Raw genomic sequence first — 72,089 nt, forward strand, 5'->3', positions numbered from 1 at the left:
AAGATACAGACCATATGAAAACACGGGTTAGGAGATGAATGGGAAGGTAAAGTTGTAGGGCAATATACCAAGAATGTATCTGTATACGGTCGAAATAGATTTCGGCATTCGCATATCCGATCGAGTTCGAACGATGATCAATCGAAGTAAGATTCCAAAGATGGAACATACAAACCTCGAACCCGGGAGGCCAATCCACGTCGCGTTCGACATCGTTATCGAGCTCGAATCCAAATCGAACTATGATGCAGAGTAAATCTATCATGCTTATAATCCAGAGACCAACCAACATTGACCCTGAATCAATTCGAGAGCTCGAGCCAGAACCAGGCTTGAGCCAAGACCGGGAGCTCGAGTCAAGATCGAGCTCAAACCAAAATCGAGGGCTCTAAGCAAGATCGAGCTCGCAGACAAAAGCCGTTGCAATCCCACTAGAGAGAATCGTGGCAGAAATTGTGGAAACGCTGATTTATCATGGGTCTCGCACTAAGTGTTTATTTTATTACGCTTAGAGCGAAGTCCCTCCACTATAAAGGGCATGGTTACCATTTCTGTAGAGGAGAGTTTTTCCCAGGCTTACATTGTAATAATAACACTATATTCTCCCATAGTAAAGAATCATTCTTGGAGGCTTCTTAAATTGTTTCTATTTGTTGAGTCCTAAGATTTATTTTTCTTTACAACCTTACCTATTTCACATTCTTCTGCAATCTATATTTACATTTCTATTGATCCTTACATTTTGTGTTAAGTTGCGCCACATATCCTCGGAACTACGTATAAATTCAACTCTATCCATTTTTGGGGTAAACAGTTTGGCGCCCACCGTGGGGCCGAGGATAACAGTGGTTATTTGATAAAATCTGCAATACGCACCAGTTTACTACTTCAAATCAGCAATGGTAAACCCTCGATTGATGGTTTTACATATCGACCACGAAGCCGGCCTTCGAGATGAAACCAACAACTTGACACCCAGGGCCAGAAGACGAATTAACAATGTCACCGAAGCTCGAGTCGAAGTACCGCTAGATGTCAATTCACAAGTGGCTCTTGAGGCGAACCAACGTTCCAAATCGGAAAAAAGCATTCAGGGCGGTACTCGATCCGTAGCTCGATACACCCATAATGTGGAGGAGGTCGGAGTCAGCTTATGGATGATCTTCGAGATGTTACAAGCCCAGCAAATAGCAATAGCTCAGTTGTAGAGCCAAAACTCATGTACAAAGCAGGTCGGAGCCCAATCCACTTCGAGAAATCACCCACAGAACGGAACCATCCATAGTGAAGTCAAATGAGGAAGAATCGAGAACTACCCCCGAAATTACTAAATTGCTCGAGGAACTCACAAAACGAGTCGAAGCCAACGATAAAAAAGTAGAAACATATAATTCTAGGGTCGATCAGATCCCGGGAGCTCCACCAATGATAAAAGGGCTAGATTCGAAAAAATTCATTCAAAAGCCTTTTCCCTCGAGTGCAGCCCCAAAACCAATCCCCAAAAAATTTCGTATGCCCGAAATACCGAAATATAACGGAATGACCGACCCCAACGAGCACGTCACCTCTTACACGTGTGCCATCAAGGGCAATGATTTAGAAGATGATGAGATCGAACCTATATTATTGAAAACATTCGGTGAAACCCTGTCAAAGGGGGCAATGGTATGGTATCATAATTTGCCATCTAACTCTATTGATTCTTTTTCTATGCTTGCAGATTGCTTCGTAAAAGCACATGTCGGAGCCATAAAGGTCGAAACCAGAAAATTGAACTTGTTCAAGGTAATACAAAAGGATAACGAGATGCTAAGAGAGCTCGTATCCCGTTTTCAAATGGAACGAATGGATCTGCCACCAGTCACAGACGATTGGGCTATTCAAGCTTTCACTCAAGGCCTAAACGAGCGGAGTTCAATGACTTTACGGCGGCAGAAGAAAAATCTGATCGAGTACCCAGCTATCACTTGGACCTATGTGCACAATCGATATCAATCCAAAATAAGAGTCGAAGATAACCAGCTGATTTCTAGGTCCGTTACGAAAAGAACTACCAAGCAAAAGTCGACCAGAGATCGATACCCGCCATATATCGGAAATGATACTACTGCTGAGTATCCGAGGCCTCTTCAAAATCAACCTCATATACTGGGGGCTTTATCATTGAACACATCTGTGATCATTATCAAGTTTGGTGCAAAGGAAGTTACTTCATTATTTCATGACAAACAGTGTCTCATCATGAAATGTTGTAAGAACCAAATGGTCAAAACGAACCATGCTTATGTAGTTGGCCCGAGCCCTGACGCAAAACATGAACACATGTATAATGACTTGCAAAGAAAGCCCTCTTCTTTACCGATATTCTATGTTCAAGATTTATTATGCAAACAGGATCGAGTCCGAGCAAGCACTCACTCGACCACTAAGCCTACGGGCTACTTTGACTATTACGCCTACGGGCTGTATTACATCGAGTTCGAATCATTCACTCGACTACTAAGCCTACGGGCTACTTTTATTTTGAGTTTGAGTAAGCACTCACTTGACTATTACGCCTACGGGCTATATTACATCGAGTTCGAATCATTCACTCGACTACTAAGCCTACGGGCTACTTTTATTTCGAATTCGAGCAAGCACTCACTCGACCATTAATCCTACAGGGTGCTTTGAGCATTACGCCTACGGGCTGTATTACATCGAGCTTGAATCATTCACTCGACTACTAAGTCTACGGGCTACTTTTATTTCGAGTTCGAGCAAGCACTCGCTCGACTATTACGCCTACGGTCTATATTACACTGAGTTCGAATCATTCACTCGACTATTAAGCCTATGGACTACTTTTATTTCGAGTTTGAGCAAGCACTCACTCGACCATTAAGCCTACAGGCTGCTTTGACCATTATGCCTACGGGTTGAATTACATCGAGTTCGAATCATTCACTCGACTACTAAGCCTACGGGCTACTTTTATTTCGAGTTCGAGCAAGCACTCACTCGACTATTATGCCTATGAGCTATATTACATCGAGTTCGAATCATTCGCTCGACTACTAAGCCTACGAGCTACTTTTATTTCGAGTTCAAGCAAGAACTCACTCGACCATTACGCCTACGGGCTACATTATTTCGAGTTCGAATCATTGACTCAACTAATAAGCCTAAAGGCTACATCACTTCAGGTTCTCGCTCGATTATAGAGGCTACGAAGTCCAAATTTGACTAAGTATGAATGTTTTCACAAAAAAGAAGCAAGTCGGCAAAATTGTCTATATACAAATTAGTCTACATGATTGATTACAACGTAAAAATTAAGGACTAAGCTTCCTGGTCATCCTGAGGAGCGGCCTCTTCTCTATCGGGCTCCCCCCGTCCTCGGATCCGCTCTCACTCCCATCATCATCATCATTGTCATCATCATCGCCATCGGAAACCAGGGCTTCAATATCGGCTTCAAGTTCTTTGTCCCTTTTTATCTCTTCAGCGAGATCAAAACCATGAGCATAGATCTCCTCAAGGGTTTCCCTCCGAGATCGGCACTTAGCAAATTCGGCAACCCAATATGCTCGAGCATCGGCGATCTTGGCTGCCTCTCTTGCTTGGACCTGGGCAACCTCAGCATCGGCCCGATAGACGGCCACGAGTGCATCTGCATCGGCCTTTGCCTTTTTGACATCAGATTCGGCCTTTGCAAGTACAGAGGCCAACAGAGCCTCGAGCTCCTCTATTCTTCTTGCTTGAACCAGGCCTTTTTCATTCATTCTTTGAAGTTGGATTTCGGCCGATGATAACTGGGCTCGAGCAGTTTCTTTCTCTACAGCAAAGCGGTCCATACCTTCTTTCCACTGCAAAGACTCCCCTTTTATCACGTCGACCTCCTCACTGAAGCTTCCTGATCATCTAAATTTTTTGATGCAACTGTGAGACCGAAAATTTAGCCATCGTTCCGGTATCAAGCCCATAGGTTTTTAAAAGTATCATTACCTGCTCAGACAAGTAGGTCTGATCTCGATAAGCCTTGGCCAACTCAGCTCGGAGGTCTTTTATTTTCTCTTCTCTCTGTCCTAAGAGAAGTGTTAGGGATTTCCTCTCATCAGTAACCCATTGAAGGTCGACCTCATATCGACGCAGCTCATTTTGGGACCGAGAACATGTTTCTCGATGAACTGTCGATGCCTACAAAAGAAACAGGAAATGAAGTTAACAAAAAGTAAACATGAAGATAATACCGACAAAATAATTTTAAGACTTACCTGATTCAAAGCCTGCCGCACCCCATGAAAAAGATCTGGCTCATCACCAGTACCAGCAACGTCCTCGACACCGGTAAACATGTCACGAAGGGGATCCTCTCCATCGTGAGGCCTATCTAGATTGAGGTCCCCTAGAGATTGAGCTTCCCGAATCAATCCTTCAAAAAAAACGGGAAAGGTGGGCGAATCGTCGATTGATACTGCCCCAAAAGAATCACTTGGAGCATTCTCTTCGGTTCGAAGGGATTCGAGGGCCCATTCAGACATATCCCCCATCCGTTGGCTCCGATGAGATAAATCTACGATCTCCGATAATTCGGGGATTCCACCCGAATTTTTCTCTGGTATATCCTCAGTTCGAGACAGAGCCTTATGAAGCGTCATCGATCCAGAAGCCAATGAGGCATCGGTGGTTCTCTTCATTCGGGCCGCCAGCGCGGACCCATCGTTTTCTTCCTCTTCTTCATCTCTCTTAGACGCAGAACTGATTCCACGATCAAATGAATGGCATTCTTGTTCGGCTTACAAGCCGTCCTCTTCTTCGATTTTGGATCTTTGGGAACAATGGCTCTTTTCCTTTTATTTTCCTTCACCGGCTTTGGGACAGAGGCCAAGTTTTTTCCTCGTTGGACAAGGGCCTCAAAACCGCATCTTTACTCAGACCTGCATATGGAAACTTTTGTTAAGATATTCGAAAACTACCTCGTTCGAACTATCAAAGAGTACGAGAAAGGGGCTTACCATGATTTTTGGCCTCCCACCGACCCTTTGACAAATCGCGCCATGAGCGCTCAACGTATGTGGAGGTCAAGACAAAAGCTCGTACCCAGTTCTTGAGATTGGGAACTGCTCCGGGCATCCAGGGAACCGCTACATCACAAAAAGAATAGTGTCGATGAGAAAAGAAATGAAAGAACAAAATAGAAGCAATAGCAGGATCACACTTATGTTTCATATTCCACTCATCAGGAAAGGGCATCTTTTCGGTCGGAATCAGGTCCGAAGTCCTCACTCGAACGAACCTGCCCATCCAACCTCGATCCTGTCCTCGTCAATACTCAAGAATAGAGCCTTGGAAGCCCGACACTGAAATTTTATTAACCCTCCTCGAAAAAGTCGAGGGCGATACAATCGGATAAGATGGTCGAGGGTGAACGATATCCCCTCGATTTTGCTCACGAAATATCGGATCAGGACAATGATCAGCCAAAAAGAAGGATGGATCTGGCCTAGGGTTATTTGGTATTGACGACAGAAGTCAATAATAACGGATCGAGGGGACCTAACGTGAAATGGTAAGTATACACATTCAAAAACTCTTTCACGTAAGAAGTGATATCTTCGTCAGAATAAGGAATCATTATTTCTTTTTTATCCCAATTGCAATCTTGATTTAGCTGTTGGAGGTGCTTCTCGGTTATCGAACATATGTACCTCGATACTGGTTCACATCGACTAGGGACCGATGAGACTTTATCGACCTTAAAATCAGAAGTAAGGACGTACGCCACGGGAACGCACTCCTCAGGCCGTGATTATGCCGGTGTATCATCGGCGGCACATTGTGAAGATGAAGCCTTCTCCTTCTAAGGAATGGTTTGTGACGTTTTCGCCATTTTCGAATTCATAGGTGAGGAATAGAGGAAAGTGACAAAGATTTGGTAGAATTGAAGAGGGGCTTTTGCAAAAAGAAATCACAGATTTACGGGTAAGATAGCGAATACGAAAAGGGACTTGGGAAATTTGGAAGATAGAAGATGTAAAAGTGGTAAATGACAAAAGGAAGGGTTATTTATAGGTTCAAGCGATGACGGTTCAGTATCAGCGGTGGCCGACCACCGCCTGGCATACATTAAATGCCTTGAAAGACTAAATCGACGGAACAACTATCACATGTGTCATGGTCGAACCCGATGAAAATGTCAGGTTATAATCCGATCGAGCCATTAAAAAATCATATTGTTTCTCACCACATTTTTTATGAGAAACGAGGGGACTATCTGTATATGGTCGAAATAGATTTCGGCCTTCGCATGTCCGATCGAGTTTGATCGATGATCAATCGAAGTAAGATTCCAAAGATGGAACATACAAACCTCGAACCCGGGGGGCTGATCCACGTCGAGTTCGACATCGTTATCGAGCTCGAATCCAAATCGAACTATAATGCAGAGTAAATCTATCATGCTTATAATTCAGAGACCAACCAACATTGACCCTGAATCAATTCGACAGCTCGAGCCAGAATCGGGCTTGAGCCAAGACCGGGAGCTCGAGTCAAGATCGAGCTCAAACCAAAATCGAGGGCTCTAAGCAAGATCGAGCTCGCAGACAAAAGCCGTTGCAATCCCACTAGAGAGAATCTTGGCAGAAATTGTGGAAAAGCTGATTTATCATGGGTTTCTCACCGAGTGTTTATTTTATTATACTTAGAACGAAGTCTCTCCACTATAAAAGGGCATGGTTACCATTTCTGTAGAAGAGAGTTTTTCTCAGGCTTACATTGTAATAATAACACTATATTCTCCCATAGTAAAGAATCATTCTTGGAGACTTCTTAATTTATTTCTATTTGTTGAGTCCTAAGATTCATTTTTCTTTACAACCTTACCTATTTCACATTCTTCGCAATCCATATTTATATTTCTATTTATCCATACTATTTGTATTAAGTTGTGCCACATATTCTTGGAACTACGTATAAATTCAACTCTATCCATTTTTCGGGTAAACAGTATCGTTTCGAGAGTAACCAAAAGGCATGAACTTACATTCCTACAAGTATGAGTGATATGTCAAATACATTTCTTTAAAGCTATCAAATTATGGCTAAAAAGGGATGGTTACAATGTGATAAACTGCAGAACCCACAAGTGCTTTGTAGATTCTGAAAGGCCTATCAGTGAAAGATATTATTCGGGGATAAATATCCTCGATGCTCAGTTAGGTGCATATGCTATGAAAATGTGTGCCTTACATGAAATAAATGATAGACGGTTCAACGAACGTGTAGAATTTTGTTGTTATGTCATAGGTGATGACGTAAAAATATTAGTTGAGGAAGCATATGAGACTGAATTAGATGATGTCTTTATCAAAATTACCAAGAGAAGAAAGATTCAAAGGGATATTAATTAAATTTTGTTAGAGGGATAACCAAGAGAATATTGGTCACATTGGATAGTGCAGCAAAGCACTTAAAATTGTTTTATACAGTGGCTGCAAAGGTTATTAAAATATATGAAAGGAAAGGAAATTTGGGTGTGTCAAGAGAAGGGTCTTAATAGATATTTGATTTAATGATGAGGGGGCAGCCACGCTAAAAGTTTTAAATTTATATATATGCAGCACTTTTCTTAGTGAATACCACGTACATTGGCTTATTAATTGACATGACTGGAAATAAAGCTCAAGGCCATTATTTACTCCTACAGATATACGAATAAGGAAGTGAAGAAAAAACAAAGCTTCATTAACTTGCTTACATGTTCATACAGCAAGCTACTAAGTATTTAAGTTGATTTGTGTTTATTTGACAATCAATTGCGAGAAAGAGGATCCCATATTACTCAGGGGAAAAAAAACGAAGGGGAGCTATTGATCTCCCATGCACCATACTGATACCAGTATTATAGATTCCTACTGAAATGACACATCTTAGACAACGATATGAAGTCGCTTCCACAGGAATTTAAAAAAGAAACGAAAGCATTTGCCATTATTGGGCAACTATAAACTTTGACGAGACAGAAAATTTGAGTATATTTACAAGATAAAGGTATCATGTCAACTCGGAAGTTGAGGAATTCATGAGTAGATGATTTTCATACAGGGTAATATGTATTATAATACCGAGAAACTAGTAATAGAGTATCTACGAGACCGCAAAAAAAAAGGAAAAAAAAAGTAAAACTAGAGATGAGAAATTGTTCCCGTGGAAGAGAAAGATGTATTAAATATGTGGCATAAAGGCCATCCTAGTTCGAAAGTATGTGACCTTAGTATGTGAGGAGAAACTCCATGAGGAGTATACAGATAAAATGGATCAGCTATGTCAAAGACATCACATACGTTCATACGAGAATGTGGGTAGTAGACGAGTCATTGCAAGTTTACTCCAGAAATTATTGTTATAGTTGGACGACAGTTACTACATATTAGAGTATAATTCCTTAGCAGAAAGTACTAGCAGAAAGCAAAGGAAGTCACGCAAGAGATACAACAAAAGAAGAATGGACCTGAGGAAAGAAATAATCATGCTACACTTGTTATAGGAACGGGAAAGAATAATAAGACAACAGTATCAACAGAGATGACTCTGAAACTTGGGAACTCGTATGTTACACTAGCACAAAGAAATGAGTAGACAACTAAATTTGAGGGGAACATAGCAACCTCATCTAGCCCTGGAGATAAGCAAGCGGTAGTGGGACCAAACAATGGGAAGGGTGGGGGATACCCCCTCTTAATTGATAGTATTGGATGTTAGAATGTAAGGGGCCTAAATAAGTTAGCAAAGCAGCTGTCCCCCCACTCACAACCCATCTTCTACTCACTCATGTTTCATTGGCTGGAAACTCCAGCTCAAAAGGCAACAAAACAACCTCAACATTCACACACAAAACTCCCTCAAAATAGCTTTAAAACGAGCTGAAAAGGGGGATAAAAAACGTCCAAACTCTAGCCCCAAAACTCAGGTGAAACCAGCTGCAAATTCAGCCACCAAACAGTCCCTAATCAGCTCCAAAACGCAGCTGAAACCTCTGTCTGAAACAGCTCCAAAACACAGTCGTAAAGCCATCCCGAAACTACAAAAAAATCAGCAGCGAACCTCTGCTCTCTTCCGCCCAGTTCCACTATCATGGACACCGTTTGAGGTTCCATAAATCACTCCAAAACAGTCTGCTTCTGTCTCTGTTAAACTCAGTTGAAGTTCAAAGTTTAAGAGATCCGTTCGAGGTCGACGTGGGAGTTCTCCGGCAAAAGGTTCCTGTTGCTCGGTCTGTTGGGTTACAAGTTCTCATCTCTAGATTCATCAATAAAGGTCTATTTATTATGTTTATTTCGTCTCCATTTTATTTTACTTATGATTTTGATAAGTTATTATTCTTTTGTGTTAGTTTGCCTAGAGGTCTATCTGTTTCTTTGATATTACATGATTCCCTGCCATGATTTTCTTTATGAGCTACGTTTACCATGCTTTGGTTATTTGCCGTGGTAATTGGATTGTCACAAGCTGCTGGTCGAATTAATTAGTACATGTATAATGTGTTTTATATTGTTTCTTTTCTTTTGTCATTAAAGTTCCATTTAGTTTATAGGATTTGCATCACTTCTTTTGCATAGTTGGGCAGTAGATAAAGTCAGCAGGCCTTGGGTAGTGATTTTGAAATTGCAAAGTGTTGGGACTTTTAAGCTTAAGTTTTGGTTTAAATTAGTTTGGGCCAAATAACCGATTGGGCCAGTAGCTACTTACTCTAATCTTGGTTTGGTAGAATATTTTAAGTTGATGGTTATTTTAACTTGGGGCTTAATAAGGGGGCATGAATACAGCACTTACCCAATGTCCCTATTTATACCATAATTATAATAATCAAATCTTACACCCTTCCACAAGTAATTCCATAATTCATGACCTTACAATAATCTCAAAGTTTAGAAAGAATAATGAACATCATTAAAATGCTTTAGGCGCGTATTAATAAATAAATTATCGTAATTATATACACGTTCGCGTGACATAGTTATGATCCCACAAATAAATCAAGGTATGCGTCCACGCGACTTTGACCAAACAACCTTAATAATAATAAATCTGTTATTGATTGTGTATACGTACACCTGACATGATTCTTGACACGCCAAATAAAATGAGTATACGTGCGCGTGACTTCTTTTAAGATATTTTTTCATAAATCTAATCAAGAAATAAAAACGGATATGTAAAATATGAAAATCAATAAAATACAGTTTGTTCAAAATTAATATAAGCCAAATATAGTCAATAAAGCGATTATGCTAGAACTACGGGACTCGGGGAATGCCTTACAGCTTCTCCCCGTTAAACAGAATTTCTTACTCGGACTTTATTTTCGCAGACCAATAATAAAAGAGTCAAATCTTCCTTTGAATAGGGATTCAAATAAAAGGTGACTTGGAACACCCAAAAAATCAAATTCCAAATGGCGACACTGAATAATAAAATAATCCCTACTTTAAAAATATCACTTTAATTAGAAAAACTCTTTAACCCATATCAATAACATAACACATGTCTTTTGGGGGGGGGGAGGAGGGGTTAAAAGGGGTGTGACAACTCCTTAGCAGAAAGTACTAGCAGAAAGCAAAGGAAGTCACGCAAGAGATACAACAAAAGAAGAATGGACCTGAGCAAAGAAATAATCATGCTACACTTGCTAGAGGACCTAGGAAGAATAGTAAGACAACAGTATCCAGAGAGATGACTCTGAAACTTTGGAACTCGTATGTTACACTAGTACAAAGAAATAAGGAGAGAACTAAATTTGAGGGGAACATAGCAACCTCATCTAGCCCTGGAGATAAGCAAGCGGTAGTGGGACCAAACAATGGGAAGGGTGGGGGATACCCCCTCTTAATTGATAGTATTGGATGTTAGAATGTAAGGGGCCTAAATAAGTTAGCAAAGCAGCTGTCCCCCCACTCACAACCCATCTTCTACTCACTCATGAAACAAAGATTAAGAGGGAAAAGTCACAACGTGCCTCTCTCAATCTTTGTAATGATTGGTCCTTTAGCACAAATTTGCAAAAACATCCGAGAGGACGTATATGGTTACTATGGAAACCTCAGATATATGAGGTGGACCTGATCAAAGTTACTGCACAACTAATTCATTGTAAAGTAAAACATAGAGGTAGTGGAGAGCATATGTATATTATCATTATTTATGGGTTCAATGATCAAGCCTTTGGGAGAGAATTATGGGAGGATATAAGAAGGCTATGTAATCAGATACATAGACCATGGGGTGTAATGGGGAATTTCAATTGTGTCCTATATAGAGATGAGAGGATTGGAATACCAGTCACTGTGGCAGAAACAAAGGAGTTTAGGAATTGTGTAGAAACTTGTGACCTACGCGACCTAAGATCAATAGGGTCTTACTTCACTTGGAATAATAAACAAGAAGGGGATGACAAAGTCATGAGCAAGATAGACAGAGTATTAGTAAATAGTGAATGGATGTCTCAACTCCCTACTTTCACAGTTCATTACATGGAAGAAGGGTTGTATGATCATAGCCCTGCTATTATCAGCTGGGAAAGAGGAGTCAACGGAATGAAGAAACAGTGCAAGTACTTTAATATGTGAAGTTTGGCACCAGACTTCATGAAAAAAGTGGAAGAAAGCTGGCAACTGGAGATTATAGGGACTAAGCAATATCAATTGGTGGGGAAATTTAATCGGCTGAAAAGAGTTTTAATGAATATTAACAGGAGTAGGTTCAATGAGGTGGAGAAGAAAGCATACTAAGCAAAGGAGGAACTTCTAGCATGCCAAGCTAGAATTCAGGCAAACCCATTGGACTATGAACTACATAAGCAGTGGAGGAAGTTAGCACATGAGTGCAGTAATTAGGAAGAAGCTAGATGTCAATTTCTGAAGCAAAAGAGTCCAAAATACTAGGTTCTTCCATAGTTTTATGAAAGCAGGAGGAATACAAATAGGATATTTTCAATAAGGGATGTAAATGGGAAAACATTACAGAGGTGGAGAGGATTGCAAAAGCATTCACTGATTTCTACACTACTCTATTGGGTATAAGAAGAGGGGGTAGAGATCATGTTTGTAGCAGATTAGTGAAAAGAGGATCTGTGGTGAGTGAAGAGAGCAGAAAGATAATGGAGGCTGCATACTCAGAGAATGAGGTGAAACATGCATTATGGGAAATTGTAGGGGATAAAAGCCCTGGCCCGGATGGATATGTGAGCCAATTCTTCAAAGATAGTTGGAGAATAACAGGGAAGGACCTAACTGCAGGAGTGTTGGAGTTTTTCAAAACTGGGAAACTACTACATGTGCTGAATAACACAGTGATCACCCTTATCCCAAAATGTACACATGCAGACTCTGTAGGTGATTATAGACTTATAGCTTGCTGCAATACTGTCTATAAGGTTTTTATCAAAGATGTTGTGCCAGAGATTAAGGAAAGTGCTGCCTAAAATAATCTTAACAAGTCAAAGTGCGTTTGTAGAAGGAAGGTTTATTGCTCAAAATATTCTAATTTGTCAGGATTTAGTACGACTCTACAACATGAAGAACACTACCAAAAACTGCCTTATAAAAATTGATCTCAAGAAAGCTTATGACTCGGTGGAATAGGGATTTGTAGAAAAAATGTTGTATGCACTGAACTTTCCCTGCAAATTCATTCGCTGGATAATGACATGCATTACAACAACACAATATACAATTGTTATCAATGGTGGCATATATGGAAATATTTCAGGGAAGAGAGGACTAAGACAAGGGGACACGATATCCCCATTTTTATTTGTAATATACATGGAGTACTTTACAAGAATAATGAGATCGGTGGCTGACCAAGAAGGATTTGCTTACCATAGAAAGTGCAAGGGGCTGAAACTGAATCATCTCTGCTTTGCAGATGATGTACTGATATTCTGTAAAGGAGATTTCCAAGCTATAGTATTGATGCTAAGGGGATTGTAAAGTTTCTCTAATGCATTCGGACTCACCACAAATGCTGCAAAATCAAATATTTTCAGTTCTAACATGGATGAACAATGCTTGAATGATTTGTGTGAGCTAACAGGGTACAAAAGGGGGGCACTACCATTCAGATATCTTGGGGTGCCTATATCACCAAATAAGCTATTAGCAATGGATTGTGAAATATTTATGGTTAAACTGACTATGAAGGTGAAATGCTGGGGGATCAAGGAATTTATCATATGCATGGAGAGTAGTGCTGGTAAATGTTGTATTACTGCGCATACACTCTTACTGGTCAACCATTTTTGTGTTACCGAAGAAAGTAATCAAAAGCATCATAGGAGTGTGTAGGAATTTCTTATGGGATGGGAAGGCTCACACAAACAAAACTACACTGGTTTGCATGGGATTTAATGTGTAGAACAAAGAAGCATGGTGGACTAGGGATACACGATATTGTTGTATGGAATGAAGCGGCAGTAGCAAAGTATGTATGGAACATAGCAGCAAAAACAGATAACTTATGGATACGATGGGTGGATCACATCTACTTAAAAGGGAGTGCATGGTGGCAGTACAAACCTCATCAAGATTGTAGCTGGTATTGGAAGAAAATATGTGCAATTAGAGATAAATTTGCAGCAGGTTATATACAAAATAACTGGCTAACTGCTACTGGGGATTATACACTAAGTAGTGGCTATAGCTGGAAAAGGGGGCTATGGAGGACTGACCTTGGAGAGGGTGGGTAGGGAATGAAATGAACATGCCTAAGCTCAAGCGACTCCTGATAAAGGATAGATTGAAGCATATGGGAATTAGCCAAGACAATTTATGTGTGGTATGTGGTAATGAAGAGGAAACAATTGAACGCCTATTTTTCAAATGTCAATTATCAAAAGACTACTGGGGAGATATCATGAGATGGCTGAATATTGGCGTAACTAACACAGACTTTCGAGGACTAGACAGAAGGATGATAAGGCAAGTTAAAGGGAAAATGTGCAGGGCATTTGTGCTAGCAACATTAGCAGTTGTGGTGTACTACATATGAAAAGCAAGAAATGTAGCATTCTGGGAACAAAAGGTCCCAAGGCTTGGGCACCTATGGAGCCAGATAAAGCAGGATTGCAAGCACAAAGTTTATGAAGTACTAGGAAGAAAACACTCAAGCACGGACAAAACTTGGATTGAAACACTTTATAAATAAAGAATGTATAGGAGAGAATTGTATATTTGAGGATAGAAAGTAGGAATATAGGAATAGAAACATATCATTAGAGAGGAGGGATATCTGATGCATATGTAAACCTAATTTGTAAGTATTGGTCAGGTGATAAATAAAATCTTTTCTGCTTCACCAAAAAAGAAAGTACTAGGAGCGCTTATTGTATTTTACGTGTTGTGCCTTACAGTTATCAGTTTACCTCAATTACCAATTATGTAGTCTTTTGATCAGCAGTTGCAGATATTTAATTTATCAGTGTTCAGCTGTTCAGTTACTTGTCTGATAGTTTTCAATATACCAGTATCAAGTGAAAACACCTTGAAACCATTGGATGATAAACGAGAGCTAGAGTTTAAGTGTATAGCTGAAGCAAAACAGTACAAAGATATATACTTGATCAAGCCTTGCGAAAGAATTCAAATACATGAAACCACCTCTTTACCATTAATGTAAATAATGGCACAACTTGAAACCTCTACAAGGAACACAATGTATATTACTCATTGGATGAGTTGAACCACGTAAGACAAGTTGTAGACCTAGCTAACTCATGAAATTATAAGGAAAGAAGATCTAGGAGGCTTGAAACCAGCCTAAGTAGTCAAGGCGCTATGAGGATAAGTGACATAAGGAAAAAAAAAAAAGAGAATTCATGAAAGGCAATATCATAATATTAAGAATGCTGCCACAAAAGTGAGCCCGAGGCTTAGAAGGAACAAAGTAAGTCGTCAGCCTAATAAAGCCTATAAAATTTCTAGAATGTTGACAAATGGCCTACAGATTGGCCTTGCACATACTTTTACTCCCTGGTCACCGAATATGCAAAGCATCGATGCTACACGAACGATCCATCAAATGCGATTTTCAGAATAGCAGAAGTTAGTGAAAGAATTATCCTATAAAGAGATTTTATTAAAAAAGTGGACAATAAAGTTAAGAGAATAAGGGAGACATGTAACTTCGAGTAAAGTATGGGATTGTAGCACCATAATGCTTTATCATATAAAGAGCTACCTATGGTGATCATAGACAAATAAGTCGAAAGATATTGAATCAATGATATTGCTTTGATTTAGTATTATGGAGAAATCATTCAGCTGAGGAGACTACTTAGGAGCCCGAGCGATGGCACAATATTCTCATTTCTTCGAGATTTCAGGTGTAGACGTATTTCATGCTTTGAAAGATATAGCATGTTGAGCCACGTGGTTCCTATGTCTATAACAACATATAATAGCTTTGATGTGTATATTGGTGTATCATAATGTCATATATTGTTGAATGAAGTAGCTGAATATGCGAGATGTTATTGCTATGTTGATTGGACATGTTGAAATTTTTGGACACTTCTAGTTACGAAGAAACTCTACCTAAATTCTCTAAAATTTAAAGAGTTAGCCAACTTTCGGGGTTGCAAGATGAAAGTAAATATGGCACAAGGCCTAAAGTTCTCTTCTAGACTGGCCATGAGTTGAATTCGATATCCAAGAACGAATGTCTTTTAACGGGGGATGAGTGTAAAGCCCCGGGCTATTTTAACATTTTGAGGTCTAAATTGATGATTAAATAATGATAAATATGGTGACGTAAATTATTTTCTACATCATTAATTGAGTAGCGTATTGATAAGTATGTTGGAAATTAAGAGACGATACCATGACTAGTCATTTCAGTGGGAAAAATTATTGCCTATACTGATGTATTGTGAAACATGAAGAAGATTCAATATAGAGTATAATGTGATTTATAAAATATAATTCATTGAACAAGATATGAGAAGAAGTTATAAGGCGACTTCGGTTTTAGTTTGTTATTTTGGTAGAAACTGTACAACCCAATAATCTTGCCCAATTAACTATTCTTACATCTGAACGAGGTCAAATTATAAGAAGTAATAAGGCTGCCTTACACGTGAGTTTTAAGCCATTTTGGACGACAGTCACCTAAGGTCTTCTATGAGACTTTATAAAGAGCACTAACAGATATCTGCTCGGTCATTCTTTAGAGAAGGCAAATTATCTTACGTTTTCTGTTTCTGTCCCAAACATAATGTGTTTAACGTTCTAGGCCAAACGCTATTTTAAGTGGGGAGAATGTAATATCCCAAAAATTAAGGGATAAATGTGACACAAAAAAAAAAATAAGAATCTTGCGGGCCATGACCCATATAGTAACGTAAGGGTTGGAGTGATATACTTCTAATCACTACAAGCTTCTGCCGCATAAGTTATTGGAAGAAAACAAAATGCTTTGGCTATTCAAATTAGTACGAAACTAGAAAAGAATTTTTTCATAAGTCAAAGGGAATATAAGGGTTAACTTGAAACCAAACAATTTCTTGGTTGCTACATACAAGAACGTAGATACAAAGCTTAATAGCTTGGTTATGGTATTTGTGCAGCCACGAATATAAAGCTACGACAAAGGAACAAATAATTTGTTTGGCATCCGGAAAGTAGAGAACGCAGCAACAAATCCATGTTGTTCCACGCCATTGTAACGCCACTTTGAGGAACTAAATAACTTTATTACTAGGGTCAAGGGTTCAGGTATTAACATGCAAATACAGAATTAAAGTAAGTTGTTTATAGCTGGTTTATGTTATTATACATCTCATACACAGACTTTAACATCAAATTCTATTCAATTGCTCAGTTTCAAGAAAACCTATCAAGTTACCTAAAAGACGAAGAATGTAGATTTTCATGTGCCAAGAATGAATTGTTTGACCAATGTTTGGCTTTGTTGGAGCATGTGTTTGGAATGAAAGGAAAAATTGAGGTGAGTTGAGGCTTACTCTCCTAGTAAGGAATTCCATTTAGAACCCAAGTGCATATGTTCGATAAATCCAAATCATGTCTTCTTGTACTTCAGTACTCACTTCATTCCATTCTTGTTTAGTACGGCTTTATATGTGATAGGATAACATGCTTAGACGTATTACCACTTGTTATGTGTCTTTATTTATGATATTTAAATTCAGTTCAGTATTCAGTTTCAACATTAATTCATACATTAATGTGATCACATTTAGAAGGGAGAGCTAGCCGACCTCCCCTTGCGTGAGTGCCACCAGGGCCAGGGTTAGCTACCCCATGCTCGTAGGGGCTATTATTTGTTGGGGAGATAGGCCGACACTCCCCCGTGCGTGTTGCCAGATCTCGCGTACGCAGGGCCACTGTGTGTAACTAATTTTTGGGAAAGTCATTCTTTTCAAAATAACTCAATTTTCAACTTTAGTTTCAGTTATTAGTTATAGACTTAGTTTTCAGTTTTAGTTATCAGTTTACAGTTCTGCTTATAATTTTAATTTTCAGCTCATTACTTGTTTATATATTTTAAATAATTTACATAATATCCTGTGAACCTACTTCCTTTCATATTATGATTTTTCCCAAAAGGTCTCGCTCCGTCTTTTTAGGAGGTAGTTTATGAGACTTACTGGGTATCCTTTGGTAGTACTTAACCTGTTTGGGCCTGCCACGTTGTGTGGCAGGTGTTGAGATTGTAAGTGAGGAGACTCGTGGTTAGAGACAGACTCGGTAGACTTTGTTGGTGAGCCCGTTGATTCTTTATAGCGATAGCCAAATTTCTTCAGCTTATGTTATTTATTTTGCATGTTATATATTTCCAGGGAATGCCTCATAGTTTATATGTTTAGATTTAAATCTTTAGAGGCTTGTGACTTTGTCCCGTGGGTTATTGGCTCATAGTTCAGTTATGTTAGAATCATGTAACTCAGTTGTCAGACAAGTAATTTAATTTAATTTTAGTTATTCAATTTTATTGAACTTAATAGTATTATGATATTTACACTTAGCATATACTAGTTAAGGGTTCGCCCGACGGTTAGTAAAAGTTGGGTGCCAATCACGTTCCACCCCAGTTCGGGAGCGTGACAATTAAAAATAAATTTACACAAGTAAGATAACATCTTCAATAAGGGAATTACATAATAAAAAAAATTTAAAAATATCTTCAATAGATAAATTATACCCCACGAGTAAAAAATTAAATAAACTACAAGTTCTCAAAAATCAAAATCATAAATCTCATATTTTTTAAGCAATGCTTACGAAAGTTTTGTCATAATCTAATACTAAAGAGATTTAAATTATATTTAATAACCATAGAATAACACAATTTTTTATGATATAATGAAAAAAGATGAATAAAATTGATCTCAATCGTAAATTCCCATTAAGACCCAGATTTTTCGGATATGAAAGAAAAAAACTCATAAATTTGAGATTAAGAGGAATGCTTATTTTATAAAATTTTATAATTTTGGAGTCTCGTTTTTTGAGTGTTCTTGTTAGAGATCGCATATAAATAATAGAATAAAGAAAAAAAATACAAAAAATAATGAAACGATAAATAGAAAATTGGGAGGTAGCCGAAAAGGAAAATTACTGGGACAAAAAGAAAATAAAAAGCACGCGAAAAGTGAAAGTGGGACAAGGTTCAAAATAATTTTCAACTTGAATTTTAGATAGAGGAAAGCTTTCAAAAAAATCTATCAGCCATGACACCTTTGTCTAATTTACTGTTGCGGGTGATAGGATCAGATATTTAACCTAATTTAAGAAAATTTCAACATAGGTATATAAATATTTTATTATCTTAGCGGGTGCCATGCGACCTATTGTAAAGGGATGGATCCGCCCGTGAGTGTTCATCAAAATTCACATGTTGCCTTTGTCATTCTAGTTAGTACTAGTTATTATTATATTACTAAAAATAATAATAACCACGATTTAGTAATTGCATTAAAAATTCAGGCCCCTTCACCACATTTAGTGGATAGTGCGTATATAATCAATTGATGATATTGTTAACAGATATGCAGAAAAGCAAAAGTTTGATAACAATTTATTTGGCTAAGTTAATATTTTCAACAAAAATAAAGTTCAGAGCTAAACGAAACAACAAAAATAACGAGCAATTTCAGATAAGTTAAGGTTGACTATATAAATTCTTGATCATATTTCTTCATTTAAATTTAACTCATGTCGTCATACCAAATAAATTAAAGGTGAAAGTGAAACCTGCACCATCAATCAACAGCCTCCAAAGATATTGCGGGTAGTCCGAAACTCACCCGAGCACCCCGGGATCCCGTTCAAATATTTCAACAAGTCCATAAATACTACCGTATCTATCCAAGGTCTCAAAACATCTATGAAAACAATACATCTAAAAATAGAGGGCCAAAGCACATGTTGAACTAAGTAAAGCTCTTAGCTAAATCAATGTGGCAAATTAGGAAGTGAAAAATTCAATTTAAATGTTGAAATCTTGTTTATTTGTTTCAATATATATTCAATTTAACTGACAAAAGGTATCAGCACTTTAAAATAACACCTTTAATTAACCCAATTTCTATAAATTGCTAAAAAAAAACTTTAAACGCCGTTCTATATACGCACTGTAGCAAAGACTTGGTAATGTCATCAACGGTTCTGGTTTAGTTTCGTTTTTTTATTAGAGAGTCCATGTAAACTAACATGTACCGACGGTGCAACGCATCAATCTTGAGGCTCAAAAATTACATATCCTCCTTTTCGAAGACGACGATCTGAGTGTAGGTGCAAGTAGTTCAGCTCTCAAATAATGGAGGAGAAACGGAAGGACGCCGGAACTCCACCACCGGCAGTTGCCGACACGCCGACGAAAGCGGCTGATGTTCCGTCTGCCGAGGCACCTACGTCTCGTCGAAGAGGCGGCGGCCAGAAACGAAAAGCAAGCGCCATTGGAAGCGGCGGCGCTGGTTCGACTCCTCCATCAACTTCGTCGAAGCGTCAGGCGCGTGAGAAGCAGTCATCAGTACCTTTTCCACCGATCCACAACGGTCCGCTCACGAGAGCTGCACGGCAGCAGCCAAACAACGCCCCCGCCCCCGCCGCAGCTGCTTCTCCGTCAAGTTCTGGTATCAAGAGTGAATCGGAGGTGCTGCCGACGGCTGTGGCCGGCGGAGAAGAGGCGTTGAAGGTTGAGCGAGAGTTAAATGAAGCTAAGGAGGATTTAGAGGCATTAGAGGCTGAAATTGAAGCTGAAATTGAGGCAATTAGATCCCGAGATCCTAATGCTCACGTTGTGCCGACTCATGCTGGTGAGTTATAAGTAGCTTTTTATAAAATTGGAAATTGAGGAATTGAACATGTTTATTGATAGAGTAAGCTGAAGATCTGGTTGAAACTAGAAATTGAATTTATGAGGTTAAAGTTTATATCTTTGAGATAGATTTAGTGTTACTTTACAAATAAGGAGGAGTTTTTACATTTACAGTTTCATAGTAAATACTCCTTCCATCTCATTTTTGACTTATACACTTTATTAGTAATAGTAGAAGAAAATATTAAAAGTAATGGTTGAAAGTTAGTTTGGCATTGAAAATATCATATCATAGTTTAGAATTTGGACAATAATGAATTTTATTTCTTGACAATTGCCGGAGTTGTATAGAAATGGAACAGTGTCAACAATTTAGGCATTCCAAAAAGGAAAGAGTTTTTCAAAAGTTTAAACTGGAAATTGCTATCTCATCTTTCTAATCTATAGTCTGTAACTAAAATTCAAAAGCATTAGGGATTTTCCGGATATTTTATGACATTTTCAAAGTTTTTAGGTTGGTTTTCTTGGAGAAAGGTTCATCCTTTGGAGAAGCGAACAATGCCGTCATTCTTCAGTGGGAAGTCAGAAAGTAGGACTTCAGAAATATACATGGAGATACGGAATTGGATCATGAAAAAGTATCACGCTGACCCCAACGTTCAAATTGAGTTGAGTGATTTGTCTGAGCTCTCATCAGGAGATTTGGATGCAAAGCAGGAAGTGATGGAGTTTTTGGATTACTGGGGTTTAATTAATTATCACCCCTTCCCACAAACTAATTCAGATATGAGAGTTGATATTGATGCAGACGAGTCAGCAAAGACAGATTCTTTGGTTGATAAGTTGTTTCGATTTGAATCAGATGAAACATGGACCCCAGTTCTTCCGAGGTCTAGTGTAGCTACTCCTATGTCTTCTGGTTTTTTTCCAGAGTCAGCTATTGCTGAAGAACTGATGAAGTCTGAAGGGCCAGCTGTTGAGTACCATTGTAACTCTTGTTCAGCGGACTGCTCAAGAAAGCGGTATCATTGTCAAAAGCAGGTATTTTTGCTCAATTCTAATGTCCTTTTTCCTTTTAGGGCTAATGAGTTAAGACATAGATATGAGAAATGATGCAGCTTGTCCATGTTTTAATATCCTTAGGTTGTATGGTTCATAATTTCTTGTTCAATTACATATTAAAACGCCATCGTCGCTTCTGAAGTATATTTGTCAAAACTTGAGTACTTACTTAAATGCCTGACTGTCTTCTTGTGTTTGTTGTTTTTACTACATAGGCAGATTTTGACTTGTGTAGCGAATGCTTCAACAACGGGAAGTTTGGATCTGGGATGTCCCCTTCAGATTTCATTCTTATGGAGCCTGCTGAGGCTGGCGGCGCAAGTGGTGGGAAGTGGACAGATCAGGAGACTCTTCTTCTCCTTGAGGCGCTAGAGCTTTATAAGGAAAACTGGAATGAAATTGCTGAGCATGTGGCTACGAAGACCAAAGCTCAGTGTATTCTGCACTTTATTGAAATGCCAATAGAGGATATATTCCTGGATACTGATGTTGAAAGTAACAAGAGTGTTAAAGAAAAAGAAGACACAGTTTTGTCTAAAGATGATACATCAGCCAGTATTGATGCCCCAGAAACAAAAGAGAGTAAGGACGATGGAAATGACAATCAGCTTTCATCCACAGTGGAAACTTCAAAGCCAGAGAATGTGAATGAGCTAATTCCCCGGGAGGAAGTTGGTGAGAACTGTGCACTCAACGCGCTGAGGGATGCATTTACAGCTGTTGGTTCTTATCCTCCACCTGGAGAACGTGTTTCATTTGCTGAAGCTGGCAATCCTGTAATGGCACTGGTATGTTGGTTTCTTTTCCTTTTGATAGGCTCAACCACAATTGTGATGCAACTGAGCGCTCAAGGCACTCCATTGAAAGCTAGAAATCTTTACATGTCTTTTCCAGAATAATGAAATCAAATTGTTTGTGTTATTTACTTGATGAAGGTCAAATCTTTCCAGCGGTGGAAGTCTTTCCTCACCATTTTTACAGGCTGAGACCTTGTTTTGAGAAGGATAGGGTTTGATTTTAGCACTGCGTGTCAATGAGATATTTTAATCCCGTTCTAAGGAGGCAGTCGTTAAAAGTATAATCCAGTTGGTTTTCTGTTCTGCTGTTAAACCTCTGATTATTATTAAAATATGGATGAACACAATGAACTTACTGATCAATCCATCTTTTCATTCTAATATTGCTGTTTGCCCTTGAAAAGTAGAGGGGAGGGGGGGAGTTGAAACCGGAAAAACCAAAGTGATTACTGGAATAAATGTTTTCTGTACAATTCAAAAAAATATGTTTTGGTTGCCTTCATTATGATGCTTTCCTTCTCTAGGCAGCGTTCCTGGTGAAACTGGTAGAAGCTAACAGGGTTACTGCCTCAGTACGCAGCTCTTTGAAATCCATTTTTGGCAATCCATCTGGTGAGCAGCTAGCCTTAAGGCACTGTTTTGTTTTGGAAGATCCACCAGAGGGGAAGACATCACCAGATTCAGATAGGTTTGTGTTCCTCCCTTTAGCTTTAGTTAACAGGTATTGAATTGAGTTGGAGTCTAATTGCTAATTTAGTTATGCAGACCTGCTAATGGATCAGTTGATCCAGAAGATAAGAAAGATGAGGATGAGAATGTTGAAATGCAGAAAGAAGAAAAATTGACATCAGTTATCGATGAGAATGGCTTGTCAATTGCACCAAACAAAGAGACCAAAGCTGAAGTGAACATTGACAAAGAGTGTGAAGAGCAGGATGGTGAAAACCATGAAGAGAAAAATGAAAAGGAACTTGGAGAAGCGACGCAATTGGTCTCTACGAGTGACGAAAATCCAGAGAAATCTGATACTTCAAAGCAATCCAGTCAAATTCCTACTGACAAAGACGAGGAACCTGCATCACGTAAAGGACCAGATGATGCAGGGTTGGCAGTGGGAAAGGCACCAAGTACCACATCAGAATCAGATGATCTAACGTCTAAATTAGAGCTCCCACCCGGCTTTGAAAAGGAGTCGGTTGATAGAGCTTTAACAGCCATGCCTTCTGACTCTCCAGATACTCCTAAAGATGAGGACATGATGCCTGCTGTGCAAACAAAGGAGCCTGAGCAATCCGCGAAATCGAACACTGTAGCTGAAAATGATGCAGGTCCAAGTTCTCAATTTGGTGCTATGTTTTATGCATAGTTTAAGTTCTGCTAATCATGTTGCCCTAGGGCTTTGGTTCAATGCGAAAGGTAGTACAATGGGATGTGTTATTGGTGCATGTAACAAGTTCAAATCCTAGCTGGTGAACCGAGTTAGGTACTTAAGTGGAGAAGGATAGAGAGGCGGGCCTATCATCCACCGTGTTTCAAAGCTGGAAACACAGAGTTAATTAAAAAAAATGAAGTGGAAAATATTCTAATCATGGAGTTCAAGCACAAGTGGATACGATTCGTCAACATAAAGCTATATGGCATCCATTAATTATAAAAAATAAAATAAAAATACATGACTTGCATTTACGAGGAAATCGTCAAGCTATTGATTTTACAGAATAGTCTTTCAACTAAGAGAATCGCAGAGGATCTTTTGAGTCTTCAGCCAGTACTCGAGTTTGCAATTTGTAACATGACAGTGCTTTAGTTCTCATCACCAAACCCAGATCTTCAAATTAAACTGACACTGAAGTTTATTCCAGCACCCTTTATCTTTCCTATTTCGCTACACAATGTATTAGTCTCCTCTAATTCCTCTTATCTCCCACCTCTCTGAACTCTCATATTCCCCTCTGTCATCCAGTTTACCCTGCAACCCCCTCTCCCAACAAATAACCCGCAGAAAGTTGTAAGGATGATTGCTGCATTATTTTGGGTGCTTTAAATTGAATCCCTCTGATACTGTCTTGGTCTCATGTTAAGTGTCATACACTCTCTCTCTCTCTCTCTCTCTCTCTCTCTCTCTCTCCCTCTGTTTCGATTTATTCATACTTTCACTTAGGGATGTTCAAAAGTGTTTGACACCATGCGTCATTGATATCATGGTTTAATAATAACTTTAAGAATTCGTAGTCATTTACTTTGATATAGTGCGTTTTTTAATCCAACTAGCTTTACCTTTAATATTTACTACCATTACTACCATTACAACTGCTATAATACTTGATATAATTATCATCTTCAGCTTCGTACTCAAGCAAAAAGCGACATATACAATGATACGTTTCTTGGGCTACCATCATATAAAATGAAATGGAGAGTATCCACACGCATAGTCCCCTCTTGTAAGGTGGGAATCATTGATGAGAATCCACAGGTAGAGGTAGATAGAGAGAAAAGAGAGAAGTTGACCTTGAAATGAAAACATGTTGAACTAACACGAGAGAGGAGTGGATTTGGGAGGACGGGCGGGTCCTTTGTGAAATTGGGAAGGAATTTCAGGAGTTTTTAGAAAGGAGATGCAATGCGCAGTGAGTTGATGGATTTGTTGGAGCTGGGGAACGCAAATGATGGGCAAAGTGGGACAAGTAAGGCGGACAGTTTAGGATTTTTGTGTGGAAGCTCTTATATGACTTTGTATGCGGGAATTTCAGAATCAATTAAGGGAATAAATTCAGATGAAAGGTAAAAGAATAGCAAGCAAATGCTTGTGCTGTTCGGAACATGATAATTACAGTATTGATCACCTCTTCATCAAGAGTGATCTTCCTAAGGGTTTTGAACCATTTAGAAAAACAATTTTATCCTTAAGGGTTAAATGTTACAAAGACCAATGATCTTAAATATTCGTTTAGATAATTAGGAATCACTACAAGAAAATCTAAAGTTGGAGTAGGAAAGTGCGATTGCCAATTGCCAATTGCCATAGCCTCGGGGCTTATGCTGTGGTTTTCTCTTTTTGGTTGCTTCCCAGAGTGGAGAACTCATTCATATTCTTCTCTCTGCACTATAGCAAGGCTTTTAAGAATTTGTAACTCCTATAATTCTGAATTTTTCCCTTGGTGCTCTGTTGCTCAGGGGCTGGAGAAGCGAAAGACTCTGTAGATGGGAGAAAAGATCCTTTGAAGACCAAAAATGATCTGGATATCGATAAGATCAATCGTGCAGCAGTCACTGCTCTGTCGGCTGCAGCAGTCAAGGCAAAATGTCTTGCAGATCAAGAAGAGGACCAAATTCGGCAGCTTACTACGTCATTAATAGAGAAGCAGGTAATTTTGGCCAGCCAGCTCTTTGACAATTGTATCTTTTTTTGATAACTGTGGTGTCCGGTCTAGCTTGCGTGCACCTCGACTACTAATTCCACGGGATACCTGCCACCTCCCACCCGCAACAGGTGCCTGTATCTTTTGGGCTCCTAATGTTCTATGGGAATCATCCAACAGTTGCAAGCTCTTCACACATTTCTACTGGGCTAGACTTCCAGTCAAACTTGAGACTGATCAGCTAATGCGGTTTAATGCAAGATGTAGGCTGAAATAGATCTTGAGCAATCAAAGCAGCTCTGGATGATTTGTTTGTAATTAAGGAATGGATAATAAGCTGTTTTCCAGTTGGAGTATAAAATGTATTTGTTTTCCTTTAAGAAGAGAAAAAATTATTATGTTGTATAGATGAGTGGTAGACTGTCTCTATCTCTTGGGAAATACATCCTCTATTCTCCCTTCTTTGGTTGAATGTTTATGTTGCTTTACATTGGAGGAATCCTAACCGAGTTTAACCATTGAGGTAGGACTTGTCTGGTCAAGTTTTGATCATACTCTCGCAGGTTATGCCGACTTGATTTTGAGCTGCTTTAAGTTTTGACTCTCTTAGCTTTGCTTTGTCTCAAAGAGTACTCAACCCTTCAAGTTGCTTCTTTGCAGTTACACAAGCTGGAGAGCAAGTTAACCTTCTTCAGTGACATGGATAATGTGGTTATGAGGGTCAGAGAACTGCTGGAGAGGTCAAAACAGAGGCTTATCCATGAGCGTAATCAAATAATTCAATCAAGATATGCCTCTTCATCTCGTCCTGTGCCACAATCACTACTTGCTAACAGGCCTGGAATGACTGCATCTAGGCCGCTAAATGCAATGAGCTCCCAAAGGCTACCGAATTCAAGACCCATAATGGCAGGAATTCCTACACCAAGCTCTTTTATGCCTACAACAGTTACAGGAAATTCAATGCAGCCCTCAAAGTAGGTTAAGCTTATTCAGTTAGAACTAAGTAATATTTTCTCAAGTGCATGTGGATGAACTCATCTAGAAAACAAAAGAGCAAAGAATCAGTCTTCGAGTACCTTTCGTCATGTGAGTATGTGTCTACCCTTTCGTCATTGTTGTCCTCATTAACTTAAACTTGCTAATCTGCAGAAGTTAAAAGTTCTCTTTTTGTATCCAAATTCCAGCTGAAAGGATTGGGTTAGATAATAGATTTTGTTCTATATGAGAAAGAATCTGAGGACTGATAGCTAGAATTCTGGGAACGTGCAAGTTAAATGTTCAAGATGTGGGACCTTGGAAAGAGTGGGGCAATAAGTTGGTAATGGTTCTCAGTCATGAAAGAAAACCTGTTTTTGCATCCTCTAAAGCTTAAAGTTGTTCTTTGTTTCTGCCCCACCTCCCTACTCCCCCTCTTCCATTTGCCTCGTCTAATTCCTTCACATTATTACTTACAGTTCTCCTTTAATTTCTTCCCATGGCTGGTTAAGAAAACTGATTATTCAGACTTCTTGCAGTAACTAAAATTTTGATAAGCTATTGTTCTTTCTGTTCTGTGTTCTAGTTTTTCTTTATGTGGTCTCTATTAAGTTTGATTGGCTATCTGTCTATGGACTCGTTTTTATCTGTCTTCTAACAATGCATACTGGCCTGTGTTTGCTGCAGCAGACACAAGTTGTTACCACGAAACATCATACTTTTTCTTCCTTTTATGGCGATGCTCCGGGGCAACTTGGGCACCTCGAGTAATTTACCGGGTACTGGTCACCTCCCACCAGCATAGATACTTGACAACTTTGCTTGCCAAGACTTAGGCATATAAGAATAATTCATATAGAGTCACTCTTGCTGATATTCAAACCTTGGTTTTCAAGGTTGGCAATCCAGCTTTTCACCCATTAGGCTACCCCATGGAGTGTACTTTAATTCTTATTGAACTACTAGACTTATCTTCCGTGAAAATAGACTATCCTGTCAACATTTTATTCGGATCTTGCTGGATTCCAGGTTTAAATTCACCAAAGCTGCAAACATTTCTGGGCAATGTCTCCTTTTTTGTCAATTTGTCAACTGATAGTGGACAAGTTTCCTCAAATTTTCCACAATTAATTATTTTGTTAAATTCATTTCCAACCTTTCAGTCAGGACATATTTGTTCAATATTTAGCTTGATTGAATATAAAGGATTGGGGGGATCTGATGGATCTAAAAGTAGGGTAAGTAATTTGTCGACCTTGTTATAAATGCTTAAAACCCATTTCACTTTGCTTAGACATGCTTTTGAATCTATTTTGATGCTTATATAGACAGTTTAATTAACTATGTTACTCAAGGGTTTGGCCTTTGTCTTTGGTTCTGTAAATGGAGCTTCTTATGTTATTAAAAGGATTTTTCTGTTCACTGATCTGTTTTGCAAGTACTGCTAAATTTTCGGACTGTGAACAAGCCCAGTATAATTGTAAAATGTGATCCATCCAGACAGCGTTTAGAGTAGTTTTCTGGCCAAAATTACATTTCAGAATTCTCAAGTTATCATTATGGTGAAATTTTTAGAGATATTGGCTCCTTTTCCTCCTGTTCGCAGCTGCAGTTCTCTATTTATTTACTTCATTTGGTTATAAAAAGAAGCTCTGGTTCTCTATTTTCACAACCGAGCAGTTGCCAAGTTTTGTTTGGAAGAGGTAGTTGCTCCATAGATTAATTTAGCATTTGTTGTCACGTGTTAATCAGGTTCTGGCGACAGTGAAATTTAGGATTGGCATCTGCTAGTTGTTCCGTTGCTGGAAAACAAAGTTTATAGATTGGACTGGACAGCAAAATATAAGTGGTTTCTAGTGCATTATAAACGTGAGATCTTTTATGCTTCTATGTATGGAAGTAAAGTGTTCACTTTGTTATCTTTCACCTGCGACATTCATTGCGCACCTCCCGACAACTTCCTGATTTGACATCTAATAGACAATATGATGCTACTTCAATTAACCAGGTGTTCTATTTTAAAGATGAATGTGTGGTTGCTGTGCATCGTTTCCCTTCTTCTATTCTAGTGTATGATGATGGCTGTGATCAGCAAATTTTATTGCTTATTAAAACTGCTTCTCTTGGTGTCTAATGTTTTACACAAAGCCAGTGTACTAATCTTATGGTTAGTGTCTGTACCGTCATCAAACAGTGTTGGGTTCTCTTTAGACTGCCCCTTTGCGGTTTAGGGGTCGTTTGGTACCTGGGATAGGGATAAAGTTTGGGATTAACTTTATCCCATATTTGGTTGGGGGTATTAGCTAATCTGGGAATAACTCACACTATAATGGTGAAATTAGTTATCCCATATAGAAGGTAGGATATCCCACCCTATGGGATATCCCACCATTGTACCAAACAACCCCTTAATGTTTTGTTTTTGCAGACTAGTTTAAATCAACGTTAATCTTGGCTCAACTATTCTCACCTATAGTTAGTACTGAGCCTCCACGCAGCGAAGGACCTGCATTTTGTGTTACTATATTGCTCTTTGTAGATAGCCCTAAAACATATTTGTGGACACCAGTCTCAAGTCCCTAAAGCTGTTGCAACCACTCCAATTATTTCATCATTTGGATATCATATATGATATATGTGAAGCGCATGCTTCGTAAACTAGTATTAGTTCAAGGTAAAGCAAACTAATAAATGAATATGGCCTCTAAAATTATTAGCAAGCAAAAGTTTGCATCAGAGATGCGTACATCCATCCATCAAATCTTAAAGGTTCACCAAAGTAATAACATAAATAGCACCAACGGAGTTCGAGCATTCAAGGAACCAACCAGCTCCCCCTTGTAAAGTTAATATACAGGTACAACTTGATAATTTACCGAGAAAAACACACCAAGTGAAGCAAACAATAAAACGAGGGTTAAAAGGAATCCAAATCTTCGCAGCTGCAAGATCTATTATCAGCTCAAAAATGACGAACTGGTTAACACTCGCATCCACCTGTCCTCGGCTGAGTGCTAGCACCAACATCAATGGTGTCGGGCAAGTATCTTCACCGTACAAAAGTTGAGGCAGAGTAAAAAGCAAATTAGTATCATGATTATGGTGAAGATAATAAATTAATAAGTATCTTATACTGAAACTAATTCTAATCGAGTATAAATCTAGCCAAGAAGAGTTGTGATTGGTTCTACAAATCACAGTTCCCACTTTTACCTCCCTAGTTTCCCAAATAATGTGCCACATTCTTTTCAGGTCGTCTCAAACTGATGTGACCCTTTCTTTGGAAGATAGAGATTTTTACCTTTATCTTGAGCAGTAGAATGTACTATTAGAATCTTATGGTCAATTACCATAGATACCGGTGAAAAAAAAATAGTATAGATAACGTTCCACCAACTTACATTTCTTCTTCCTCCCCACTCTTCAGGGCATTCTTAGCAATGCATTGGAAAGCCTCTTCTACATTGGTGCCTTCCTTGGCTGAAGTCTCAAAGTAGGGAATGTTACCCTTCGAAGCGCACCAGGCCCGAGCCTTTTTCTCAGACACCTAAATAAAGCAGAGCATCTTTCATGAAAGAGAAGAATATAACACCTCCATGGAACTAGTCCTCCAATAGGAACTATAGTAGTCCTATTAGAAGCTTACCAAGAAAATGGAAAGGTGAGAGCAAGGGACAATGAAGGAAAAAGAGGGAAATTTGGACAATATACTATTTGTTGGACCAGAAACTTACCACTCTACTATTTCCACCATCAATATCAACTTTGTTCCCCAGTACAACAAATGGAAAATTTTCTGGATCGGATGGGCTTGCCTGCAGCAAAATTCAATATTCATTCCAGATTACTGAGTAGTTGTCTAAAGAGGAAAAAATAGCTCATAAATGGTCGAGATACCAAAAGGCTAATATCATCATTTTTAACATCAATCTGCATGTAATTTCTAGGCATAAAGATTTAAAAAGAAAAACAGGAAACTGCTGGGCTCCAACAAATACAAGCAGCATAACTCATTTTTAACATCAATCTGCATGTAATTTCTAGGCATAAAGATTTAAAAAGAAAAACAGGAAACTGCTGGGCTCCAACAAATACAAGCAGCATAACAAAAGAAGGGAGAACCACTGCAGCAACTCATGAAAGATGAAGCATAACAAGATCCATGAGGATTGAGGGAAAAGCTCATAATTTCTTCATCTCACCACAGGCAAATAGGGCTAAAAACAGTTAAATGTAAGGAGGTAACAAAGAATAAAAATTATTATAAAACCTGGTGAGCGATCAGTAGAAGCAAACAAAGAAGAAATACCTGAATTAGAAACTCTTCTCTCCAATTGTTTAAGTTTTCAAATGACTTCATTGAATTTACATCATACACAAGGACGCAGCAATCAGCACCACGGTAGAAGGCAACACCAAGACTTTGAAATCTCTCTTGGCCAGCTGTGTCCCAAATCTGGACCCACCAGAAAAACGAAGTTAGAGCAGGAAGCAGACCAGGTTGACCTGTCCGTAATTAAAACATAAAAATTGGTAATACATCCACCCATTGCCTCTCCCAAGTACCAAACCTAATACTTGCAGATGTTTGAAATTATGGCATCATTTTCTAGCTAAAAGTTCATTGAAATTACTCCAGATATCAGAACTTATATGAACCAAAGAGTAGATCAAAGGAGGAGGAGGAGGAGAGAGAGAGAGAGAGAGAGAGAGATGAAACGTTGACAAAGCAAGACCTGGACTAGATACACACAGAATACTCTAGGTTGGATATTTTCAGAAATAAAAAAGAAATCTGCAAGGCATTGCTTACTCTATCCTTTTCACTGCAGTGGATCCTCAGACAAAATTGAACCTAACTGAAGAACAGAGATGGGATTACTTGGATAAAGGAGAGAAACACCGTATATCAAATTTAGGTCCTTCTTTTTGGGGAGGGAGAGGGAGGAGGGGGGGGGTTCAGGTAAGCTATTGTGATATTTGATGCAGGGTTGAATGAGGAAAACATACTGGGAGTGAAGACATAGTATGACCTCTGTTACTGTTAAGTCCTCCATTTTTCCTGTTTATACATCAAAGATTGAGATTTGACTTGTTTGGTCAAACTAATGTTCTCCTATACCAACCCCCCTCCCCCCACACACACAAAAAAAAAAAAAATCAGTTCTTCCCATTGCCAGCTCAGACTATTACCTTGTCAAGACCTCATAAACATTTAAGAATAATCGTGTCTGGTATCATTCGGGAAGGGCAGTTCAACTATAAAAGCTAAAACACAAGGTAAAAGAGAGTGGAAGGTGAAACATCAAGAAAGAAATTGAGACCAAGCATTGAGAAACTTGTATGTTTATGTGAACTTGCACTAGTTACCTTTCATTGGCGGAACTTGCAAATGGTCACTAATTAAATAGCCATGAGAATGCCCGTCAATGCAAATTATGGACTCCCATCTCAGAAAAATGCTTAGTTATGGACTTGCGATTATTTAAAAAAATAGGGGACAGAGGAAATATCATTCTTGAGAGAAATCATGCTCTTGTGAAACATTTAAACCTAATCCATCAACGATACGTGCTTAATAACCAAAAAAGCCCATCACTGACACAATATCATCTGCCACATGCACAGAATATTTCTAGAAGATCAGTGCATACAGATTACTACTATCTTCTTATATCCAAAAGAAATGCCCTAACTTAGAAAACAGCTTAGTCCATGATGTAAACCATCCACTTAACTAAACTCTACTACATTGCGTTATAACCCAGTCACTCATCCAAAGTAAGATAAAGTCCTATATGGGAACTTTTTGCCACAGGGAGTGGAGTCATTGCTATACCTACACATATATTAATAGAGATAAATGGGCCCCAGATCACACTTAAGAGACCAGCATTTTTTAAAACTGAGAAATCCCCGAGATTCAGTTGCGCATCATTCGAAACTCGATGAATAATGGGGATGCCCCTTTGCCCTTCTCTATTTAAGAAACCAAAATTTGACTCACAAATTTTCTTTTCCAGTGGTTGGCTAAGAGAATTTATACGTATGCCATTTACCAAGTCACCAATTAACCTCCCTTTCCTCTTGTCCCCCCCCCCCCTCTTTTGTAGCTTTCTAGCGAAGATGTTAAAAGATGACTTCTGTTTTCTTGATGTTGCAACCCATCAAATCGATAATAAAAGTAACAACAGCTCAAGCAGAAGAATTCAAGGATAATAATGCTGAAATATGGATGTATATACTTGTATCCTTATTTCAAGATATTTAAAAAGGATAAAATCCTATTGGTCAACTCAGAAAGCAATTCCATTCCAGTTCCTACGTTCTAAACTCCTACTTAGTAAACAGCAGAAGTCATTATCGTCCTCTATTAGAGCAAACAAGCCATCCTAAGAGGCCAAACACTATCTTTTCAATCTCTAATTCTGTGGCCGAAAAATTGACAGTATCCATATAGGAAGTAAAGGGAGAGGCATACGGTAGCAACTAGAATGCACCATTAATGAATTTGGTCGCCACATCTTCAACTAATTGACAATGTCACATCTCAAGAAACTGGTGGTAATCAACCAATATCAAGTCTATATCTTTAGTAACAACTAATAACTTCAACATCATGATATTTACTATATTTCAAAATTTCATTATTCCCCGACTGGAACTTCACTAGATTTTTTTTATGGGTCTGGAATGTCACAAGATTAGCATTATTGATCATAATCTTTTTGATATCTACTGTCTCTATTCCTCCCTCAATCTTGAGTTGTTAGAAGGAATCACTGATGAGTAAAGGAATATAGAAGACCTAGGCAGTGAAAATTTGATATGGAAAATCATGACTTGGTGGATTTATATGCCAATAGACAGCAATAAGACACCATATGACAAACCTGTAATGTAAAGAGCCGATCTTCAAACTGCACTTCCTTTGTCAAGAAATCAGCCCCAATAGTTGCTTTGTACTGATTGCTGAACTTTTTATTTACATATCTATAAAGAATCATTTAAGGCAGACAATTCGGCAATTCAACTATAAGGTACAATCACATCTGAAAAGTGAATCGAGCCGTTTCTTAGTAATCTTGAACTTGTTATTAATTGAACAAACTCTAAGAAAAAATTAGGTAACAGAGCTTTCGAGGATACTGATTCATCAACGACGTCTTCCCAACCCTGCAAAACACAAAGAGAAGTGATTTATGGTCATATAATGAAATTTCAGCAACTTGCGGAACTTAGATCACGATAAATCAAATAATAAATCAACTCAGCCTCAATTGTCAACTAGATAGACACTATTGCATGAATGAATTTATGAATCCGATGTAACGATTCCGCTCTATCCCAAACTTAGATCACGATAATAAAAAATTCAAATTAAAATTCAAAAAACAATCTATTAACATGCTAATGATAACTTAATAATTGGCAAAATAAACATTTAGTGCGCTGACTCATGCGTTACTGAACCCTAGAATACAACGAATAGGAGAAAGCTGAAATATTTAGAATCTGAATTTGACAAAAAAAAAAGTGTGATGTAGGAGAGAACTTACCCGCTATCACCGAGGATGATGACTTTCAAAAGAGTTCGCCGGCGTGAAGGCATATTCGGCGGACTTCGATCTGACGAAACGAGACTAAATTCAGAAAACTCCGCGCCTGTGTGTGTGTGTGGCGTGAGGAACACAGACAGTTGGCAATTTTAGACGTTTCTAGTAGAATTGATGATTGATGCCCAGTAGTTGTTATTGAGCATAATATGTACTACTCCCTTCTTAGCTGGACTCGACAGTCAACCGACCTTTTCTACGCCTGCTTTTTTGGGCTTCGATCGGGTCTGTCGGGTCGGGTCGAGTTTGGGCTCAGTATTTTTGAATGATGATTCCTATACTCAATCATTAATGCTTTTGTAAATTCAAATTTCGGATAAAGGTACTAATCTTTACGAATCTCTTGAAATCATTATAATTCTTAACTTATGTTTCAAAAGATTATTTTTGAAGGATGATTCCTATAGATGCTCAATCAATAATGCTTTCATAACTTGAAATTTTGGATAAAGGTAATATTTACGAATCTTTTGAAATCATTATAATTCTTAACTTATATTTCAAAAGACTTAGTTCAATTTTTTGTTTCGAAAAATATAAATTATAAAAAAAATTAAAAACATTATTACTGTTAATTTTTGTAATGACAAGTTCTAATATTGGATGATAAGCCACATGAGCAATGTTGGATCTATGTGTTGAGTTATGGGTGCTTGAGCGCCCATTACTTTTGGAACCACACTAATATCTCTATAGAAAAATTAGTAATTCATACAAATATATTAGTGGAGTACCTAGTCTCGGTATTAATTTCAAGATTAAAAATAGTTAATTTCACATTATTTAAAAATTTTGAATATGTCACTGCATCTGAGGTTGTTTTTGGTCTAGTTAGAAAGCTTACAATACATATCTCTGATTGCAGTTTTCTTTTTGATGTCGGAGGCTTGATGCGGTAGAACACATATTTCGGGAAGGCAATTATGTTGCAAATGCACTGGCTAAATATGGAAGAAATTTGACCCTAGCTATTGCGGAAATGAACAACACTATATTCCGGGAAACATCTCCAAAATTCATTTTAAATGCTTTCAATAAAAACAAATCGAAAAAGGTTGCTATGTGATCTCTATCCATAGGTTGTAATAACTAAAATTCTGTTTTTTCTCCTTCTAGTAATGAAGTATTCCTTTCTTTAGAAAAAAAAATAAAAAATAGAAAGCTTAGGTGGTATTATCGTGTGAAGTAAAACTTGTTGTTCCCGGTCAATATTCCTGTATTTGTAAATATTAATTCTGCAAAATATAAGTTAACGTAATGAAACAATAATAATAAATTCGAGCCCACTGAATTCACAGTGTTTCCTTAAGGAATTTAATCCCCTCCTAGTACCCAAGGTAATGGATTATTTTCTCCCAGGATAGAACGAATAACACACTGGTGTAGCGGTACTTCAAACCCCAGTGTTTCGGCGAACACAAAGTTCGGTAGCAAATCACACTTACAGTTGCTTTGTTTGAAGTTAAAAAATAATGCAGAACGAAGGAGTATATACTCAGAAAAAACGTATGGAAGTTCTGAGAGGAAGGAATGCAATGTATAGCCAATTTGTTGAGCGAATTGTATGTTGAGTTTTTGGTATCTTTCTTCAACATTTGCTGCTCATATATATAGCAGCCAAGAAGGAGTGCAAGACCAAACGTCCACCCTTCATGGTGGAGCAAGCATTACATGTTTGTGGAGCAAGCACTTCATGTTTGTGGAGCAAGCACTTCATGGTGGAAAGACCATTATCCGGCTGCCAAATTATCAATACACGGATTGGAAAATATCCGTTTACAAATACGGATAATCTTACGTTAATATTTACTATTAACAAATAAATTTGGTCCAAAAAATTAATCAATCAATCGATCATTTGACCAAATCCAAATCCAAATCCGAATCCGAATCCGAAGCCGAAGCCGAAGCCGTAGCCGTAGCCGAAGCCGAGCCGAGCGAGCGACGACGACGACGGCGCGAGGCTTGCTTTCTTCTTAACTCTTTAAGAGCTACAAGAAGAGCAATTATATATATACCCACCAAAAATATCTTCTACTTCCAATATGGGACAATGTCTCATTGTTAAGAGGGGAAACTTAAAATTTTACTCAAAATTTCATTTTTCCTCCATTTCCCATTCACCCTCATTTTAAGAATATTACATCTTAAAATAAAACCTCAACAATCCCCCACATGAATGGGGAATGGCTATATCACGGAAGTATGCATGAAAAACTGTGTGATTTACAAGCAAGGATTAATTGCATCTGGATAAGTAGGTTTCCCTTTGAACTTTTCGTAGTAAACTTATGTCGGATATACTCGGTCAATCGGTAGATTTGATATCTTTGAACCGTCGATCTTTGGTGTATACCTAGACAACCATAAGTCACACAATCAACCCTTAACCGTCTTTGGTTCTCATTGTTGTGTTCGTTTCAGCCATGAACACCGCCTGGTTTCATAAGTGCGTAGAGAACTGGCCTTACAGAGTTCTCCTTGAAGCGGCTCACACTTCACACTTAAATAGGTGATTCCTAAACGTGTCATCCTGTAGATACACTATTTGATATACCCCGTATCAAATTTAAAAATCATTAAAAAGCCTTAATGCTTTATCCTTGGTACTGAACATTGTCTCATCACGAGAATGGACTAAAATTTTATTTGACAATGTTGAACCGTCATTAATGACTTTGTTTGATCTCTTTGAACCTAGATCTTGGGATCTCCAGTCTTCTAGGTAGAGTTACCGCCACAATGACTTGTTCTCGGCCATAGCCCCATTCCCCTTGATGATTTCTCAACTACCTCTCTAGTTAGGCCTTTTGTAAGTGGATCCGACACATTATCACTTGACTTTACATAGTCAATTGTGATAATTCCTCTAGAGAGTAATTGCCTAACGGTTTTATGTCTTCGTCGTATATGACGAGATTTACCGTTATACATGACGCTCCCAGCCCTTCCAATTGCCGCTTGACTATCACAATGTATGCATATTGGTGCCAACGGTTTGGGCCAAAATGGAATGTCTTCCAAGAAATTCCGGAGCCATTCAGCTTCTTCACCGGCTTTATCTAAGGCTATGAATTCAGCCTCCATTGTAGAGCGGGCAATACATGTTTGTTTGGACGACTTCCAAGATACCGCTCCTCCACCAATAGTGAATACATATCCACTCGTGGACTTAGAATCAGTTGAACCGGTGATCCAATTTGCATCACAGTATCCCTCAATCACCGCAGGAAATTACTGTAGTGCAATTCAAAGTTCTGGGTATGTTCTAAATATCCCAAAACTCGTTTCATTGCCATCCAATGAGATTGGCCTGGATTGCTCGTATATCGACTCAGTTTACTTATAGCACAAGCTATGTCTGGTCGTGTACAATTCATGATATACATTAAGCATCCCAATACACGCATTTATCACATTCATTTATCTTAAAACCATTTGACAACATTGTTTGGTCAAATTTCGCATGCCATTGTTTGGGTGCTTGTTTTAGTCCGTAAAGAGACTTAACAAGTCTACATACCTTCTTTTCTTTACCTGGAACCACAAACCCTTCAGGTTGTTCCATGTAAATTTCTTCCTCCAACTCTCCATTTAAGAAGGCCGTCTTAACATCCATTTGATGAATTTCAAGACCATGCACTGCAGCTAATGCTACTAACATCCGTATGGACGTAATTCTTGTAACTGGAGAGTATGTATCAAAGTAGTCTAGACCTTCTCGTTGTCTATACCCTTTGACTACGAGCCTTGCCTTGAATTTATCAATAGTGCCATCATCTTTGATTTTTCTCTTAAAAATCCATTTAGAACCCAAAGGTTTATTTCCAGGAGGAAGATCAACCAATTCCCATGTATGGTTGTGCAATATGGATTCTATTTCACTATTGACTGCCTCTTTCCAAAATAATGATTCCGAAGAAGTCATAGCTTCTTTAAATGTTTGAGGCTCATTCTCCAATAAGAAAGTCACAAAATCTAGTCCAAATGAAGTAGACGTTCTTTGACGTTTACTACGTCTTGGATTCTCCTGATTACATGTACTTTCTTTTGTTTCTTCCCGAGGTCGTTTAGATCCTTCACCAAACGACTCACATTCCTTTTTATACGGATATATATTTTCAAAAAACTCAGCATTATCTGATTCTATAACTGTATTATTATGAATGTCGGGATTTTCTGATTTATGAACCAGAAATCGATATGCTTTACTATTTGTCGCATATCCTATGAAAACACAATCAACGGTTTTTGGTCCTATCTTTACCCTTTTGGGTTTAGGAACTTGCACTTTTGCCAAACACCCCCACACTTTAAAATAATTCAAGTTGGGCTTCCTTCCTTTCCATTGTTCATAAGGAATGGATTGTGTTTTGCTATGGGGCACTCGATTTAATATTCGATTAGCCGTAAGAACGGCTTCCCCCACAAGTTCTGTGGCAAACCAGAACTTATCAACAACGCATTCATCATCTCCTTTAATGTGCGATTCTTTCTTTCCGCAATCCCATTAGATTGGGGCGTGTAAGGGGCTGTTGTTTGATGAATAATTCCATATTCTAAACATATTTCTTCAAAAGGAGATTCATATTCACCACCCCTATCACTTCTTATCATTTTTACTTTCTTGTTAAGTTGCGTTTCAACTTCATTTTTGTATTGCCTGAATGCGTCTATTGCTTCATCTTTACTATTCAGTAAGTAAACATAGCAATATCGAGTATCATCGTCAATAAAAGTTATGAAATACTTCTTTCCACCGCGAGATGGTATTGACTTCATGTCACAAATATCTGTGTGAATTAAGTCTAAAGGATTTGAATTCCTTTCAACTGACTTATAAGGATGTTTAACATACTTAGATTCCACACATATTTGACATTTTGATTTTTCGCATTCAAACTTGGGCAGTACTTCCAAGTTAATCATTTTCCGCAAGGTTTTATAATTGACATGACCCAAACGTACATGCCATAAATCATTTGACTCAAGTAAGTAAGAAGAAGCTGAAATATTATTATTATTTTCAACAACCATTACATTTAGGTTGAAAAGGCCCTCGGTGAGGTAACCTTTTCCCACAAATATTTCATTCTTACTAATTACAACCTTGTTGGATACAAAAACGCACTTAAAACCGTGCTTAACAAGAAGTCCAGTAGAGACTAAATTCTTTCTCATTTCGGGAACATGAAGGACATTGTTCAAAGTCATGACCTTGCCAGAAGTCATTTTTAGAAATACCTTCCCATATCCTTCAACTTTTGCTGTTGAAGCATTTCCCATATAAACTGTCTCTCCGGGTTCAGCAAGAGCATAGGTAGCAAAAGCCTCTCTAACTGCACAAACATGGCGAGTGGCTCCTGAATCAAACCACCACAGTTTAGGATTTCCCACCAAGTTACATTCAGAGAGCATGGCACACAAGTTATCAACATCATCATGGTTTACTACCATGTTTGCTTGACCCCTTTTCTTGTCTTTCTTCGGAGCACGACACTCCGTAGATTTGTGTCCGGTTTTCCCACAGTTGTAGCAGTTTCCACTGAACCGCTTCTTACTTGGGTTGTATTTCGGACCAGAAGCCTTCTTCCTCTTTTTGTTAGCTTCAACAATATTTGCTCCCATTATTGTTGAATTTCCACGGCCTCTCCTTTCAGCAGCTTTATTGTCCTCTTCGATTCTCAACCGAACAATGAGATCTTCAAGGGACATTTCCTTTCGTTTGTGTTTCAAATAATTTTTGAAGTCCTTCCACAACGGAGGCAACTTCTCAATCATTGCTGCTACTTGGAATGCTTCGTTGATTACAAGACCTTCAGCAAGTAGATCATGAATAATCACTTGCAATTCCTGGACTTGAGTAATAACAGACTTGCTATCTATCATTTTGTAGTCCAGAAATTTTGCGGCAACGAATTTCTTCATCCCGGCATCTTCAGTCTTATATTTCTTTTCAAGCGCATTCCACAATTCTTTGGATGTCTCCATGCTACTGTATACATTATACAGATTATCATCCAGTCCGCTAAGAATATAATTCTTGCATAAAAAATCAGAATGCTTCCACGCTTCAATCACGAGAAAGCGTTCATTATCTGGAGTTTTATCCGGCAGATCAGGAACATCTTCCTTGATGAACTTCTGTAGACATAACGTAGTTAAGTAGAAGAACATCTTCTGCTGCCAGCATTTGAAATCAATCCCGGAAAATTTTTCGGGTTTTTCTGCCGGTGCCAACGCCGGTGTTCGGCTTGTCGTTGTGTTGGCAGTCGCCATCGGAACAGCTTGGTTTTCATTTTCAGTCATCATCTTTTTCAGAAAAGAATGACACAAACAAACGTTTAATACACGTTTTCAAACTGGAGTAAAAATCACGTAGATTTTAATATCCAACAAAATGCCACGAAGGCTTAACTCTCCAAAACGGGAGTACACAAACCACAAAGGTTTTAGTTTGCAGAATAATAAGAATAACACAAGTACAGAAATAAATATTAAATTCCTTAAGATTGTTGTTCCCGGTCAATATTCCTGTATTTGTAAATATTAATTCTGCAAAATATAAGTTAACGTAATGAAACAATAATAATAAATTCGAGCCCACTGAATTCACAGTGTTTCCTTAAGGAATTTAATCCCCTCCTAGTACCCAAGGTAATGGATTATTTCCTCCCAGGATAGAACGAATAACACACTGGTGTAGCGGTACTTCAAACCCCAGTGTTTCGGTGAACACAAAGTTCGGTAGCAAATCACACTTACAGTTGCTTTGTTTGAAGTTAAAAAATAATGCAGAACGAAGGAGTATATACTCAGAAAAAACGTATGGAAGTTCTGAGAGGAAGGAATGCAATGTATAGCCAATTTGTTGAGCGAATTGTATGTTGAGTTTTTGGTATCTTTCTTCAACATTTGCTGCTCATATATATAGCAGCCAAGAAGGAGTGCAAGACCAAACGTCATTACATGTTTGTGGAGCAAGCACTTCATGGTGGGAAGACCATCATCCGGCTGTCAAATTATCAATACACGGATTGGAAAATATCCGTTTACAAATACGGATAATCCGAAGCCGAAGCCGAGCCGAAGCCGAAGCCGAAGCCGTAGCCGTAGCCGAGCCGAGCGAGCGACGACGACGAAATCCGAAGCCGAAGCCGAGCCGAGCGAGCGACGACGACGACGGCGCGAGGCTTGCTTTCTTCTTAACTCTTTAAGAGCTACAAGAAGAGCAATTATATATATACCCACCAAAAATGTCTTCCACTTCCAATATGGGACAATGTCTCATTGTTAAGAGGGGGAAACTTAAAATTTTACTCAAAATTTCATTTTCCCTCCATTTCACATTCACCCTCATTTTAAGAATATTACATCTTAAAATAAAACCTCAACAAAACTTTAAAAGTAAAGTAATCATTTAAGTTGTATCTCTAGTAAATGACTTGAAACTAGTATAGACTCTCGGCTCCCTCCCTCCAAGAACTCTTCACCTTGTTCTTGGGGTGATTCGAATTCGCAACCTCTTGATTAAAAGTGAAGGGTGATCCCCACTAGAGTAACTCACTTCTTATTGGTAAATGACTTGAAACTGATTTTATTAATTCTAACTATGTATGTGGTTGACAATTTGCATGGAACAGTAGAGCGAAAGAAGTGGAAAGAAAGTCACATGTGCGGTAAAATTACTTAGATCAAAAACCGTATAATTAAATGAGTGAAAATATGGTTGTTCATTTAATTTGACAAATAAGAATACATAGTCAATGCTATTTAAATCGTATTCAAGGTCTTTTCATAAAAATTAGCCTTATAATTAATGAAATATATATGCATTAACTAAAATGTATTGATTTTTATGTTCAAATGTTTAGTAATTAGTTCCCTCATTTTAGGAGGAGTATGAGGATGGAAAAGCAGCTCTTAGTTTCTCCGTAAAAATTATTACTCCATGCAACATGTTTTTACTCTTCTTCCTTTGAGAATCCTCACTGCCCTTCTCCTAAAGGTATTCACATTTTCTCCTCATCTCATCTCTCTTTTTTCTTCTTCAAAATTTCATATATTTAATCTTTGTTTTTTTAAATACAATATCATCTTTTTATATCATTTTTGTGATACAATGACATGAAGTATCGATTCTGTATTGTAATAATTTTCATTTTTATGAAAGAAATGATAATGTTTCAATAATGGAATCTCATTGAGTATCGTTAGTTTCACGTTTTATTGTTATTGAGATCATTCAGTATGGTTAGTTTCATGTGTTTTTTTTTTGGGTTAAGTACTCTTATGATTTCTTGAATGATGATTGATAATTGTTTACTAAAGTAAAATTTATTTTGGAATGAACAGGGATCAATACTTGGGAGATCGGCAGAATTTGCGTAACTTGTTCTAACGCAGATTGTGACAAAGACTTTTATTAAAATGTCTTCGTCATCATCTGAGGAATCTCCACCGTCAGATTCTTCATCTTCAAATTCACCACCATCAGATTCATCATCTTCAAATTCACCACCATCTTCCTCATCATCTCCACCAAATAATTCAAATTCTCAATCTTCTCCTTCTAAAAATAATTCATCATCTGGAAACGACAATAGCTCCTCTTCTTCCGGTGATAACAATAATAATAACAATAACAATAACAATAATAACACAAACTCTCAATCTCCTCCTTCTAACGGTAACAACAATAATAATAATAGTAATTCAAACTCTCAATCTCCTCCTTCTAACAATAACATCGATAATAATAATAATAATAATTCAAACTCTCAATCTCCTCCTAACAATGACTCTTCGTCTGGAAAAAATAATAATTCCTCTTCAAACAATAACAACAACAGTAATAACAACAATAATAACATTGATAACAACAATAACAACAATAATAATCATAATAACAATTCTGACAACAAGTCACTGCCTCCACCAAAATCATCGGATTCATCAAAAGGAGGTTCATCGGCTCATTCGCCGCCACCTCCGTCGCCGCCACCCCCTCCACCATCACATAATTCTCCTAACTCTAGATCTCTTGCCCCTCCAAAGCATCCCTCAACAAAGTCAGATGCTAAAGATAACAAAACAGCACTAAGGGTAGGAGTTGCTGCTGGAGCAGGACTATTGTTTCTTGTTATGATAGTTTTCCTCATATCTTGTTGCAAACGAAAAAAGAAAAGGAAGCATGCTCAAATTGGCTACTACAGAGACAATTCTCACGGAGCCATGAGTATAGATCTTACTTTATTTTTTTTTGTTATCTTAATTAATTGTGTGCTTTCGACATAATATATTGCCTTAAGGAAAATAACACTTCATACATTGGTAAAAAGATCTAAAAGTGCAATTACTGAACACCAATTTGGTTTATTAGTACACAAGCACAACATGTAAGATGAAAAATTGGCTCTTGTTCTTTCATTTTTTTGCGTTCTCTGCTTTGCCCTACTTTTTATTTGGTTGTATCATATTAGATGAATTAATTCTTCCATCCCAAATTCAACATCTTGTTCACTTTTGAATGTCAACCCATTTATCCTTGATCAATAATGTTTGTGTACATCTGTGATATTTTTAAAATGTAAAATTTTATATTGCCTTACTTTTCGGGTAAATTTTACATATCCAAATTACTGTAAATCATTTTGTGATTCTTGTCACCTTACTTAAAATAACATCTTTTTTAGAGTCCAACGTTGAAAATGGAAGTGAAAAATTAACTTTTTAATCCACTTTTTTCTTAGAAATTACTTGTGCATTATGTATATGTTTAATAATAGGCTGGTTCAGCCTATTATTAAGAGTTACAATTTTAATTGAAACTAGCTTATGTTAACGATGTTTAATTAAAATTAAACACTTTCAATACAATTGATAATAGTGCTTGTCCACAATGCTACCTCCAAAATTCAGGCAATCACTTTTTTAATGATATCACGACTTTAAGTCTTCTTCTTGTTGCTGTTCTTCTATATTCATATTTCTTTCTTTATCAATTTCTAACGTTAATTATGTAATTTACAGACAGTCATCACTACTATAATAACAGTGGACAACATGGGAACAATTGGCAGAATAACAACAAACTCCAATCTACTGATCAGTTTGGCAAAATGCCTCCTAGTGCACAAGTAAGCTCAGAACACAGTTGGCCAATTGCGCCGCCGCCGCCGCCACCAATGATGAGTAGTAGTGAAATGAGCTCCGCAGCTTTCTCTGGTCCACATCAACCTCCTTTGCCACCTCCACATCCAGCAATGGCTCTTGGTTTTAACCAAAGCAGTTTTACTTATGATGATTTAGCAGCTGCAACTGGAGGATTTGCTAAGGCTAATCTTTTAGGACAAGGTGGTTTTGGATATGTACATAAAGGTGTGTTACCTAATGGTAAAGAGATTGCTGTTAAAAGTTTAAAAGCTAATAGTGGACAAGGTGAAAGAGAGTTTCAAGCAGAGGTTGAAATTATAAGTCGTGTACATCATCGTCATCTCGTGTCTTTGGTTGGATATTGTAGTGCTGGCTCGCAAAGGATGCTTGTTTATGAATTTGTTGCTAATAACACTCTTGAATATCACCTCCATGGTATGTATGCTTTGTTAATTTGCAAAACACTCGAACTGTAGAAGTTTTTCAGTGTATTTGATACCACAAAAGTTGTTTTCAAAAAGAAAAAAAAAATCAAAGAAAATGACTTATGTTTATGGAAAAATAATTTCCTGATTGGACAGTAGAAACTATTTTTAGGGAAAAAAATTTACTATTAAAAATTGATAAAATATTAGTATTGTTTTTAAAATGAATTTTAGGGTATTAAAGTAGAATATAAGAAGTTTTTCACAGTTAAGTTAATTGAAGGAAAATGTCTTCCATGCACCCAAAAATGAGGAAAGTCATTTTTCATGTTTGGTGGAAAATGTTTTCATAAAAAATATTTTCTACCAAAAAATGACTTACTTTAAGGAAAATATTTTTCAAAAAAAAAAAAATAGTTTCATCATTACCAAACACACCCATTAAGTTTAAATACCTTTTGTAATTGTTATTTCCTGTTTGGAATTTATCTCATATTTCCTTTATTTCTTTTAGGATCTGGTCGTCCTCCTATGGACTTCAATACAAGGCACAAAATTGCATTAGGATCTGCAAAAGGCTTTGCTTATCTTCATGAAGATTGTAATTAAACTTCAACTTTTTTCTTATTTTTCACCTTTACTATTGAATTATTTTTGTATTTTCATATCTAAGTACTCTTTAATTTGCAGGCCACCCTAAAATTATTCATAGGGACATTAAAGCTGCAAATATTCTATTGGACGAAAATTTTGAAGCGAAGGTATTTCTATCTTAGAAAGAAAACACCATGAAATATCTATCAAACGGGGAATTTCCTTTCACTTGGATACACAAGTAATTTCATTATCACTATTCTAATAATCTTTTTCATTAGGTGGCTGATTTTGGATTAGCTAAGCTTTCGTCTGACACCAATACTCATGTATCCACCCGTATCATGGGAACTTTTGGGTGAGTATCCTAAAATATTTATTAAAATGTCATCTATTATTTCTTTTTAATTTTCTTTTTTGCTATCATATATTGTCGTTAAACAAAACAGAATTCAAGTACTACAAAATTGAAATTGCTTACTTTTGCATCATGTCTTAGTGGGTTTAATTAAAATGAAATAATGAAGTGAAATTGTTTGTATGGATAATTAACAGGTACTTAGCACCAGAGTATGCTTCAAGTGGCAAACTCACTGAGAAATCTGATGTCTATTCGTATGGAGTTATGCTTTTGGAACTTATAACTGGACGTCGTCCAATAGATATGGATGGTGACGATGATACCTTAGTTGAATGGGTAATTCTCAATATTGTTTGATACTACAAGATATATTGTTTACATAATTTATGATATAATCTATATATAAGTAGACAACAGGACATCATTTAATTTGTATTAAATAATTTCTCATTCCCTTTTTGATAATTTATACGCAGGCAAGGCCTATTCTCATTCGTGCAACAGAGGGTGGAGATTATGATGAATTAATAGATCCACGTTTGGAGGGGAAATTTGATGCACAACAGATGTTATGTATGGTGGCATGTGCTGCTGCATCAATCAGGCATTCTGCTAAAAGACGTCCAAAAATGAGTCAGGTTAGTTTTCTCTCTCTCTCGTGGTCAATGACACAATGTTGTATACAACATCTCTTATATACACTAAAAAGGTAACAAAGTTAGTCTGATGAGAATGTTCCAAGACTTAAATGTTATGGGTTCAACAGTTAAAGTCTCGTTTGATACGAGGGATAAGAGATAATTAATTCTTAGATTAAATTTGAGACGAGTTTATCTCACGTTTGGTTGAGATAAAATCGTTATATAACTAATCCCGAAATTAGTTATCCCAAGGTTGTAGTGTTTTTTAACCCCTATGGAAGGGTGGGATAATAATTTCGGGATAACTAATCTCGGGATAATTAATTCTTGGATAACTTGTTTCCCAACCAAACGATTCCTGAGGGTTTTAACTTTGAACCTATTATATTTTTAAAATCATAGGTTCATATCTACTATTTATTGTCATTTTAATAAATCTTTACATAAATTGTATTTCGCGTGAAAAGTATTGGGTTCAGACGATCAACCCGGTACCATATGTTTTGAAAAATATTGATGAATGAATTACGTTACATACAGATTGTGCGTGCTTTAGAAGATGATGTTACTTTGGACGATTTAAATGAGGGAGGAAAACTTGGGCATAGTGCAACTCTTAGCTCAGGTGGAAGCTCTGAACATGATGGAGGTTCATATGACATAAGAAAATTCAGAAAATCCAGCATGTCGAGTCAAGAATATTCAAGCAGTGAAAATGGTGAATCTCGTGAATTTCGCCAAAGCAAGAAGTGAATTATAAATGGGGGTTACTACTTACTTCAACTTTCCATGTAATTATAAATTTCATTTGTTTATGTATAATTACTAAATTATAGACACAACACACAATCATTGAGCAATTTGAACTTGATCAGAAAGATGCTTTAGGTACTTAAGATTGGTCTCTTTGGTGGAATAATAATGTTCTTCTATCACGAAGCGTAGGCGATTGCAATTTTGTGTCTGGATTTCTTTTTGTGAGTTAGTCATCTTGTTTTGTTAAAAGTGAAAACAATTAATGTGCATTGGTTTGCACAATACATTTTGATACAATTTAATTTGCATCCTTGGCTATATGTATTTGGCATTTTATATTTGCATCTTAATTTTGTTTCACGATTTTCAATAAGAAAATTAGCTGAGCTCATTTCCTAAACTGGAAAATTCTACGTACTTAAAGGTGGCTTGCATCTCTATTAGAGATTCGATTTAATTGATTTTGTTATAATTGAAAAGGCAAATTGTCAAATAAAAAAGGTGTAAATAGCCAAGTAAATAAGAAAGTCAGGTTTTTACAATTAAACCAAGTTTGAAAGCAAAGATTAGATAACGCAAATTGGTATTAAATCAAGTTTGAATACAACGTTTGGATAGATTGTATTGTTTGCTATTGTCAAATAATATTTTGTTGTTTGGTTTGACTGTATCGTACTTGTGAATACCTAATTTTTGTACTATTTTAACACCTCCTGAAGTCATTAGTATTTTGTTACTTTAATTATTTTTTCCAATTTTTGTGTCTTTGATTGCATATTTCCTATCATAAAAATACCAAAAAATAGTTCTTTCTTAATTTGTGCATTTTAGGAATTAACTAACTATTCGATTGGTGAATTAATCTAGTTAATTGATCATTTGAATAAGTTACTTAATTAATTTATTTGTTTGTGTAAATTTAGTTTAATAAGTAGGATTAAGAAAGAAATTGGGCCAAATTTGAAAGAGAAAGTGACCAAAAGTACAAGATAAGGGGCTGCTCTTGAAAGGGTCTGAAACGACATAGTTTTGCCTTGTATTTCTCCATAGCTTTGTTTTGGACTCTTTAATGGAGGTTATTGCTCCATTCGTCGCATTTATATGGCGTTTAATTGTACAATGAGTTTATTAAGGAAAAAAGAAAGAATTTTAACATATACAAAAAACAAAACAAAACAAAAAAAAAACTTTCACTACTAGAAAATTGTCAAATTTTGTCCACCAAAACCGACCGAAATCGGTCGGAAATAAAGAAAAAGCGACCGATTTCCGACCGCTTTTAATTAGTCGGAAAAATAATGGCCGCTAAAATGTTGCGACCGCCTTCGGTCGCAATTTTCTGACCGAAGTCGGTCGGTTAATTCAACGCTTTGACTGACAACAAAAATAAATATACCGACCGAAGTCGGTCGATATTATTTAAATTATTTTTTATTTATTTTTCAAACTAGCGACCGACATCGGTAGGAAATATAAATATATAATAATTTTGTATTTATTTGTAAATTGTAGCAAACCGACTGAAATCGGTCGGTATACTAAAAAATAAATAAATAAAAAAATAATTTCCGACTGACTTCGGTCGGAAATTTAAAAAATCTGCAGATTTCAAATTGAAATTACTGACCGACTTCGGTCAGAAATTTTAAATTTCTGGGAAATAATATGAGTTTTCCGACCAAAATCGGTTGGTTTTCTAGGTAAAAACCTAGCAGAATATGCCTGCTTTTAAACTACACCACCAGCCAATTACAACCAATATTCATCCTATAATGGCAGCATTACATTGATGACATTCAACCACAATTAACCACCAACAACAACAATTAACCAACAACAATCACAACAATAATTAACCAATAACAACGCTAATAACAACCACAACAACAACAACAACGCCAACCACAACAACAACTATACAAATGTTCAATAACAAAATAATATCAACAATACAATCATCTTTCAAAACTATTCCCAACTAAATATTCATGTCACGACCCCAAATTCCCTCTGTAGGATGTCGTGATGGCACCTAGTCTCTAAGACTAGGTAAGCCTATCAATGCGGAATTTTAATCTGAAATAAATAAACTACAATTCAAATAATTTTAACTCCCAAAACCCGGTAAAAATAAGTCACAAGCTTCTAAAAATTTATTCTATATGTTTCTATACATCAGAGTCTAAAGCAAATAAGGAAGACAACATAGTAAGATAGAAGGAGACTTCGGAGTTTACGGTCGCTGGCAGATATACCTCGAAGTCTCCTCGTACAGCTAGTTTACTGATGCCTGGTCTGATAAGGTGTACCTGAATCTGCACAAAAAAATATGCAAAAGCGTAGTATGAGTACACCACAGCGGTACCCAGTAAGTGCCAAGCCTAACCTCAGTAGAGTAGTAACGAGATCATGTTAGGCCCTACTAGAAAATATTAATAAATGGCATGGTAAAATATTTCACAATATAATAAAATAAAGTGATAATAGAAATTGAATCAAGTAGTATGTCACATTTAATTACATCAAATAAATGGCAATCAATATCTCGTGGAAACAAAGCAAAATTTTCTTTCAACTTCAAGAAAATCACAACAAATAATCAAGGCAACTGCGGTCATAAATCAATATCAACAAGGGCACTCCCGAGGTACCGCCTCGTAGTCCCAAATCATAAATAAATTCACAATATCTCATTTCCTTATCTCACCGCTGGAGCCTTCACAATTTATTTGAAAGAAAAAAAAAATTACCGAAATAGAATCCCGTGTTTTAGCTATCCTTATCTCATCGCATGACTTCTAGTAATTTCTCCTACTAGCCACGCGTATCAAGCCATCTTTATCTCACCGCATGTGTTTCAATACCCAGACCTTATACCACCGCATGCGTATAAATATCACAATATATCACAATTTGCACCTCAAGTGCTCAAATAATTTAACTTGCCAAAATAATTCAACAACAATATTTTTTCACAATAAAAAGCTCAAGCTCATGCCAAAATAAATTATCAATAATATTTTTCCACAATAAAGAGCTCACGGCTCCATCACAATGAGTACGAAAATCTTACAAATATATTCAGAAAAAATAATATTTAAAAATCTTTAATACGTTGCTTAAATATCAAATTTAAAAATGTCAAATACTTCATATTAATAATATTTAATTTAAAGAAAATAAACCTTCAAATAATGCACAGAATAAAATAAACCAAGTTTCAACTAAACAGGTAAAACAATTAGCAGGAAAAGGTCAAACAAATTTAAGGTATATATATCAGATCAATGATGAAGAATATAACAAGATAAAATAATTTAATAAATGCGCAACAGTGATCTACACAATTTAAAAATATAATCTTTCACATGTAGCCCGTGTACACACTCGTCACCTAGTATACACGACTTTCAACACATTTCAATAATCACATCAATACCAATCCTATGAGAAATTTTCCCCACACAAGGTTACACAAGTCACTTACCTCGACTTGCTCCAATTTAACCAAGCAGTATGCCTTTTTCTCGATTTTCCGACTCTGATCGACTTACGCAAAAATTTCAAAATTCGTTTTTATGAGATTTCTAAAATTTTTCCAAATTTACATCTCAATACACTAATTAAATGGTGAAAACAATGATATATTCATGTAAATAGACTAAATCCGAGTTAGAATCACTTACTCAAATATTTTTCCTTGAAAATCTGTCAAAAATCGCTTCTCCTCAAGCTCAAGTTCGTCAAAAATGGCAAATGGGACGAAATTCCCTCTTTTATAAATCTGCCCAAGCAGCCTTCGGAACTGGGCCTCGATCGTGGCTTAGATCATGGCCCTCGAGTCTAGGCCTCGATCGTGGCTTCGATCACAGGCTCGAGCCGGGGCCTTCGGTCATGGCATCGAGCCTGAGCCTTCGATCATGGCTCTCAAGCCTGCCTTCGATCATGGCTCTCGAGCCTGTCTTTGATCATGGCTCTCGAGCCTACCTTCGATTATGGCTCTCGAGCCTGTCTTTGATCATGGCTCTCGAGCCTGCTTTCGATTTCTGGGTTAATTTTTTGGACTCGATTTCTGACCTTCGATTTTTTGGGGGCTCGACTTCTGGGCTCGATTGCTCAGCAGAAGAAAAATTACAGCAGCTGTTTAAGTCCCATTTTTTATTCGTTAACCATCCGAAACTCACCCGTGGCCCTCGGGACCTCAACCAAATACACCAACAAGTCCTAAAACATCATACGAACTTATTTGAAACCTCAAATCACATAAAACGGCGCTAAAATCACGAATCATGCTCCAATTCAAGCTTAATGAAACTTAGAATTCCCAATTTCTAAATTCGATGTCAAAACCTATCGAATCAAGTCATAAATGACATAACGGAGCTGTGAAAATTTTCAGAACTGGATTCTGACCCCGATATCAAAAAATCAACTCCCCAGTCAAACTTCCAAACTTTAAATTTTTATTTTAGCCATTTCAATCCTAATTTCACTACGGACTTCCAAATAAAATTCTGATCACGCTCTTAAGTCCAAAATCACCATACGGAGCTATTAGAATCATCAAAATTCTATTCTGAGGTCGTTTGCACATAATTCGACATCCTGTCACTATTTGAACTTAAACTTTTAATTTTTCATCAAAATTCCACATCTCGAGCTAGGGACCTCGGAATTTGATTCTGGGCATACGCCCAAGTCCCAAATCACGATACGGACCTACCGGAACTCTCAAAATACTGATCCGAGTATGTTTGCTCAAATCTTTACTGACTGTGCACACAAGTCGAGTAATGATAAATAGTGTTTTTCGAGGTCTTAGAATACATAATTAATTATTAACTTTAAAGATGACATTTTGGGTCATCACATTCTACACCTCTAAAACAAACGTTCGTCCTCTAACGAGGTTAGAAAAAGTACTTGATCTGGTGAATAAGTGTGGATAACAGCTGCGCATATCATGTTCGGTCTCCCAAGTCGCCTCCTCTACCGGATGACCCCTCCACTGAACCTTTACGGAAGCAATGTTCTTTGACCTCAGCTTTCGAACCTGTCTATCTAAAATTGCCACTGGTTCCTCAACATAAGATATATCCTTTTCCAACTGAACCGAACTGAAGTCTAACATATGAGACGGATCGCCGTGATATTTCCGAAGCATAGAAACATGGAATACTAGATGAACTGCAGAGAGGCTAGGTGGTAGTGCAAGTCTGTAAACCACCTCTCCAACTCTCTCAAGAATCTCAAAAGGCCCAATATACCTAGGGCTCAACTTGCCCTTCTTCCCGACCCTCATCACACCATTCATAGGCGAAACCCGAAGCAATACTCGCTCACCAAACATGAATGCAACATCGCGAACCTTCCGATCTGCATAACTCTTCTGTCTAGATTGGGTTGTACGAAGTCGATTCTAAATCAACTTAACCTTTTCCAAGGCATCCTGAACCAAGTCTGTACCCAATAGTCTAGCCTCGCTTAGTTCGAACCAACCCACTAGAGACCGGCACCGCCTACCATACACGGCCTTATACGGAGCCATCTGAATGCTTGTCTGGTAACTGTTGTTGTAATCAAACTCCGAAAGTGGTAAGAACTTATCCCAAGCACCCCTAAAATCTATCACACACGCACGAATCATATCCTCCAGTATCTGAATAGTGCGTTCGAACTGCCCGTCCGTCTGAGGGTGAAATATTGTACTCAACTCTACCCGAGTACCTAACTCACACTGTACTACCCTCCAGAATCATGATGTAAAATGCGTACCCCGATCAGAGATGATAGATACCAGTACGCCGTGAAGTCTGACAATCTCGCGAATATATACCTGAGCCAGCTTCTCTAAAGAGTAAGTAGTAATCACATGAATGAAATGAGCTGACTTGGTCAATCTATCCACAATCACCCAAACTGCTTCGAACTTCCTCTGGGTCTGTGGGAGCCCAACAACGAAATCCATAATGATCCGATCCCATTTCCATTCTGGAATCTCTAACTTCTGAAGCAATCCACCCGGTCGCTGATGCTCATATTTCACTTGTTGACAATTTAGACACTAAGCTATATATTCCACTATGTCTTTCTTCATCCGACTCCACCAATAGTGTTATCTCAAGTCCTGATACATCTTTGCAGCACCCGGATGAATGGAGTACCGTGAACTGTGAGCCTCCTGGAAAATCAACTCACGCAAGCCATCTACATTAGGTACACATAGCCTGCCCTGCATCCGTAATACACTGTCATCTCCAATAGTGACTTCCTTGGCATCACCGTGCTGAACTGTATCCTTAAGGACAAACAAGTGGGGTCATCATACTGACACTCCCTGATACGATCATAAAGAGAAGACTGAGAAACCACACAAGCCAAAACTCGACTCGGCTCGGAAACATCCAATCTGACAAACTGGTTGGCCAAAACCTGAACATCCAAGGCTAAAAGGTTTCTCTACTACCGGTAAATATACTAAGCTACCCAAACTCTCCGCCTTACGACTCAAGGCATCTTCCACTACATTTGCCTTCCCATGATGATAGAGAATGGTGATATCATAATTCTTAAATAATGCCGCCAAATTTTTAAGGAATGAACAATAGCTGCTAACTCCAGGTCATGTACATGATAATTCTTCCTATGCACCTTTAACTGTCTGGACGCGTAGGCAATTACCCTACCGTCTTACATCAACACTGCACCGAGACCAATACGTGACGCATCATAATACACAGTATAAGACCCTGAACCTGTAGGTAATACCAATACTGGGGCTCTAGTCAAAGTTGTCTTGAGCTTTTGGAAGCTCTCCTCAGATTCCTCGATCCACATGAACGGAGCACCCTTTTGGGTCAATTTGGTCATAGATGCAGCAATAGAAGATAAACCCTCTACAAAACGACGATAATACCCTGCCAAACCAAGGAAACTCCAGATTTCCGTAGCTGAGGACGGTCTGGACCAACTCTGCATTACTTCAATCTTCTTTGGATCTGCCTTGATTCCCTCGCACGAAACTATATGACCCAAAAACCCCACTGAATCAAGTCAGAATTCACACTTTGAAAATTTTGCATATAACTTCCTTTCTCTCAAAATCTGAAGCACAGTCCTAAGGTGTTGTTCATGATCTTCCCAACTTTGGGAATACACCAAAATGTCATTAATAAACATAATGACGAAAGAATCAAGATAGGGCTGAAATATACTATTCATTAAGTGCATAAATATTGATGGGGCGTTGGTCAGCCCAAAAGACATCACAAGGAACTCATAATGACCGTACCGAGTCCTAAAAGCAGTCTTCGGGATATCTGGCTTCCGGATCTTCAACTGATGATAGCCTGAACGTAAGTCGATCTTAGAGAACACCCTGGCACCCTGAAGCTGATCAAATAGATCATCAATATATGGAAATGGATATATGTTCTTCATTGTAGCCTTGTTCGGCTGGCGGTAATCAATACACATCCGCATAGAACCATCTTTCTTCTTTACAAATAAGATAAGAGCACCCCAAGGCGATATACTAGGCCGAATGAAACCCTTAGCAAGCAACTCCTGTAATTGTTCTTTTAATTCTTTCAACTCTGCCGGGGCCATACGATATGATGGAATAGAAGTGGGCTGAGTACCCGGTAATAAATCAATGCCAAAGTCAATATCCTTGTCGGGTGGCATACCTGAGAGATCTGCTGGAAATACATCAGAAAAATCCCTTACTACAGGAACTGACTCCATAGTAGGAGTATCAATACTAACATCTCTCACATAGGCCAGATACGCATCACACCCCTTCTCAACCATTCGTTGAGCTTTAAGAAATGAAACAACCCTGCTAGGAACATGATCTGAGGTACCTCTCCACTCTAGCCATGGTAGACCTAGCATAGCCAACGTCACCATCTTGGCGTAACAATCAATAATAGCATGATAGGGCGACAACTAGTCCATGTCCAAAATAATATCGAAATCCACCATACTGACCAATAATAAATTAGCCCTGGTCTCAAAACCACCGATAATAATTAAACACAACCGATACACACGGTCCACAATAATAGATTCACCCACGGGTGTAGAATCATAAATAAAAGAACTCAAGGAATCACGTGATACGCCCAAATACGGGGCAAAATAAGATGACACATAAGAATAAGTGGAGCCTGGATCAAATAAGAATGATGCATCTCTATGACAGACCGGAATAATACATGTGATAACAAAATCGGATGCAATGACCTCTGTCCTAATAGGAAGGGCATAATATTTGGCTCAGCCTCCCCCTCTAGGGCGATCTCTACCTGCCCGACCTTCACCTCTAGCTGGCTGTGCAGGTGGAGTGGCAACTGGTACAGTAATCATGGCCTGAGAAGCCTGAGGGCCCTGTGGAATAGGTAAGGCCTGAGAAATCTGTGGAGGTGCACCCCTCATAAATCTGGGGCAATCTCTCATAATATGACGAGTATCACCACACTCAAAACAATCCCTCGGAGGTCATGGCTGCTGGGATTGGCTCGGGCCTGATCGACTAGACTGCCCGCTGAAAGCACCCCGTACAGGAGGTACAATAGACACTGGCGGTGCATAATATGGAACCTGAGGTCTGGGAGTAGCCGGAATACCACAGGAAGCTGGAAGTGCTGAATGAATAGGACGGCTCACATAACCTCTACCATGACGGGCTGCAACTGGGGCACGAGAATTATTATATGTTCCAGAATCTCGGGGTCTCTTAGATTCCCTCTCTCGAACCTGCATACCTTCCAATCTCCTAGCAATTGACACCACTTGTTGGTATGTGATGTCCATCTCTAGCTCTCGGGCCATACTGTATCTGATATTAGGGTAGAGACCCTCAATAAATCTACGAACCCGCTCTCGAACAGTAGCAACTAAGGCTGGTACATGTCCCGCCAAATCACTGAATCGGACCGCATACTCTGACACAATCATAGAACCCTGGCGCAACTGCTCAAACTATGCGCGCCATGCATCTCTAAGACTTTGAGGAACATACTCCCTTAAGAACATATCTAAAAATTGAGTCCAAGTGAGTGAAGATGCCTCAGCGGGACTATCCAACTCATACGCCCGCCACCACTGGAAGGATTCTCCTCTAAACTGGAATGTCGTGAAAGAAACCCCAATAAAAGTTACAAATATTGAATATCATGAACAACAAGTACAAAAAGGGTTGGAAGATTTAGAAGCTAAAGGAATTGAAGAAAATAATATTTCGTCGAAAGCCGACAAATTGGGAATGTTATAGCATGTACTTTTGGGATGAGACCAGGGTGTTTTACATGATAAGAAGGTTATGTTACGAGTTATGTTATTCGTATGATAGTCGTGTGTTATGTTTTGAAGTCAAGCGAGTGGTGGAACAAAGGTCAATGAAAGTCATCACAAGTTGCGTTCCTAATCTCAGGCCGAACTGGGACAACTGGTTGCACTGGTATAACCTCCGGGGCATGGTCAACTTGGTCCCGTGGCTCTGGAGTATGGGCGGCGGGAGTCTGTGCTCCTCCCCCTGTTACACCCTATATTGTTTTGTACGTAAAACTGTGTCGTGAGCAAACTAATGTAGGACCCAAAAATGAGATCATCTTTGAAAATATATAAAGCAAGTTAATCATGTTACCTCGGAAGTTACAAATATTGAATATCATGAACAACAAGTACAAAGAGGGTTGGAAGGTTTAGAAGCTAAAGGAATTGAAGAAAATAATGTTTCGTCGAAAGCCAACAAATTGGGAATGTTATAGCATGTACTTTTGGGATGAGACCAGGCTGTTTTACATAATAAGGAGGTTATGTTACGAGTTATGTTATTCGTATGATAGTCGTGTGTTATATTTTGAAGTCAAGCGAGTGGTGGAACAAAGGTCAATGAAAGTCATCACAAGTTACGTTCATAAATTTTACTGAAACTTTGGGTCAAATGTAACTGCGATTTTCTCCCAATATACTTAGAGTTATGGGGTGTTCCACCCATAAAATTAAATATCTATGAGTCTACTTTCCAACGTATTAAACCGTTTGTCAATACGATATCTTAGTAGAGAGATATGGGCATTTTTGCAAGACTGCGCAGACTGTCACCTGCTTGCTTAAACAAGAATCCAAAACTGGGCCAGTTCAGGTCATCCAAAACTGGGCCAGTTCAGGTCGCTCAAAGAGGCCTTTTTAAAGGCCTATCCCCTTCATATATTAGGATGATAATAGGGCATAATAATCGGACTTAATCTCTGCAAAAATCCTCCCAAAAATTTCCCACAAACCCCAATTGATTTTCTCTCCCTTTCAAGTTCTAATTGGAGGTAAAGCCTAAAGTTTGAAGAACCAAGATAGGAGCTGAGTTATCCCATAAATAAGGTAAGTTTACTGCTCTATTTCATACATTCTTTACAGTTGTATATGCATGGTAAGTTGTTCTATATTTGTAAGAACTCATGGGACGGTGATCGGAAGCCGTGAGTTCGAGTTATTCACTTATAGCGGACTGTTTTATGGATTGTTTTGTGGACTGTTTGGTGTTGTTGTTGGGCTGTGTGATTTACTACTATTTTGTGGAGTTTTAGAGGAGGAAGGGTGTGGAGAAACACCACATAAATGCAGGATGTTGGGCTGTTCGTTCGTGGTAACATTTTTGGGGTTGTTGACACTACTACGGCGGTCGTTTTGTGTATGAAGAGATTGGGGTGTGTTGGGATATTTTGTAGTATTGTGTGGTATACATAAGGTTGGAAAATAATGCATATATGTTGTTATTGTTATTTTTGGTGTTGTTGGTGTTATCTTGAATTTGGAGAAAGTAAGGATTATAGGGGAAATGCTGTCCGTTTTAATACAAAATAAGCATGTCGTTCGTTGTGCGATAGTTATACGTTTCATAACTTAATGATAGTATTATTATCGTTGTTGTAGATTAAGGTGAGAAGAGGCGAGTTCAACTTGGTGATTGAAAAGAGTGTGATAAGGTATGTTAAGGCTAAGCCTTCCTTCATTTTGGCATGATCTCGTAGCTACATGTGTTAGTAATGAGACATAAAGAGAAGTTCGTATTCATGAATTTATTCACATTATTCTAGTCTCATAAGTTACAATATTATTCCTTATCGAGAGTCTATATTCAATTTAGTATGTTCTTCTTCCAGTCAAGAGAGCAGCAAGCCTATATATACAGTATTACAGTATTTTCATTACCATCGAGTTATAATCGATGGGCAGGCCCCTACTGGGAAACCTCTGATCAGATGGAAAGTTATATACCGAGCCTACTGTGGCCGAGCGCCTATGAGCGAGCCCAGCATGGTTGAGATACATAGCCTAGCATGGTCGAGCGTCTATGAGCGAGCCTACTACAGCAGAGCAGTTATATATACCGAGCCTTATAAGGCCGGACAATTATTTTACTAACTATATTGAAGGAGTTGAGTTAGTATCAATAGGTAAGTATATCTCTAGATCATCTTTGACTCCCAATTACTTTCAGTTATTATATTATCAGTTCAGTTACAACTTTCAGTTATGTTATTGCCTTATATACTTGGTACATTATTTTGTACTGACGTCCTTTTTCTGGGGACGCTGCATTTCATGCATGCAGGTTCAGATAGACAGACGAGTATACCTCCTCAGTAGGTGTTTCCAGAGTTCAGCCTAATCGGTAAGCTCCATATCCTTTGGAGTTATCGGGTCTAGGTTTTCGTGTACATCTTCTGTGTGTATGTATATATATTATGGGTAGGTCGGGGCCCTGTTCCGATTACAATATATCTATCAGTAGAAGCTTGTAGACATATCCTATCAGTTAGTGCACTATGTTGGGCTTGTAGGCCTGGTATGTATATTTTGGTGGTTTGTCAGTTGTAGTAGTTATGACAGCCTTGTCGGCCCAACTTTATATTGATGTTTAGTCAGCGCTAGTTTCCATTTAGTTTTATAGTTTGCTTCGCAAATTGTCTTGCAAGGTGGACCCATAGCCAAATTATGACATTATATGTTCAGAGTCCCTTCGTCGCAATTTGGTACACTAGGTTAGTTGAGGCACCGGGTGCTAGTCTCGCTCCCAGGTTGGGGCGTGACAAACTTGGTATCAAAGTAGTTCGATCCTAGGGAGTCTACAAGCTGTGTCTAGTAGGATCTTGTTTATAGATGTGTTGTGCACCACATTATATAAGCAGGGAGCTACAGGGCATTTAGGAGTTGGTTACCCTTCTTTCAAATCTAAATCGTGCTATAGAACTGAGTTATAGGAAATTTGAGTTAAACTTACGTGTTCGTGTTTTCATACACAGATGACGGTGACTAGGAAGACTACGGCTAGCTAGAGGGGAGATACAACAACAGGTGAGGGGACCAGTAGGGTACCCCCAGTAGATGGGTCCCAGTCTGAGGCCCAAGGCGAGACCCCTACTGAGCTATTACCGGTTCCTCCTCCACCTGAGGAGATTCCTAGGGATACCGCACATCCAGTCCCCCTCCACTTCCACTAGATCAGGACTTGAGGAGTGCGGTGCATTTGTTGACACAATTGGTAGCTACCCAGCAACAAGCTAGGGCATCAGCTAGGGCAGGATCTTCTGAGGGGTCTGGGAGTTCAAGGGTCCGAGAGTTTATTGCTTTGAGTCCCCCAGAGTTTACGGGGTCAGATCAGAGAGAGGACCCGCAGGATTTCATAGATAAGCTTCACAGGATCTTTCGGGTTATGCATGCCACGGAGAAAGAAGTAGTTGAGCTAGCAACTTTTCGACTCCGAGATATAGCCATCCTTTGGTACGAGGGATGGGAGAGGTCCAGGGCACGTGATGCACCTCCAGCTAGTTGAGAGAATTTTTCAAATGCTTTCCTTGACCAGTACTTACCGCAGGAGATCTGACAGGCTCGGGTCGATCAGTTTTTAGCCCTTAAGCAGGGCAATATGAGTGTTCGAGAGTATAGTCTCCATTTTGACTCATTAGCAAGATATGCACCATCCATAGTTGCTACTATGCATGACAGGATCCACAGGTTTATAGCAGGGTTAGCCCCAGAGTTGACCGAGGCATGTGCCACCGCTGCATTGCATGATAATATAGATATCTCCCTGATTCAGGCATTCACTCAGAATATAGAAAGGGGTAGGCGTCGACAGCAGGGTACAAAGAGGACTGAGCAAGGGCGGTGAAAGAGGATGCGATTTCCTAGGTCTCAGGAGCAGTCTCAGGGTAGTTATATGCCCCAGTACTTTGGACGGCCACCTAGGCCTCTGCCACCTCAGTTACCCTCAGTTACAGGGTTACATGTATGACCGTTATACTCAGTCAGGACCAGGTGAGAGCTCACGGGCATCAGTTTTGCAACGACAATGAGGTTCAAGGAAGACATGGTCATTTTCGCCACGGTGTGACATCTGTGGTAGAGGACACTTGGGCCAATGCCGAGCAGGTTCTGATGTTTGTTATATATATGGGCGTCCGGGGCATATGATGCGAGATTGCCCAAATAGAGATTCTGGGGGTATGGCACAACCAGCAAGTTCAGCGACAGGATCATCTATGTCCGTGCATCCTTCTGGGCGTGAGTCTCAATCTTAGGCTGGTAGAGGTCGAGGCAGAGGTAGAGGTTCCAGTTCAGGTGTTAATCAGAACCGTATTTATGCTTTAGCGGGTCGACAGGACCAGGAGTCTTCACCAGACGTTGTGACAGGTATATTGACCATTTGCTCTCACGATGCTTATGCCTTGATAGACCCATGATCTACTTTATCATATATTACCCCATTTGTCGCGGGGAAATTTGGTATAGTGCCTGAAATACTAAGTGATCCTTTTGCGGTATCTACACCGGTCGGAGAATCGATTATTGCTAGACGAGTTTACCGAGGTTGTACGATGACAGTTTCTAGTCGTCAGACCTCAGCCGACCTAGTTGAGTTAGAGATGATGGATTTTGATGTTATCATGGGCATGGACTGGTTGTCAGCTTGCTATGCTATAGTTGATTGCCGAGCAAAGGCATCCAGATTTTATTTTCCAGGTGAGGCAGTCCTTGAATGGGTAGGTAATACAGCGACACCCAGAGGTAGGTTTATTTCCTATCTGAAGGTGAGGAAAATGATTGCAAAAGGGTGCATTTATCATATTGTGCGAGTTAGAGATGCATATGTTGAGATATCTACACTTCAGTCTATTCCCGTAGTCAATGAGTATGCAGATGTGTTTCCAGATGAGCTTCCAGGTATTCCTCCAGAGCGAGAGATTGATTTTAGCATCGATTTACTTCCAGGAACTCAACCAATATCCATCCCTCCATATAGAATGGCACCTGCCGAATTAAAGGAGTTGAAGGAGCAGTTAAAAGATTTGCTGGAGAAAGGTTTCATCAGGCCCAGTACCTCACCTTGGGGTGCACCGGTACTCTTTGTGCGGAAGAAAGACGGCTCGTAGAGGATGTGTATCGATTATAGGCAGTTAAACAAGGTAACTATTAAGAATAAGTATCCACTTCCAATGATTGATGACTTGTTTGATCAGTTGCAGGGGGCTAGATTCTTTTCAAAGATAGATTTGAGATCGGGATACCACCAGGTCAGAGTTCGGGAGAAAGATTTTCCGAAGACAGCCTTCAGGACCCGATATGGCCACTTCGAGTTCCTTGTCATGTCCTTCGGGTTGACGAATGCACCCGTTGTATTTATGGACTTGATGAATAGCTTATTCCGGCCATTTTTAGATCTGTTCATGATAGTATTTATTGATGATATTCTGGTCTATTCAAGTTCAGAGGATGAGCATGTGGACCACTTGTGAGCGGTACTCCAAACCCTTCGTGATCATAAGTTGTATGCTAAGTTTTCTAAATGTGAGTTCTGGTTGAAATCTATAGCATTCTTGGGGCATATTGTATCCGATGAAGGTATAAAGGTAGACACTCAAAAGATAGAGGCCGTGAAATCTTGGCCTAGACTTACCACTCCGACAGAGGTTCGTAGCTTTCTAGGCTTAGCAGGATACTACCGGAGGTTCGTGGAGGGTTTTTCTTCCCTTTCGGCACCATTGAGGAAGTTGACGTAGAAATCAACTAAGTTTCAGTGGACGGAGGCTAGCGAGCAGAGTTTCCAAGAGATTAAGAACAGGTTGACCTCAGCGCCAGTTCTAACACTTCCAGAGGGTCCAGAGGGTTATGTCGTGTATTGTGATGCCTCGGGTGTTGGGTTAGGATGTATCCTGATGCAACATGGGAAGGTAATTGCTTATGCTTCAAGGCAGTTAAGGAAGCACGAGAAGAATTATCCAACTCACGATCTTGAGTTAGCTGCAGTTGTCCATGCACTTAAGATATGGCGGCATTATTTATATGGTGTCCATGTTGATGTATTTACCGATCATAAAAGTCTGCAATATATATTCAAGCAAAAAGAATTGAATTTGCGTCAGAGGCGATGGCTTGAGTTATTGAAAGATTATGATGTTAATATTCTCTACCATCTAGGGAAAGCTAATGTTGTAACAGACGCCTTAAGTCGCCGATCTATGGGTAGCTTAGCACATGTAAAGGCCGAGAAAAGACAATTAACTAGAGAGATTCATCAATTGGCTTGTTTGAGGGTTCGGTTAGTAGATTCCGACAATGGTGGAGTTGTACTCCAAAACACTGCAAAATCATCTCTCATAGCTGAAGTCAAGGAAAGGCAGTACGATGACCCAGAGTTGGTCAAGTTGAGACAGTGAGTTCCGCAGCAAAAGAATCCATTGTTAGAGCTCAAGGGCGATGGGGTTCTCAGATATAGGGGTCGTTTGTGTGTTCCAGATGTAGCAGGGCTACGAGACAGGATTATGTCAGAGGCGCATTATTCGTGGTACTCCATTCATCCTGGGTCGACGAAGATGTATCATGACATTAAGGATGTGTACTGGTGGAACGATATGAAGAAGAACATTGCTGAGTTTGTCACCCAGTGTCCTAGTTGCCAGCAGGTGAAAATAGAGCATCAGAAGCCCGGAGGGCTAATGCAGACTATAGAGATCCCGACATGGAAATGGGAGGCGATAAACATGGGCTTTATTACGGGTTTACCTCGTTATCATCGTAAGTTCGATTCTATATGGGTGATAGTCGATAGGCTCACTAAATCAGCTCATTTTCTACCGGTCAGATCTACATATACAGTAGAAGATTATGCAAAGTTATATATTAAGGAGATAGTGCGGCTACACGGAGTACCAATATCTATTATATCTAACTGTGGGGCTCAATTTACAGCATATTTTTTGGAGGTCATTTCAGAGAGGTCTAGGGACTCATATGAATTTCAGCACAGCTTTTCATCCACAGACTGATGGACAAGCCGCGCGCACAATTCAGACGCTCGAGGATATGTTACGAGCATGTGTGTTGGATTTTAAAAAAAGTTGGGATGAACATCTACCTCTTGTCGAGTTTGAGGTTAATGACTGGTATTCTTAAAGGTATCCCATATGAAGGGCGTGATGAGGTTTGGCAAGAAAGGCAAGCTTAGCCCACGGTATATTGGGCCTTACAGGATTATTCGGAGAGTGGGTCAAGTAGCTTATGAGTTAGAATTGCCCTCAGAATTGGAGTTAGTCCATCCAGTTTTTCACACATCTATACTACGGAAGTGCATTGGCGATCCTACCAGAGTGGTGTCCACAGATGATGTACAAATTACGGAGGACTTGGCATACAATGAAATTCCAGTTGCCATCTTAGACTGACAAATTCGTAAGCTACGAAATAAGGAGGTAGCCTCCGTGAAGGTTTTATGGAGAAGCAATAATGTGGAAGAGATGATATGGGAAGCGGAGGAAGAAATGAAGTATAAATAGCCCCACATATTTCAAACTGAAGATATGGCTCAAGATGGGATGCTACAACACAACTCTATTCAGGCTAGTAGGTCATCAGGTAAGCTCTTATTTTCTGACTTTCAGTATTTATGATTTACGACTCTTTGAGGCAAAGTGTTGTTATTTATAGACATTAGCCATGTGTGGCATGCATAGTATATTTTCTAGCTGCATGCAAGTTGGTTATAGTCTAGTGTACGGAGGAAACTCTGACAAATTTTTTCCAAAGTCTCTAAAAGTAAACATTCGAGGACGAATGTTCCTAAGGGGGGAATGATGTTACACCTTATATTTTTTTGTACGTAAAACTGTGTCGTGAGCAAACTAATGTAGGACCCAAAAATGATATCATCTTTGAAAATATATAAAGCAAGTTAATCATGTTACCTCAGAAGTTACAAATATTGAATATCATGAACAACAAGTACAATTGGAAGGTTTAGAAGCTAAAGGAATTGAAGAAAATAATGTTTCGTCGAAAGCCGACAAATTGGGAATGTTATAGCATGTACTTTTGGGATGAGACCAGGTTGTTTTACATGATAAGGAGGTTATGTTATGAGTTATGTTATTCGTATGATAGTCGTGTATTATGTTTTGAAGTCAAGCGAGTGGTGGAACAAAGGTCGATGAAAGTCATCACAAGTTACATTCATAAATTTTACTGAAACTTTGGGTCAAATGTAACTACGATTTTCTCCCAATATACTTAGAATTATGGGGTTTTTCACCCATCAAATTAAAGATCTATGAGTCTAATTTCCAACGCATTAAACCTTTTGTAAATATGATATCTGAGTAGAGAGATATGGATATTTTTGTAAGACTGCAAAGACTGTCACCTACTTGCTTAAACGAGAATCCAAAACTGGGCCAGTTCGGGTCGCTCAAAAAGGCCTTTTTAAAGGCCTATCCCCTTCATATATTAGTATGATAATAGGGCATAATAACCGGACTTAATCTCTGCAAAAATCCTCCCAAAAATTTCCCACAAACCCCAATTGATTTTCTCTCCCTTTCAAGTTCTAATTGGAGGTAAAGCCTAGAGTTTGAAGAACCAAGATAGGAGCTGAGTTATCCCACAAATAAGGTAAGTTTACTGCTCTCTTTCATCCATTCTTTACAGTTGTAGATGCATGGTAAGTTGTTCTATATTTGTAAGAACTCACGGGACGGTGATCGGAAGCCGTGAGTTCGAGTTATTCACTTGTAGCGGACTGTTTTATGGATTATTTTATGGATTGATCGGTGTTGTTGTTGGGCTGCGTGGTTTACTACTGTTTTGTGGAGTTTTGGAGGAGGAAGGGTGTGGAGAAACACCACATAAATGCAGGATGTTGGGTTGTTCGTTCGTCGTAACATTTTCGGGGTTGTTGACACTACTACGTTGGTCGTTTTGTGTATGAAGAGATTGGGGTGTGTTGGGCCATTTTGTAGTATTGTGTGGTGTACATAAGGTTGGAAAATAATTTATATATGTTGTTATTGTTATTTTTGGTGTTGTTGGTGTTATCTTGAATTTGGAGGAAGTAAGGATTATAGGGGAAATGCTATCCGTTTTAATACAAAATAAGCATGTCGTTCGTTGTGCGATAGTTATACGTTTCATAACTTAATGATAGTGTTATTATCGTTGTTGTAGATTAAGATGAGAAGAGGCGAGTTCAACTTGGTGATTGAAAAGAGTGTGATAAGGTATGTTAAGGCTAAGCCTTCCTTCATTTTGGCATGATCTCATAGCTACATGTGTTAGTAATGAGACGTAAAGTGAAGTTCGTATTCATGAATTTATTCACATTATTCTAGTCTCATAGGTTACAATATTATTCCTTATCGAGACTCTATATTCAATTTAGTATTGTCTTCTTCCAGTTAAGAGAGCAGCAAGCCTATATATACAGTATTACAGTATTTTCATTACCATCGAGCTATAATCGATGGGCATGCCCCTATTGGGCAACCTCTGATCAGATGGAAAGTTATATACCGAGCCTACTGTGGCCGAGCGCCTATGAGCGAGCCCAGCATGGTCGAGATACATAGCCTAGTATGGTCGAGCGCCTATGAGCGAGCCTACTACGGTAAAGCAGTTATATATACCGAGCCTTATAGGGCCGGACATTTATTTTACTTAATATATTGAGAGAGTTGAGTCAGTATCAGCATGTAAGTATATCTCCAGACCATCTTTGACTCCCAGTTAATTTCAGTTATCATATTATCAGTTCAGTTTCAGCTTTCAGTTATTTTATTGCCTTACATACTCGGTACATTATTTCGTACTGACGTCCCTTTTCTGGGGGCGCTGCATTTCATGCGTGCAGGTTCAGACAGACAGACGGGTAGACCTCCTCAGTAGGTGTTTCCCGAGTTCAGCCTGATCGGTAAGCTCCACGTCTTTCGGAGTTGCCAGGTCTAGAGTTTTGTGTACATCTTATGTATATCTGTATATATGTTATGGGTAGGTCGGGGCCCTGTTCCGATCACAATATATCTATCAGTAGAGGCTTGTAGACATATCCTGTTGGTTAGTGCAGTATGTTGGGTTTGTAGGCCTGGTATGTATAATTTGGTGGTTTGTCAGCTGTAGTAGCTATGACGGCCTTGTCGGCCCAACTTTATATTTGATGTTTAGTCAGCGCTAGTTTCCATTCAGTTTTATATTTTGCTTCGCAAATTGTCTTGCAAGGTGGCCCCATGGCCAAATTATGACATTATATGTTCAGAGTCCCTTAGTCGCAATTTGGTACACTATGTTAGTTGAGGCACCAGGGGCCAGTCTCGCTCCCAGGTCGGGGCGTGACACCTCAAGCCTGAGATATAGCAGGAGCAAGTGGAATTCACCCTGCCTGAGCTCAAGTGCCAAACATGCTCAAAAACTGGGCAAGAGTCTCCTGAAGTGCAGGAGTAGTGACAAGCGTCTCAAGTGCCTGCTCTCCAACTGGAGCTACTGGTGGCTCTGGTGCAGTAGCTCGTGCAGGTGCTCTGGCTGCATCACGTGGTCTTCCTCGGCCTCTGGCTCGGCCTCTGTCCCGACCCTGGCCTCTTGCGGCTCCAATAGGGGGTGCGGGTGTCTGATCATCGGATCCAGTTGTGCGTGTCCTCACCATCTGTGAGAGAATAGAAAGACAATTGTTTAGAACTTTGAAATCAACAAAGGCGCACGATAAGGAATCAAAGAAGTAAATATTTCCTAACAGTTTTATAGCCTCTCGAAGATAAGTAGAGACGTCTCTGTACCGATCTGCAAGACTCTACTAAACCTGCTTGTGACTCATAACACCTATGAACCTAGTGCTCTGATACCAACTTGTCACGACCCCAAATTCCCTCTGTAGGATGTCGTGATGGCACCTAGTCTCTAAGGCTAGGTAAGCTTATCAATGCGGAATAAAAAATTTAATCTGAAATAAATAAACTACAATTCAAACAATTTCAACTCCCAAAACCCGGTAGAAATAAGTCACAAGCTTCTAAGAATTTATTCTCTATGTCTCTATACATTAGAGTCTAAAGCAAATAAGGAAGACAACATAATAAGATAGAAGGGGACTCTGGAGTCTGCGGTCGCTGGCAGATATACCTCGAAGTCTCCTCGTACAATTAGTTTACTGATGCCTGGTCTGATAAGGTGTACCTGGATCTGTACAAAACAATGAGCAGAAGCATAGTATGAGTACATCACAACGGTACCCAGTAAGTGCCAAGCCTAACCTCAGTAGAGTAGTGACGAGGTCAAGTCAGGCCCTACTAGAAAATATTAATAAATCACATGGTAAAATATTTCACAATATAATAAAATAAAGTGACAATAGAAATTGAATCAAGTAGCATGTCACATTTAATTACACCAAATAATAGCAATCAATATCTCGTGGAAACAAAGCAAAATTTCCCTTCGACTTCAAGAAAATCACAACAAATAATCAAGGCAACTGCGGTCATAAATCAATATCAGAAAGGGCACTCCCGAGGTACCTCCTCGTAGTCCTAAATCATAAATAAATTCATAATATCTCATTTCCTTATCTCACTGCGGGAGCCTTCACAATTTATTTGAAAGAAAATATATTTTTTTTCCGAAATAGCATCCCGCGTTTTAGCCATCCTTATCTCATCGCATGACTTCTAGTAGTTCCCCCTACTAGCCACGCGTATCAATCCACCCTTATCTCACCACATGCGTTTCAATACCCGGACCTTATAACACCACATGCGTATAAATATTACAACATATCACAATTTTCACCCCAAGTGCTCAAATAATTTAACTTGCCAAAATAATTCAACAACAATATTTTTCCACAATAAAGAGCTCACGACTCATGCCAAAATAAACCATCAATAATATTTTTCCATAATAAAGAGCTCACGGCTCCATCACAATGAGTACGAAAATCTTACAAAAATATTTAGGAATAAATAATTCAGAAAAATTAATATTTAAAAATCTTTAATACGTTGCTTAAATATCAAATTTAAAAATATCAAATACTTCATATCAATAATATTTAATTTAAAGAAAATCAACCTTCAAATAATGCACAAATAAAAGAAATCAAGTTTCAACTAAACAGGTAAAACAATTAGCAGGAAAGGTCAAACAAATTTAAGGAATATATTTTAGATCAATGATGAAGAATATAACAAGATAAAATAATTTAATAATTGCGCAACAATGATCTACACAATTTAAAAATACAATCTTTCACATTTAGCCTGTGTACACACTCGTCACCTCGTATACACGACTTTCAACACACTTTAATAATCACATCAATACCAATCCTAGGAGAAATTTTCCCCCACAAGGTTAGACAAGTCACTTATCTTGACTTGCTCTAACTTAACCAAGCAGTATGCCTTTTTCTCGATTTTCCAACTCCGATCGACTCGTATCTAGTCATAATTAATTCGATACAGTCAACAAAAATTATAGAAATCAATTTCATAAGAATATACTACATTTTCAATAAAAATCCGAAATTAGCTCAAAAATCTCCCATGGGGGCCATGTCTCGGAATTCGGCGAGACTTATAAAATCCGACAACCCATTCAATTACGAGTCCAACCATACCAGTTTCACTCAAATCCGACTCTGAATCGACACAAAAATCTCAAAAATTCATTTTTATTAGATTTCTAAAATTTTCCCAAATTTTCATCTCAATACACTAATTAAATGGTGAAAATAATGATATATACGTGTAAATAAACTAAATCCGAGTTAGAATCACTTACCTAAATGTTTTTCCTTAAAAATCTGTCAAAACTCGCTTCTACTCAAGCTCAAGTTCGTCAAAAATGGCAAATGGGATGAAATCTCCTCTTTTATAAATTTGCCCAAGCAGCCTTCGCAACTGGGCCTCGATCGTGGCTTCGATCATGGTCCTCGAGTCTAGGCCTCGATTGTGGTTTCGATCACAGGCTCGAGGCGGGGCCTTCGGTCATGGCATCAAGCCTGGGCCTTCGATCATGGCTCTCGAGCCTGCCTTCGATCATGGATCTCGAGCCTGTCTTTGATCATGGCTCTCTAGCTTGCCTTCGATCCTCGGCTCGATTTCTGGCCTTCGATTTTTTTTGGGCTCGATTGCTCAGCAGAAGAAAAATTACAGCAGTTGTTTAAGTCCCATTTTTTATCCGTTAACCATCTGAAACTCACCTGAGGCCCTCGGGACCTCAAATAAATACACCAACAAGTCCTAAAATATCATACGAACTTATTTGAAACCTCAAATCACATAAAACGACGCTAAAATCACGAATCATGCTCCAATTCAAGTTTAATGAAACTTAGAATTCCCAATTTCTAAATTCGATGTCGAAACCTATCAAATAAAGTCATAAATGACATAACGGAGCTGTAAAAAATTTTAGAACTGGATTCCGACCCCTACCGGTCATCTGCATAAATTAAAGAAAATGTTAGAATTGAGAATATAAATCTACATAAGTTGAGAGCGCTTGAAAAAACTAACATGCTAGTCGTCTTCGAAGTATCCTTCATCGTCCGAAAATTCTTCCTCTTCACTTATTTCATTTTCATTAGGTGATTCTTCATCCTCATTTTCTATGATTGTTAGTTCCTCCATATCAACTTCTTCTAATATGCGTTGAGGATGCTCCAAGTCCTTTTCTAACTGATCATCCACCATTTAGTTAACACTTGAGGTATCGTTTTGGTAAGCAATATCTAGCATATTCTCAACTTCCACCGTACCAACAAGCTTAGTTTTGATTACAACCAACCAATCAGCCTTATCCCTCCACAATAGATATGGAGCATAATACACTTGCCTAACTTTTTCTGCAATTATAAAAGGATCATAGCGATCATACTCTCTCTTTTTATTAACCTCAATTATGTTGTACTGCGAGTGTACATTTGTACCTCTTCTAGGTGTTGGGTCAAACCACTTGCATCGAAAAAGTATGATCTTCTTATTTGGCCAACATGAATATGACAATTCTAGAATCTCTTTGATCATACCATAATAATCATTTTCCCCATCTTGGTTGCCTTCACCACCTTTGACACATACACCGTTGTTATTGCTTTTTTTTTATACTTGGAGCATTCCTTAGTGTGAAATTTGTAACCATTCACAAATACTTAAACATAGTTGTAACCGTGGGTGTAGGTCCCCAAGATATGTCTTTCAAAAATTGATTAACACTGTTGTTTGGATTATTGACCTACATGTAGTGTTAAATAAATCACAAGTGAGCAAGTTTATTCACAAATGACTAAGTATGTATATTCACATGTGAGAAAGTATGCAAGATGCACTTACACACTCTTTAAACCATGCCTCAAATGTAGAATATACAACATCATGGCCAAATTGACTCACGAAGTCACTGATTTGTTAGTTGCATCAACCAAATTAAATAGTAGTCCATGTAAATTAATCTTACGTTAACACTTACTTAAGAAAGGGTTGAACTTCCGGATAATTTAGCAACACATGATTTGAAGCTGATTTGTACTCCATACTACTTAGGCCCATTTTTGTTCGATCTTTAGAATCTCGGTCTGATCGATTGAATATGGACATTGGTGGATATAACGGATCAATCTCAATCACGACATTGTGCCGATTGGGCCTATTTCTAGCACATGGCACATGACTGTCGAAGTAGTAAGAACAAAAATGGGCAGTTTCCTTTGCAAGATGGGCTTCACATATGGATCCTTCAATCATATTCCTCTGTATAACAAATCGTTTACACTTGCCGATTGTCCTGCACATTGTCATATTAGACGATAACGTTAAAGAAAATTACAAGAATAAATCAAAGTTTGATCATTACCTCTCAAATGGATACATCCACCTGCATTGAATCGACCCTCAAAGCCGCACCTCGTGCACAAGGTGAATTGAAAAATGTTCCATCACATCAAAGAAACCACATGGAAAAATCCTTTCCAGCTTATTACTGATTACAAGAATGTTCTGATCCATTTGAAATAGGTTTTCTTCCCTTAACGTGGTAGAACGTAAGTCTTTGAAGAACAAACTTATCTCTATGATGGGTTTCCATATATTTTCAGGTAAACCACAAAATGCAATAGGGATTAAGGTTTCCATGAAGACATGACAGTCATGACTTTTCATATGAGTCAGCTTTCCTTCAACCGTATTGGCACGTTTTCCCAGGTTTGAAGTATAGCCCTCGGGCATCTTTAGGTTTGAAACTCACTCACAAATCTGTCGTCTTTGTTCCAAAGTGAATGTGTAGTTTACCTTAGGCTTGAACACCTTACCATTGTTCGTAGACTGCAAATGTAATTCAGGTCGCTTGCAATATTCTTGTAAGTCCAATCTAGCCTTCAAGTTATCTTTTGTCTTATTCTTATCATCCATCACTGTGTTGAACAAATTGTCAAAATAATTCTTCTTAATATGCATGACATCAAGATTGTGTTGGAGAATATTATCCTTCCAATATAGCAACTCCCAAAATATGCTCTGTTTTGTCCAATTATGAGTAACACCTTATCCAGAAAATCTAGAAGGTGGGGCCTCGGTAACTTTAGTGAAGTTCTGAACCCTCTCCCAAATTTTCTCACCGGACAAAATTGGAGGTGGCAAATCATGTTCAACTGCATTCTTTTTTAATGCATTCTTCATCCTTCTAAACTCATGATCAACTGGC

At 38.4% G+C, this 72,089-nt stretch overlaps 3 protein-coding genes across 6 annotated transcripts; 2 read left to right on the forward strand and 1 right to left on the reverse strand.

The window, feature by feature from the left end:
• The first annotated feature begins 19,657 nt into the window (after positions 1–19,657).
• LOC107828862 (SWI/SNF complex subunit SWI3D) lies at positions 19,658–28,565 on the forward strand. Of its 4 annotated transcripts, none has more exons than XR_001657799.2 (9): positions 19,658–20,320; positions 20,837–21,363; positions 21,600–22,172; positions 22,706–22,869; positions 22,947–23,509; positions 25,359–25,549; positions 26,204–26,632; positions 27,209–27,300; positions 28,274–28,565. XR_001657799.2 is itself a non-coding variant. In XM_016656248.2 (7 exons), the coding sequence occupies exons 1-7, from the start codon at positions 19,822–19,824 to the stop codon at positions 26,522–26,524; spliced, it is 2,838 nt and encodes a 945-aa protein (XP_016511734.2). In that variant the 5' UTR covers positions 19,658–19,821; the 3' UTR covers positions 26,525–26,990. The 4 variants fall into 4 exon arrangements, 1 of the variants encoding a protein (XP_016511734.2); XR_012702817.1 differs by having other exon boundaries at positions 27,212–27,300; XR_012702818.1 differs by lacking the exon at positions 27,209–27,300.
• A 644-nt stretch (positions 28,566–29,209) lies between these two features.
• Positions 29,210–34,304, reverse strand: LOC107828863 (ras-related protein RABG3f). The gene is made up of 7 exons (XM_016656249.2): positions 34,081–34,304; positions 33,671–33,697; positions 33,415–33,514; positions 30,831–30,977; positions 30,256–30,336; positions 29,923–30,068; positions 29,210–29,568 (listed from the first exon to the last, which is right to left on the reverse strand). The coding sequence occupies exons 1-7, from the start codon at positions 34,131–34,133 to the stop codon at positions 29,502–29,504; spliced, it is 621 nt and encodes a 206-aa protein (XP_016511735.1). The 5' UTR covers positions 34,134–34,304; the 3' UTR covers positions 29,210–29,501.
• Positions 34,305–42,054: 7,750 nt separating this feature from the next.
• Positions 42,055–47,366, forward strand: LOC107828864 (proline-rich receptor-like protein kinase PERK4). Its single transcript, XM_016656250.2, has 9 exons — positions 42,055–42,145; positions 42,493–43,375; positions 44,170–44,727; positions 45,232–45,318; positions 45,408–45,478; positions 45,593–45,669; positions 45,867–46,008; positions 46,149–46,310; positions 46,854–47,366. Exons 2-9 carry the CDS (start codon positions 42,568–42,570, stop codon positions 47,064–47,066), a joined length of 2,118 nt encoding a protein of 705 aa, XP_016511736.2. The 5' UTR covers positions 42,055–42,145; positions 42,493–42,567; the 3' UTR covers positions 47,067–47,366.
• Positions 47,367–72,089: the final 24,723 nt, after the last annotated feature.

This window comes from Nicotiana tabacum, chromosome 19 (genome assembly GCF_000715075.1).
Source record: "Nicotiana tabacum cultivar K326 chromosome 19, ASM71507v2, whole genome shotgun sequence".
Classification (NCBI taxonomy): Eukaryota; Viridiplantae; Streptophyta; class Magnoliopsida; order Solanales; family Solanaceae; genus Nicotiana; species Nicotiana tabacum.

Bases quoted from the DNA above. Each gene is read 5' to 3' on its own strand.
- LOC107828862 (XM_016656248.2), top strand. From the start codon at position 19,822: ATGGAGGAGAAACGGAAGGACGCCGGAACTCCACCACCGGCAGTTGCC. The intron at 21,364-21,599 runs GTATTTTTGCTC...TTTACTACATAG, and splicing joins GGTATCATTGTCAAAAGCAG to GCAGATTTTGACTTGTGTAG. The intron at 22,870-22,946 runs GTTTGTGTTCCT...TTAGTTATGCAG, and splicing joins ACATCACCAGATTCAGATAG to ACCTGCTAATGGATCAGTTG.
- LOC107828863 (XM_016656249.2), bottom strand. From the start codon at position 34,133: ATGCCTTCACGCCGGCGAACTCTTTTGAAAGTCATCATCCTCGGTGAT. The intron at 30,337-30,830 runs GTATTTCTTCTT...ATTTTGCTGCAG, and splicing joins GAGAAGAGTTTCTAATTCAG to GCAAGCCCATCCGATCCAGA. The intron at 29,569-29,922 runs GTAAGTTGGTGG...TGTACGGTGAAG, and splicing joins AGTGGGGAGGAAGAAGAAAT to ATACTTGCCCGACACCATTG.
- LOC107828864 (XM_016656250.2), top strand. From the start codon at position 42,568: ATGTCTTCGTCATCATCTGAGGAATCTCCACCGTCAGATTCTTCATCT. The intron at 44,728-45,231 runs GTATGTATGCTT...TATTTCTTTTAG, and splicing joins TCTTGAATATCACCTCCATG to GATCTGGTCGTCCTCCTATG. The intron at 46,311-46,853 runs GTTAGTTTTCTC...CGTTACATACAG, and splicing joins GACGTCCAAAAATGAGTCAG to ATTGTGCGTGCTTTAGAAGA.